Here is a 72,089-nt window from a genome sequence, read left to right on the forward strand (position 1 = left end):
CTCCAGAAACATCTGGGGAAATGCATGACAGAGATACCAGCAACCCCGCTGGTCCACAGATGTACCCCAGATACCCACTATTGCTGCCATGAACAATAGCAAAGAAAAGCTGAGAGGGATTATAACTATGGCATCTATCGGAACTAAAACCAAAGTAGCCTACCAAACCACCAATCAAAAGCATAGCTTCAGGAAGAGTCTTCAATCCATGAAAAACATACTGCAAGAACAGCAGAAACAACTGATCCCCCAGGTGAACAAAAATCCCTCAGATGCAGAAAATCAACGCAATGTGAAAAAACAAGGCAACATCATGTCCCAGATGGAACAAAATAATGCTTTTTATCATACCAAGAAAAAAGGGAGATGGATGAAATGCCTGGTAATGAATTAAAAATAATGGTTAAAATGTTATTTAAAGAGATATAAGAGAGTACAGATAAATGGTTTAATAAATTAGGAACTCAATACATGATATGAATAAGATACTCCTTCATTTTGATAATAAATTCCTGTTTATCAATTGGTGTTAGTTATGCCAACAAAAATTCTAACTAAAACAAATAAGATTAAAGTCAGCTTAGAAGAAAATATAATAATATTTTATAGTGCCTGTTATCATATTTCCAAATAAAATAATCAGTGAATGACTAGCTTGAAATAACACACAGTGTTCACATAAAATGTGAGCTGGCACTGTAACCCACAATAATGAGTCACAGTTTTCACAGCATTCAAACTTCAACTTGCATAAAAGAAATGTTTAGAACTTACTAAGTAATCAATAAATATATGTGCAATAATCAGATGAAGAATTCAATAATAAACATTTAGTTGATAGCTATAACAACAATAGTTTATCAGTTTATTGATGCAGGAATTCAGATACCAAAGTGTGTCCTTTTTGTCCTTGGCTTCAGTGTTATGAGCCATTTATTCAATGCATAGCAACTCTCTTACACCTTAACTAGGTACTCACACATCTTATCTATAAATTTCTCAATCAAGATCAGTGCAACAAAAAATGTGTTTATTCTCTTGCTTTATAAACAAAATGACATGAAATGTTAGCGTGCAAAGGTTTATTTCACCTATGATAAGAAAAAACAGGAATCTATTATAGTCTTTGAAAAAGTGCAGTAAAGTACTTTGAAAAAAATAATGAGGCAAAATTGCAGCCTTATAGAAAATAGAATTGGAAGAAAACAATTTTAAACATACATTGCTTAGTAGCAAATTAAAGTTGCAGGTAGAATATGTTCAAAATTTTGAATAACCATTGTCTTTAAAATCTATTCCTTGGGGTGCTGGATTCTGTCCTGGTTGCCCCTCTTCCAGGCCAGCTCTCTGCTGTGGCCCGGGAAGGCAGTGGAGGATGGCCCAAGTGCTTGCGCCCTGCACCCCATGGGAGACCAGGAGAAGCACCTGGCTCCTGCCTTCAGATCAGTGCAGTGTGTTGGCCGTGGTGGCCATTGGAGGGTGAACCAACGGCAAAAGGAAGACCTTTCTCTCTGTCTCTCTCACTATCCACTCTACCTGTCAAAAAAAAAAAAAATCTATTCCTGACATGAACCATTCTGCAGAATTCCACCACTCAGTATGTTACTGCTGAGATTGAAGGTACTCAGAGATTTTCCTCAAGAGCTTTCCTCAAGAGCAGCTACATTGACATTTCTACCTCAAGGTTTTCAAAGCAGTCCTACCTGAATTGAACTATTTTTACTTTTCACTTCTATTCTCTCTGATTGATTTTTGTTGCCTTTCTCTCCCAGTGTCTTCATAAACTTATGTTTTCTATTTGCCTGACTTACACCAAAAAATAATGAAAATATAGGGAAATATATTTTCTTTGGGGGATCCAATTACCAACTCACGTAGCATGATAATTCATTTCTCCAAACTAACTTATAGATTCCCTACATATCTTTTAAAAAATGTGTAAGGATTATTAGTGTCCTTTAATGGAACAGCTTGATCTATCTAAGCAGATTACAAAATGTATGTGTGCATATGCATATATGATGGTATCTCAAAAAGTTTGTGGAAAATAGAATTAAAATATAATCTTATTTTGATGCCAAAAAATTTGGAAGCCATCCATAAGAAGAGTCTTAAAAAGTATATGAAAAATGCTTATTATGAACAAACTATGCATGAATTTCAAAACATTTTTTAATTAAAACCAACTTATCTTTTAATTCCATGCCCCATGATATTTCTGATGTTCTCATACGTATGTATGTGTTTATAAAAAAATTACCTAAAAGATAATCTATAAAAATGAAATTGACACTTTTTTATTGTTACTTAAGATCTATTTACTTATTTGAAAGAGTTACACACAGAGAGAGGAGAGGCACAGAGAGAGAGAGGTCTTCCATCCAATGGTTCACTCCCCAATTGGTCACAATGGCTGGAGCTGTGCCAATATGAAGCCAGGAGCCAGGAGCTTCTTTTGGGTCTCCCACATGCATGTAGGGGTTTAAGGACCTGGGCCATCTTCTACTGCTTTCCCAGGCCTTATCAGAGGGCTGGATTGGAAGTGGAGCAGCCAGGACTCAAACCAGTGCCCATATGAATGCTGGCACTGCAGGCAGCAGCTTTACTCGCTACGCCAAAGTGCTGGACCCGAAATTAACACTTTGAGATGCAATGACTTTGAACAGCTTTCGTCTCGACTGTTTTGAGGAAGAGATTTTTTTTTTTCAATACTATTTTTTGAACTCTTTAGTGTAGAGTTAATTTTATGTGCATAAAGTCAATTGAAAATAGATCTTTGTAAAAAGTAAGAATGGGAATATGAGAGAGAGGAGGTGGAAGGGTGACAGTGCAGGTGGGAGGGAGGGTAGCGAGGGAAGAATAACTATGTTCCTAAATTTGCATATATAAAATCCATGAAGTTTTTAATACCTTAAAAAAATAAAACAAACAAACCAACAAAAAGCATGGAATTGTACACTTCAAATGGTTAAATTCTATTGAGGGATTGTATCTCAATAAAAATGGATGCAAACCTTTAAAAATGTATACATTTATTTGACACACAAAAATTGTACATATTTATGGGGTGTCTTGTGATATTTTGATTCTTGTATATATCAGGAGAAGTATATCTGCCTCATGAAACATTTATCAATATCAATTCTTTGGGAAAAATATTAAAACAATTTTTCTATCTTCAAAAAAATCCTCTTATATAGTTTACAAAATTTCATAAGAAATGCAATTTTAACATGTTAACATATAAAATGTATTAAAATATGCATGCATAGAAATATGCATTTATCAATACATGTATAAAGTATTTTTTACTTATACACTCAAAAAGTCCATATTTGTATACACAAATATGGTATGGATAGATTACATTCTTCGTATATTATGAAATATTATTTGATCTTATGTATTATATTGTAATATGTATTACATAATTATGCAATATTATGTATTACATAATTGTATATTAGTATGTTACCTATAAAAGATCTCTTTTATTACCTTTAGAAATTTGCAATTTTTTTCAGCACATTCTGTGACTCTAAAATCTCCCATTATCTACTACATGTGTATGTCATCTTGGGGCACAGAATACTTATAACTAATTTTTGAATTGAAAAAACATGAACATAAATACTCAGGGCACTAGACTAATTTTAATTTGCCAAACAAGTAATTTTTCCCACTTCATAGTCTTTGGGAAATCTTCTGAAAAGCTTAAATGCTAAACAATCTGAAATGTCAAATTCAAAGCTTGTTTTATAGCTAAATCACATTGTGAGATCTATTTATCTGATAGCTAAACAATTAAAATTGATAATATATCACTGCCAAGATTGTCAAGAACAATTCCACATAATTTCACTAGTGTTATTTTAATTTGATAGTATAAGATTATAATTACAATTTGATGATCTAATTTACATCATCTCAGACATTTTAAATAACACAAATTAAATATTGGATTATTAAATTTTGACATCAAATCAAAAGCTATTTTATTTCTTATTACTATGTTAAAATCAATATTATTTTAAGAATATTTTAATTATTTTAAAAACAGGAGAATGTATTTAGAAAGAAAAGATCTGTTAAATTTAAATGATTTACCTATTCAGTTGTTACGTATCAATCCTCCTTATCTAAGTCTATATCTAGATATATGCATGTCTATATATGTTTTTCCTATTTCATATTAAGTGTTTAGTTCAAAACAGAAAAATAATGAATATAGACTGATACATTAAACATACTAATTTAAAAACTTCAATGCTATGTTTTGTGCATAAACATCAATAATTGTTTTATAAAACAAAAAATAAAAAATTATGGAAAAGAATTCTAGTTTTAAACCACGTCTTCAATAAAATACTGTGTAATTAAAAACACAGCAGTGACATAGTGGAGTTAAAACAGAATAGAAACAGCAATTAAATTAAAATGAACAGTATGGGACCCATTTGTACTAAAATACAGATGACAGAAGCACATCAGAAACATTGATGATAGATTTTATTTGAGATGGGAAAATAATGACGTCCACATAGACATTTTCTTATACACTTACCTAATTTGTTATTAGAAAATTCTCCCACTCTGTCTTACTATTTTTCCCCAGTTCTCAGCATTACAAGTTGAAGGTACCATAAGGAGATTAAGTTTAAACCATCATCACGGACTGTGGTTCAGAACTTTTGTTCCCAAATAAATATCTGCATCAAGCCGTTCAGTGGAACTCAAAGTTGTTCATGCTACTCAAAGTGTACAGTCCAAGTTAGGGGAAAACAATCCTCCAGAATGTGCTAAGGATTGGGGGGAACTGAATTGTTTGAACAATCTGGAATGTTTGTAAAACTTAGAGAAGGAAATTCAGATTTCTAATTTCCTTACAGAGGCAAGTACAAAATATGAGTGTATTTTTATTACAGCAAAGCTCAAGAGGTTTTTTTTTCTTTATATGATTTCAATTTACTTATTTGTGTATGTCAACTGTCATATTACATAAAACTACAAAGCACATTCAGAACCTTTCAGTGGACACAACATCTTCCACATGTGAAGCTGGTGCCTCAGCTACTGTGTGCATTTTGGTAGTAATAATTGATTTGTGTTAAGTTCACCTCTTTATTTTAATTTCCCCCAGAGCCAATAACAACTGCAAAAGCATTAAATGTAATGGAGCATTAGAATAGCTTCTAGTTCCAGAGACATTGATCACTTGGTGCTTTTAGAAGGGAACAAGCTTAAGTTGGGAAGTCACGTTGCATTTCTTTAATAACCTTTTCTCATTAGAAGTAAGTAAACCAATAACAACATATAGAAGTAGAGCAAGACAGAAGAATCTACAATAAAAGACAAATATTTAGCCATTGTGAGTTTAATCTGTTTTTACAAAAAGTATTTGTTACTATAAATATAGTATGAAGCAAAATTGCATGTGTGTATTTTCCTCATTTTCACCAAATCATAAGTAATATCAACATAAATAATTTTGAGACTGATGATAACAGGAGAAAATTTAGAATAATAGAACTAAAACAAAAAGTGAAATTGTTTCTAAACCAAGGCATCTCATTTAAGGATTTATGACAACCTTTAGGTCGAAAGCTTTTTACCTCAAGTTATTAAATAAGATGGGGAAATTTGACCATAGTTTGGCAATATTTCAATCAGGGCCAAAAAAGGAAAAAAATATGAAATCTCAGTATCAGATTTGAAGACTAACTCTGCAGTCAAATGGTTGCTCATTTTTGGTTTGGCAATGGAGAACACTTCACATGGAATTAGTGGTAATTTCCTGATAATTTTATAAGATGGTCCACATTTTAAGATGACCATCTGGATTTCATAAGAAGTATGTATAAACTAAAATTATCTGCCGCGGTTATGGCTATTGCAACATACATCTCTCTTGAACTGGCTAAAGTAGCACTTAAAATTAAAGACTTATTTTCTAATCAGATACACTCTCAATGGTAATCAGATGTCATTGTTCAAGTTTCGTAAGGGCTTTCTATTCAAATAACACCACTGTATATTGTATTAGCCAGAGAAGTTCTTAAGTTTCTATAAACAGTTGCAATGTTAAAAAAATTCTCTGTTGGCCTCTAGAAAATATAGTTTTTTCACCTTTTAGTCACTGTATAGCAGCACTTGCTGGGACTTTGTAACCTCAAACTTGAGTTTCAATCCTGACTCAGCCATCTCAGCTGTAAAAAGTTACTTAGGAATGAGAGTTTGCCAGAGTGGTGACATCTATTGGGATTTCCACATTCATATTGGAGTTCCTGGGTTCAAGTCCAGGCTCCTTGTTTTTGGCTTTCTAATCATGTGCACTCTGGGAGGTAGCAGGAGGTGGCTTAAGTACCTGAGTCCTTGCCACCATGTGGGAGAGCTTCTAGCTTGCACCTAGTTCAGCCACAGCTGTTGCCTGCATTTGAGGAATGGAAGAGCAGGTGAGATCTTTTACTGTGTGTCTCTTTCCTTCTGTCTCTGTCTCTCTCTGTCTCCTTTATAAAATAAAGGTTTTTTTTAAAAGTTTCTTATATACTCTTCAGCCTCAATTTTCTGTAAAATGAGAATATCTACAATAACGTCTACCAAATAAACCCATCAAACTAGAAACAAGATGTGTTCATAACATAATGCCTGCTGCTTCATTGGCACCTACTAAATGGCTACAATATTATTTTTAAATATTTTCCAAACAAGAAAAATGATTATTTGAATATTTGCATGTTATCAAAAATTTCATGCTGAGAAAGATGACAGTTAACGATAGTGACTCAGTTTCTTATATTTTGATATTCTTACTTATCCTTCTCCTACCTCATTATAATCCATTGAAAGATTTTTTTCTCGGCTTAAGCCATGTGCAACGCCTTGTGGAGAGTGCTCCTACAGGACTTCGGACATCAGTTGCTGCTCGTTGGTGATCACAGTGCACAGAGAGGGATCTCTTTTCTCTCACCATCCCATAGGGTGGCACACTTAACCAGGACCCAGATGACCCCCTCAGAAAGTCCCTAAGAGAGGAATTCCACTATCCTGAAGCTTTACCTTTAGTCCAAACTCAAAAATGGACTTGTGAAAGGGGAGAGATGGGAACCTGCACTGTGGAATAGTGGTGCCGGTGTCCCAAATGGGTGCCGGTTCAAGTCCTGGCTACTCCTCTTCTAATCCAGCTCTCTGCTAGTGGCCTGGGAAAGCAGTAGAAGATGGCCTAAGTTCTTGGGCCCCTGCACTCATGTGGGAGACCCAGAAGAAGCACCTGGCTCCTGGCTTCAGATCAGGCACAGCCATTTGGGGAGTGAACCAGCAGATGGAAGACCTTTCTCACTGTCTGTATCTCTCTCTGTAATTCTACCTCTCAAATAAATTAATTAAAAAAAAAAAAAAAAAAAACAAGAAAGAGGAGGAATGTTGTTTTGGGGTCAACAACAAAAAAGCATTTTTTAATGCCAAGGCTTCAGGAGAATGCTGCGAAATGCCAGATGCCCAACACCTGAAGAATTACGATTCTTCGTCCCAAGGTTTAGTTCCTGGAGTGTTTGGACTAACCATGCTGCACTTCTAGGGTCCTTGTTTACACAGTGTTGCTAGTCTCCATGGTAGACTGGTGATTGTTTTCTGTTGAGATGTTCATCTTGGATTCTCTATTCATTACTACTAGTCTTTTCACTGAGCAAGAAGAAAATCCTACCATCTTGGAATGTGTATGAGAATATCTTGTGAAACATAAGCTCTCCAGTGACCTTGGAGGGAGTAAAATGATAAGAACCTCTGGCTGCAAAATATGGGTACTAAATTAGTTAATGGCATAATAGTGTTCTATATTAAAGTAAAATTCTCCATGTGGTCCATATACTGTATCAAATAAGATTAGAGGTGAAAACCACAGGTAGTTATACTAAGTCCTCAAGCATAATACATATTATGCCGAAACTATGCATGGATATAAAAATACTGTTTGCACCAAGATAAACTTACTTATTTGAGAGGCAAAGAGACAGAGGATGAGACACACAAAGAGAGGAAGAGAGATGGAGAGAGAGAGAGAGAGAGCAAGCTTTCATCTGTTGGCTCACTCCCCAGTCATCTACAGAGGCTGGACAAGGCTATGGCTGAAGGCAGAAGTTAGAAGCTCAATCCAGGTCTCCCACATGGGTGGCAGGAACTCAACTACTTCAGACATGCCCTGCTACTTCCTGGGGTCTGCATTAGCAGGAAACTGGAATTGGGAGTCAGATGTGGGACTCCGTCTTTACCACTAAGCCAAATACTTGCACTATACACTTATCTTTTGATTCAAACTTTCTGGAATATTTGGAAGTACCCTTGTCTTTCTAGAAGGAGAAACTCCTCTGTTTCCTTGATAAAGAGTGGTCATGACAAAAAAGTTCGAGGCCTTTTTTGTGTAGCTCTGCCATGGTAAGTGCTCTGTAGGTAACATTTAAATGTCACAGGTGCCATTGAGATTATATATGGGAAATAAATTTTTGAAAGTGCTTTCCTCACTCTAAAGTGCTATAGAAATTAATCATTTTAATGGTGCTTCTGCCGATTTTTCCAGAGACATGAATCACAGAGTTTTAGTTAAGGCTTTGAAGGCACTGAAAGGACAAACAGTGATTAACAAATAATAATAGTAGTACTTTTAGGAAAAGTAGATTTGTCTGTGTTATACATTTTGATTTTTCTTTTTAATTTTTATTTATCTTAAATGTATGAGACACAAAGAGAGAGAAACATAGACAGAGACAAAGATGGAGATATAGATGGAGAGATGTCTTCTGTTCACCATGTTACTCCCCGAATGCACACAACAGCCAGAGTTGAGCCAGAACAAAGCCAGGAGCTAAGAGCTTAACCTGGGTCTCCCACATGTGTGGCAGGGATCTAACTACTGGGTCATCACTTGTTGCCTCCCACATTAGCAGGATGTTGGAATAGGTATCAAAAATGGGATGTGGGCCTCGCAAGTGGCATCTTAATCCACTGCACCAAACATCCACCCCTGCTTTCAGCTATCTCCAGTGTAAGTAAGAAGTACTACTTTCCTTGCCTTTTTAGAGGTTGTTTCTATAACATTGAGTACTTTACAAAGAAGTAAAAAAAAAAAATCATAGCCAAAATATTAACAGTGTCTTTCTCTGGTAGATGTTACAGGAATTTTATTTTCCTTTTATATATTTTTTCATATTTTCTAAATTTTATACATATTCTATTTGCTTTTTATAATAAAATGTGTCTGAAATATAATAGAAAATTTCTTCTATTATGCTTCTACCTATTTTCAGCTGCTCAAAATTCCTACTGCCTGACTTAATCCTTGATCTATAATGATTATGAATAATAATTATGTGTAGAGGTTACTATCTTTTTGTCCTTACTTGTAGAGGTTAAGTATCTTATGTCTGTTTTCAAATAAGCTATGAAATATGTCATTTAAGACATTACACATTTTTATCTGTGCTCTACATGTAACTTACCAGTCCATTGCTTATTCACACTGGGACTAAAGTTCCTTTTCACTCAGGTCATCACCTTCAAAGCTCTCCTTTTAGCTATATTTCATTAGAGGTTGAAATGTAATATCACCTAAATAACCAAGGTTATTTATGCATATTATTAATGTATATTGCCAAAGGTTTATTATGTATATCACCAAAGCAATATTCTGTTTTCCCTAAAGCGTTCTTACTGCTCCTGCAATAATGCCCTAATGCACCTCAGTCATTTCTGACTTGCTATTCTTACCACTGCAGTTAATAAGTCCATACAAAATTGAACGTTACCGGAGCTGGCATTGTAGCACGAAGGGTTAACAAGCAGTGGCTTTTGATGCTGGTGTCCCGGATTGGAGTACTGATTCAAGTCCTGGCTGCTCTGCTTCCTATCCAGCTTCCTGCTAATGAGTCTGGAAAGGCAACAGAACATGACTTGAATACTTGGACCTCCACCTCCCACATGGAAAGAGGGCTCCACATGGGAGACTAGGATGGAGGTTCCTGTCTCCTGCCCTTGGCCTGACTTAGATGAGGCTACTGCTCCCATTTAGGGAGTGAACCAGCAGTTGAAAGTTGTCTCTCTCTCTCTGTTGTTCTGCCTTTCAAATAAACAAATCTTTTCATTAAAAAAATGAATGTTATTGAAGATATTAGATGAGTCTCTAAAAGGTTGCTAATGAAATATATTAATAAACATATCTGATATCCTCTATTATATTGACGGCTCATTGTCATGAAAATACTGAAAAATAGTAAACAGGGGGCAGATGCTGTGGTACAGAAGGCTAAAGCCCCAGCCTGCAGCACCAGCATCCCACAGGGGTGTCGGTTGAAGTTGCGACTGCTCCACTTCTGATCCAGCTCACTGCTAATGAGCCTAGGAATGCAGTGAGGATGGCCCAGGTGTTTGGGCTCCTGCACCCACATGGGAGACTTAGAAGAAGTTCCTGGCTCCTGGCTTTGGATTGGCGCAGCTCTGGCTGTTTCTGCCATTGGGGAGTGAACCAACAGATGGAAGATCTCTCTGTTTCTACCTCTCTCTGTAACTCTGTCTTTCAAATAAACAAACAAACAAAAAAAACTTTAAAAAAGTAGTAAGCAGAACTTGTAGTTGTAATAAAGTATATTTTGATAGTTTTCATACCAGTTTAGTTGCACTTTTTTAATTGATTTTTTAAGCCAATATCTCTTTGATTTGATGACTTTTCTGTAGTTGCTGGATGAAAGTGTTCAGGAACTGTTTTCAATCCTTCTAGAATTGTTTTCCATTGAACTACACTTCACTGTGGCCCATAAGGATACATTTTAATAGAAACATCAGCCTGCAACTCATTATTGTGTTGATTCTAAAACTACTAATGGGGACCTATTTCACCACAAAACCCAAAACCCTTTTACGAGAACCACATGAAATGCATGTTTCCAAATTCAGCATCAGGGAAAAGGTGATCATTATTACACCGATTTACTTCAATTTTGAATGCCTTACATAGTTTTAGCGTTTCAGGATTCTTTGTGGATTATGGCCAGTAAGAGCTGCACAACCTAGAGTCGTCCAGCAGTGATTGGACAGTTAGATTCTCTAGATCATGGTTAAGTACTGCATGCCTGGATTCAATGCACTTTTCAATGCATTTGCCCTCATTCTCAAATACCCAGTTTTTATTTTTTTGTACTATGCTTGTCTCTGCAATTCACTTGATATCTGTGTGTAGAGTGTAATGTAAATGTTACATGTAACAACAAGGATTTTACTTTTTTAATAAGCACATGTGACACAGGAATACGATATTATTGGTAAAGAATGGACAATTGTCAAGGCACTAGGACTCAGATGTATACGTGCATTTAACAGCATGTATTCAAAATATAGTCTTCATTAGAATTTCTACTGAGTCTTTATTTTTAAAAGTTGAAAGAAAAATATGATATTGGCATTTCTCCAAATATTTTTTCTTAACATTATTTATATACTTATTTGAAAGGCATAATGACAGAGAGGTAGATCGAGAAGGGAGATACAGAGAAAGAGAAGAGTGATCATCCATCTGGTGGTTTACTCCCCAAATGGCTACAATGGCCAGGACTGGCCAAACTAAAACTAGAAAACTAGGAGCCAGGAACGGCATGGCATTAAAGATTCCCAGGTGGGTGGCAGCAAACTGGGAGGGTGGTTACAAGAGGCAGATGATGCCTGGCCTTTTGGATTACTTCTTCCCCACCTGCTACTGAGTGTTAAAAGTGATTGATAGGATCTGTAAGCATGGTTAGGGAGCTCAGAAAAGTTTGCTCCCCTCCACCATCTTATTGTTTCAGTAGCTCTGGGGCTTTAGAATTTTGAATGAAACTCAGCTTACACAAAAATGCCAAAATCACATTACATGTTTTTATTGAATGTTTAACTTACCATGATATATAAAATGTTAGGATCTGTCTTCGTCCATTTGAGATGCTGTGACAAATTACCATAGAATGAGGAGCTTATAAATGATAGATTTTTTTAAATATTGTGTTTATTGATTCGAAAGTTACACAGACAGAAGGAGAGAAGTGGGGTGGAGACAGAGATCTTCCTTCTGCTGGTTCTCTCCCCAGCTGGCAGCAGTGCCCAGGGATGATCCAGGTAGAAGCCAGGATCCAGGAGCTTCCTCCAGGTCTCCTATGTGGGTGTCAGGGGCCTGAGCACTTAGACCAAATTCTGATGCTTTCTCCAGATCCTTAACTGACAGCTGGGTTGGGAGTGGACATGAAATGGTGCCCGTATGCAACATCAGCTTTGTAGGCAGCATCTTTAACCACTATGCCACTACCCCAGCCCCAGCATCAGAACTTTTTACCTCACAGTACAGGAGGTTGTGAGGTCAAAGATCAATGCACTAGCAAATTAGATGTCCAAGGCAGGCCCATTTCCTGATTTACCATAACACCCTCTTTTCATGTCACCTGTGGCAGAGGGCCCAAGGAAACTCTTGGGGGTCTCTTTTCTAAAATCACTGATCTCACTAATGAGGGCTCAGTCCTCATGACACATTGACTCCCAGAATATCCCACCTCTTAATAACATTACTCATGGTTAGGATTGCAAAATACAAATTTTGGGCAGACACAAACATGGAGACCATAGCAAGATATCTAAAACCTAAAGTGCAGTATTTATCTTTTTTCAAAGTTACCTGCATAAATATTTTGGTTTTACACCATTGCAGTAAATACATAGCAACCCTCAAAAATTTGTATCTACCAGGAACCTGAGAATGTGACTTGAATTAAAGATATGATCTCTGCAGGCATTATTAAGATAAGGATTGAGATGTGATTATAGTGGTTTAGGGTGGACCCTAATTCCCATGAGAGTGTCCTTATAAGAGACAGAAGAGGACACACATAAAAACAGAGAGAAAGCTTACGGAGGCCTGGGAAACACTTGTCACCAAGATGGTGTCAAAGGTAAAAGACGGAAGCCCGTGACCCTCTCAAAGCATAGATTTAAAAGGCCAAGAATGCAGTGATGAAAGGTGTCCACAGCCAAGAAAAAGAAGAGGAGGAGAGGGAGGAGGATACGCTGGTTCTGGCAGCAGTCCAAATAGCCTCAGACAAGTGCCCCAGGAGAAACAGGCCTGAACACCATGGCATTATCAAGATCCTCGACCACCGAGCCTATCATGGAGAAGAGAGGACAACAACATACTCATGTTCATTGTGGATGTCAAGGCCAACAAGCGCCAGGTCAAGCAGGCTGTGAAGAAATCTATGACATGGGGGCTGGCGCTATGGTGCAGCGGGTTAATGTTCTGGCCTGAAGCACCGGCATCCCATATGGGTGCTGGTTCGAGCCCGGCTGCTCTGCTTCTGATACAGCTCTCTGCTATGGCCTGGGAAAGCAGTAGAAGATGGCCCAAGTCCTTGGGCCCCTGCTCCTGTGTGGGAGACCAGAAGAAGCTCCTGGCTCCTGGCTTCAGATCAGCAGAGCTCTGGCCATTGCAGCCAATTGGGGAGTGAACCAGCAGATTGAAGCTCTCTCTCGCTCTCTCTCTTTCTGCCTCTCCTCTCTCTGTGTACTCTGACTTTCAAATAAATAAATATATCTCTTTTTTTGACAGGCAGAGAAAAGTGAAAGAGACAGAGAGAAAGGTCTTCCTTTTGCTGTTGGTTCACCCTCCAATGGCCTCTGCTGATCCAAAGGCAGGAGCCAGGTGCTTCCCCTGGACTCCCAGGGGGTGCAGGGCCCAAGCACTTGGGCCATCCTCCACTGCCTTCCCAGGCCACAGCAGAGAGCTGGCCTGGAAGAGGAGCAACCAGGACTAGAACCTGGCACCCATATGGGATGCTTGCGCCGCAGGCGGGGGATTAACCTAGTGCGCCACAGTGCTGGCCCCGGGAACATAGCTTTGAGGATACTTGAATTGGACTTTGCGTCTCTGGAAGTGTGAGAGAATAAATGTATGTTGTCTGAGCCACTGGTTAGTGATCATTTGTTAGGATTGCCCTTTGGAGCTAACAGTGCCATCTAAGGACTATTTGGACAAATGATTTGAGATGTGAAATGGCCTAGAAAGCTCTTTGATGATAATTTTTCAGGTTTAAACTATTTTTTTTTTGACTAGCAGAAATATTTTAAAGGCAAGATATCTAGACAGGCTAGTGGTTCTTACTTTTTATAAAAAAAAAATGAAGCTTTCCTTTTATATTCTAAATGTCCTTTGGGCAAATGGGTCTAGGTTTGTGTAACATCTTGAGTCCATAACAATGTGGATAGAAGTTTCTGAAGTTCAGCAATTGCATCTGAATAATGAGGGCTTGGATAATAGCTGGGAATAAAAAAAGAAATGACACCTAGTACAGACTTGGAGTTTATTTATTAGGAAAACCTTCAAGTATACAGGAAAAGCAGGAAACTCAAAATCCCTTGAACTTTATCCACACTTGAAGAAGAGCCTTTGGGCTGAACGATAGCCGTATAGGTGATGGTGCTCCAACAGAGTCCAATGCCTCTGTTTCCTTGCGTATTAATAAAGGAATTGGAACGTTGACAAGTTCAGAAGTCTTTGTGTTTGCAGTTGGGTTCCAGGCTTGCTGGCATGGCAGACACCTGCTCCTGGAATCCCACTCTCCAGGGGAGCTTGCTGATTATCCTGGGTTTCAGCTGGAAGCCTTGGCAGCCCTCCTGCGGAAGAGACTCTTGCAAGGATGGTATTACATTGCACAATGGAAGATAGAGACAGGCCATTACCTTGAACTCAAGTCTAGTCTTACAGTGTCAAGGGCTAATATAAGCAGATGTAGTAGTTGTTATTTAAATTAATGAATGGAGTAAATTGAGCCAACATGTCATGTACCTGAACTTGTTTGTTTTGTAATGAATAACACCTTGTATATCATATTATTGCCATGTAAACATATAAAACATATAAAATTGTGTATGCTCTGATCTTTCTTTAGACAATAAGTGTTGTGGATTTTATATTTTATGGTCTTTCAATTCAAATTAGCACTTAGTGGTAGTTTAATCCTATTTATTGATGCCATAAAATTATAATGTTCTGAACTTTACAAACAAGAGTGTCACAATAAACAAGATTTCATTCTTACCATGGATCTTTTTTTTTTTTAATTTTTTTTTGACAGGCAGAGTGGACAGTGAGAGAGACAGAGAAAAAGGTCTTCCTTTGCCGTTGGTTCACCCTCCAATGGCTGCTACGGCTGGCGCGCTGTGGCCGGCACACCACACCGATCCAAAGCCAGGAGCCAGGTGCTTCTCCTGGTCTCCCATGCGGGTGCAAGGCCCAAGGACTTGGGCCATCCTCCACTGCCCTCCCGGGCCACAGCAGAGAGCTGGACTGGGAGAGAGGCAATTGGGACAGAATCCGCTGCCCTCACCAGGACTAGAACCCAATGTGCTGGTGCTGCAAGGTGGAGGATTAGCCTATTGGGCCACAGCGCCGGCCCTTACCATGGATCTTAAGAATAGTATACCATGATACATGTGTATCTACTTTCACACGAATGAGTTTGTTTTCGCCTTTACAATTTATTAGACTTCAAGGACTGAAAAACTTTGGAACATAAATAATAAGAAATAAGGGACACCAACTGTAGGATTTTATAGTGTAATATAAATTTACCTATTTAATACCATTTCCTAGACAAAATGGCTTAGTGATTTTGTCTTCCTATGTGTGAAGTAACAGCCTCTTTACAAGGTTAGAAGTTCCTATCATTCATATGTTTTTAAAGATATCTTTAAGAAGCTGTAGTGGAAACCTGTAACTTTGCTGCTAGGCAACATTGTAATGGAGACTTGCAGCTATCCCGTGATCCTCTTCCAGTTTTCCCAGCTGAAAGCTCTCAATTGGCATTCAAATCCAAAGTTAATTTTATCCCAGGGGGCATTAGGACAGCAGATGGTAAGATCACCAAAAGCAACTTCACACCAAGTGAAGACCAAGCAAAAAGGGGTACAACCTTGTCCCTCCCAATAAAAAGTGTACATAATGGGTAAGGAAGGGCTGGTTGTCTGGTTAGGTCTTCCTTTAATTAACCATTCTCTATCTGTAAAACAGATGAAAAACACCAGAGTCAGAACCATAATTTCTGCATTCAGCTCATATCTGTGGGTCCCTTATTTAAATTACAAGGGAATGTCTTGAAACAAGAAATTCAGTAATTGCATGCGGTAGTGAAGAGAAAGAGAGCCTTCCAAATGTTCATGGCAGTTCTACACTACGAAAAAACCCATTCATGGGCTTCAAATTTTTGCACAAGAATAAACATCTGTATATTCAGTTTTCCATAAACTTTTTGAAATACAGACCTCATACAGACCATTTGAAGGTTGGAAACACCCCTGTTTGTGATAGGCTGAGTAACATTTTCCCTGCTCCTTGGAAAAATCCTTGTCTTAATGTGTAGAACCTAAGGATGTTACCCTTAAATGACCAAAAGCTCTTTGCCAAATTAATAGTTTAGAGAGGGTGCAATTATCCTGGGTTAGTGAGGTGAGCCAAATGTCATAGCAAGGATCTTGGTAAGAGGCATGCAAGAAAGTTGAAGGAAGAGAAAGGGGGATGTGATAGTAGAAGCAGGAGGCAGGAAGAATGAAGTGATGCAGGGCTAAAACCCAAAAAATGTAAGTGGCTTCCAGCAGTTGGAAAAGCAAAGAAATTCTCCCCTGCGACATTCCTAAGAAATCAGCCCTACCAATGCCTTGATTTTAGTCCCATGAGACGGCTTCACAGTTCTGATGTCTAGAACTCTAAAGGAATAAATCCGGGACACTTTCAGCAATGTAGGCTACTGTGATTTGTTATAGCAGCAATAGAAAACTGATAGAGGTTTCTTTGGTACCTATGCACCTTATGAGGTCTCACAACTGAGATCAGCCCTGTGGTACAATGGGTTCAGCTACCACTTGTGACACCTCTATCCCATACCATTGTGCCAGCTGGAGCCCTGGCTGCTCATCTGCAAAGACAGCACAAAATGGCCCAGGTACTAGATCCGGATAGAGTTCCTTGCTCCTGTCTGCAGCTTGGCCCAAACCTTATTGAGAACATTTGGGGACTGAACCAATGGATAGAAGAGTAAGCTCTCTCTCACCCCCCTTTCTCTTTCTTTCTCTTTCTCACTGCCTGTCATCTTTCTGTCTCTCCCTGCCTTTTTCTCTCTTTCATTCTGATTTTCAAATAAATAAAAAAATAAATAACTATTTATAAAAGAGAATACAATCCCCACGTAATCCCACTCCAAGGCTTGGAGACAAAAAAGACTTTTCTGCTTCCAACTCAGGAGTGGGCAGAAAGTAGCAAATTGATCATCAAATTATCTGTCATTTAAAGTATAATTAGCCATTATATAAACACTAAAACTGTTGCACTTAATGTTTTGGGCTGTTTTACTAAAGTCACATCACTAAGTTTAAAGACCAAAGAAGACTGGAATTCATCTCACCCCCTTTTCAATAATAATGTTTTCCAAATCTATTGCACAAAATTTCAGAGTGTTCAAACAGTTTTTCACTTACTACTCATAGTAATGAAATTTGGTGGGTTCCCTAGCACTTGGTATTCCCACTTACATGAAAAAGACATGTCAGATTAGAGGTAAGTGTACAGGCCTAACCTGCAAGGGAGTCAAACTGATACAAAATCCAAGGCTTGTATTTAAAAATTCATGCTTCTTTTTATCATCTGTTTAAACATCTACTTTGTCTCACTGTGAGAGGTGTATTTCCTTTATGTCTTCTTCCCTTTTATTTTCAAATTTGAGGCACAAAGAAAAGATTTTATCAAAATTAATAGCCTCCTAGTCACAAAGCTTTTACTTATTAGATTTGATAGATGATAAATTCCATTTTATGATGTAACAAAAATGGAGTGAAACCTGAACCATCAGGAGCACATAAAATTAACCTTGCATGCTGGCCTAGAGTTATTGTCAAAGGCAACGTTATCCATCAGCAAGACAATGTTCAAGATGATAAAATGTCACAGTGCTGGTATTGTAAACCATACTTTGGGGCTAGTGCTGTGGCACAGTGGGTAAAGCCACCACCTGCAGTGCCAACATCCCATATTGGCACTGGCTTGAGTCCTGGGTACTCCACTTCTGATCCAGCTCTCTGCTATAGTCTTGGAAAGCAGTAGAAGATGGCTCAAGTCCTGGGGTCCCTGCACCTGCGTGGAAGACCCAGAAGAAGCTCCTGACTCCTGGCTTTGGATCAGCACAGCCCCAGCCATTGTAGCAAATTGGGGAGTGAACCAATGGATGGAAGACCTCTCTCTCCATCTCTCTCTCTCTCTCCCTCCCTCTCTCTCAGCCTTTCTTTCTCTTTGCATAACTCTGACTTTCAAATAAATAAATGAATCTTAAAAATAATACTTTGCTGTGGTACAATGTATTTAAAGAGATAAAATGGAATTTTTCATCCATAAATCCAGGAAGAAAGGGAAATCTTAATGAATAAGCTAAGAAATGTAAGTTTTAAAAGGGCATTCTATAAACACCAATTTTGTTGTGATGCACAAAATCAAAGGATTAATAGCTTCAGTACTGGGGAAGGGTCTGCCTATACTCAGGCATACATCTTTATTCTGCTACTTCAAACTGTTGGACTCAGCTAAAAATTAATGGGGTGGAGGGAGTAGACAATCAATATAGTTAGCAAGGAGAAGAGTGAAGACCACAGGTACTAAATGGGAAAGTGCAGGGTCATTTCAGAAAATTGATAAGTCCATATCATTTACATGAATGCTGAGTGAAAAGGAATAGTAGATGATCAGATCGTGAAACTAGATTTGGAGAAGTCTTGAATGCCAGGCTAAGGATTTTATAGTTTGTTTTATGGGTAGTGAATACTTTTACCCTGTCTGTCTGAATAAGAACATATATTCTAAAGGTTATTCTGACTAGAAGGGAAGGGAAAGGATTGAAACTGGGGAGAATATCATTCACACTAGGCAGTGTAAGAGTGTGATATCATTTTCATTCCTGGCACTAAAATTATAAGAGTTGACATATTGTAGCACTAACAATGCACAAACCACTGCTGTAATCTCTTCCATGTGATAATTCTTTTGGTCCTTACAATAACATATGAGCAGTTAGCATTTGTATCTCCATTTAAAGTAAGAAAATTAATAGATTCTTTCCCAATGTCTCAAGACTAATAATTGGTAAGGCTACCAATTTTGAGCACTGGTAATCTGGCTTTAGAAATGATGACTGTATCTACGACTCCTAGGTAATAAAGAATTTACAATTTTGTAAACGCAAAAAGAGTCCCTCATTCTTGCTCTGATAGGATCATTTAGAAAGAAGGAAAATACTTTGGGCAGAAGCACTGTTCGTGGTCTGCTGACCATTATTTTGCATCACCTCCACATTTCAGTGGTCTGTATGGAGCACTGGTTATTTGCCCTCAATGAGATGCAGAGTTCTCGATTTTGATGAGTATAATCCCCTTTGAGTTTAGGATTTTCTGTTTTTCCCATTGCTATTGGTGGAATAGGGCATATCCATCTAGAACAGTCATTCCTGCCTTCATCTGCATGTTCAAACATTTCCTTTTTTGTATTTCTTTTCATGAATATTAGCATGTTCAAATATAGACAAGCAATGTGCAAGACTATAAGGTGCTGAGTCTTAGCTATTGTTTCTGTCTTCCTCAAGCTTGGGGGAATCTGCCACAGGGGATTGGGTCCCCCTCACATTTTGAGTGGTGACACCCAGTGTGCCAATTCTGAAAAGTAAATACAAAAGTCACAGAATTTGGGTAACTAAAAATTACAGTCTCTTATTAAAATTGCTTAATCCTACCCACTCAAAATATATAATTCTTAGCAAAATAAGATAAAGGCTTTTGGCTTAAAAGCATTAAACACTGAAATTCAGTTGCCTAAAATTGTTCTTTCGTTATATTACTTTGACCACTGGGTACATTCCAATTTTATTTCATTAGTGATTGTCTTTTTATAGATTTCTTTTGGCTACAACTATCACATATTTGAGGATTCAGCATATTGCTAATTGAGTAGTTTTTGCTTTTGACATTTTCATATACTACCTGCTGTATGTATCTCCCTGTTAAACTTTTCCGTATTTTAATATTTCTTCTTATATCCTTATGAAATATATTTGTCACTTACATGTTCTTCATGTTTGTTATTCCAATTTAGATGATTCAGTAAGCAATTTATAAAGATTACAGAAAATTGTGAAATATTTAACTGACAAATGATTCAGAAAATATTTTGAAGATTTCTGAAAGCTCCATTATGTGCATATCCATATCTTGAAAATTTTATATTTTTCATAATTTGGGGGTACATGATATTGCTGGGCCATAAGAATATAGTAATGTAGATCACATAATTCAAAAGTGGGAAGTATTGCTCTTGTCAGAGCTAGACAGGGGGCCAGTGCCATGGCATAGCAGACAAAGCCACCACCGCCTGTAGTGCCAGCATCCCACATGGGCATCCGCTCGAGACCTGACTGCTCTGCTTCCCATCCAACTCTCTGTTGTGGCCTAGGAAAGCAGTGGAAGATGACCCGAGTCCTTGGGACCCTGCACCTGCATGGGAGACCCAGAATAAACTCCTGGCTGCTGGCTTTGGATTGGTGCATCTCCGGCCGTTGTGGCCATCTGGGGAGTGAACCAGTGGATGGAAAACCTCTCTCTTTCTATCTCTCTCTTTCATTCTCTCACTCTCTGGCTCTCCATAACTTTGCCTTTCAAATAAATAAATAAATATTTTAAAAAAATAGAGCTAGACAAGCCCTGAGCTTTCATATACAAATAACTTTTCCCAATGATTACAGCCATTCAATTATGAAGAAAGCACAGATTGTGTTTGTCATCCAATTATTACTTCTTTTGTAATAGAAAGTGAGGCAGAAATAATTTTCCCTCATTATCTTTCTTTGCAGGGTCGTGATTTGCATTCACCTAGTGCAACATTTAACAATATTAATTGGATCATGCTCTTAGTCACCTAAAAATAGCGATTGGAACATGATACACAATCATTTTGTACCAGACCAAGCAAGTCATTTGTGAAAGAACAAATCCTTCTATAAGTAATGTCACATAGTCAAATGCACATTAGGAAAATATGACCAATCTAAATAACTTATCCACAAGGAAAGATACATTTTTATGTAAGTCCAGAAAGAAAAGGAAAAAATCTTTTTATAAGTCTGGTACATTAATCTTCAAGAAAATAGTGAAATATATAATTTTCTTGAAGGATCTTTTTTATCCTCTGACTATTTCAGATCACTTATTTTCTGTGAGAGAAAAAATAGCCCTCATTCAACCCATCTCTCCTGACAGCATATTTTATGAGCACATAGTCCATCATGAAACAGCAAAAAGTTTCTCATCTCAAAGCAGTTTCAAAGCTGGAAGGAAATTACATCTGTTCCCATTATATTCCTATTTCTAATCACTAATTTCTGCAATCAGGTATGAAGGTGGTGAACTGTGGAACTGGGAGATTTCATTTTCTAGCCACATAGACTGAATGCAAAGGAAATCCACCAACCTCTCTTTGGAGGTAACGGAAAAAAACTGACTTGTGTCTGAGCAGCAGTCATACAGGCTCAGGGAGCCAAAATGCAAGGGGTCCTATGCCTAATCCACTATCTAGGGGAACAGTGGTTTTGCCTCTTAAATAATTTTCCACAAGGCCACACACCCTGCGGGAAATGACTCCCACTAGAGACCCTCAAAGTTTGCATTTGGTTATTGTGTAGGAGCGAATAATTGTGAATAATTTAATATTTATGTTTCATTCTGTACTAAAATGTGTTTCCCATAAAGCTGCACACTTTGCCATATCTACTCTTCACTCCCCTAGGGGTGTGGCCAGTTTCTCCTTAAATTTCCTTCCATGTGGATGGCAGGAACTAACCATTTGAGCAACTAGCAGTAAGTCCCTGGGTTTGCATTAGCAGGAAGCTGGAATCAGGAGCAGAGCCAGCTATAGAATCCAGCCACTCCAACATTCGGGGGAGGGGGAAATATTAACCCTCCAAATGCCCACCCCCTATCTTCTATCGTAAGTCCCTTATGCCATCTATTCCAAATATCCCCAAGTCCTGCAACTCTATTTCCAAAAGTATACTGAGAGCTATCTCCTTTTGGTTTGTGTCACTGATGCTTTTCCATCCCAAGTCACCTCCCGCCTTTGTCTGAATTCAAGAATCTCCCTGACTTCACCTTTCTGCTTCTGCTCCACCCAAGGTCACCACATTCCCTTCTCCGAGAAGTTACTTAAAAAAAAAAAAAAGAAAAAAAAAAAGGACTATCATCCTTTCCTTAATAATTCTTCAACTACCTTTATTTAAAGTTTAAAAAAAATCTATACTTCTAACCATGGCCTAATCTGGACACTGACTACTTTTCCATATTCACCTCATTTTTTAAATCTTTCCCTTGCTCCTCATTTCTGGGAATTTCTAGCATTTCTTACCTCTTCCTGTTCCATTACACTGAAGTTTTTTCACATATTATGGATTTTTTTTCCCTTCTCATGTTGCATGGAAACTCTTCTCTCATGTCTGGCTTCTTCTCATTATCCGGGCTCTATTTCCAATATCATACCCTCCCTGCTGCTTTTCTGACACTCAGTGGAATGTCCAATCCTTTGCTCTTCCCCATCGTGCTTTTGTTAGCCTGTTTTTATTTTGTTTTTCTTCCGATTTATTGTAATACCAGGCACTTTGTTATTCCTACACTGGTTTTGCAACTTCTCTCCCAGTACAATGTACATTCAAAAGCAGAACCTTTGCTCTCAAGATTAGTGTTTGCACATAGCAAGTCTCCAGTAAATTGTTGACTAAATGCGTATATAAAGATCAGAAGTATGAACATTATTATGTTAACAGACTTCTGTGTGGGGAGGGAAGACTAAAAAATTTTTTTGTTAATCTTCTCTTGAATTCTCAAGATTCTACCCAATTAACATGCATCAGATTTGTATAAAAGAAACAAAAATTAAAAATAATATAAAAATCTTCAAATGTCTCTGGTTTCTTCAGCACTTGAAATGTGTCAACAAAAGAACACAGCTATTTGAAACAGTGTTGAATGATTTCTAAGGCTAACTTTCCAGATACAGTGACTAAATTTCACAGGAGATGTTAAATGTAGGTGATACAAGATAACATTAATCTCACAGATCATGTAATATGCATTCATCTTTTAAAAATCCTGTTTTTAGGTGTGATTGATTGCCATTTTTCTCTTATTCTCATGAATTAAGGGGAAAATGTTTAAATATATTTGAATTTACCATTATTTGCTTCAAGTCCTTACAAATTGATTCTGCATGTAAACCAGGGATAATAACACAAAAGTATCATGAAAACTTGAAACCTTTTTTTTCTTCCCTTTTTCTTTTCTTGGATCTTGCAGTTATGCATCTTGCTGTACACTGCGTATTTTCCAGGTTTCATGAAGTGAAATAAAATTAATGGAAAAAACTTGCAGCAGCAGAGCCCAGGCTAAACCTGTGGAAATCATTACTGGTGTTCCTGTTATTGACATATGCCTCCTGCCTTGACCAAATGTTTGATTTCATTAAGATTGTTCTATAGGATGAATCATAACCTTCATACAAATACAAACTGAGCCCTCAAGGCAATAAATATCAAAAAGGGAGTCATTTTCCCTATATAATTGTAATTTGAGAAATAGAAATTTTATAAATAACCTAAGTGAAATATACTGCTATATTTCTGGTAATTTTTGATTGCCCAACTTTTATCTGATTGGAAATTATAGATTAAATCTACTATATTTCTGATAATTTTTGATTGCCCAATTTGTATCTGATTGAAAATTATAAATTGAATCTTCTTCTGAAAAAATTTCAATATCCTGAAGTAGCTGAAATAATTTCATAAATGCATTTTATCTTCATAAAAATTCCTATTCACAAAAATACAACATACTCTTGTTTATCAATTATCTTGCCTTTCACTTGAATATTTGTTTATTTGGTGTAATACTTGCATAACAGCCTATTCATGTAGCATCACGCAAAATGGAAGATAAATAAAATCAATAATGGCTACAGCAAAGCAAAGAATAAAAAATGATTTTCAGCAAGACTGTTCATGGACACCAGAACAAATTAGTAAGAGTACAGAGGCACTGATTCAGTTCTGTGCAAACAGAGGGTATGTGAGTGGAGGAAGATTAGTTTCATCTTCTTTATTGCTTAAACTATAAAACTATTAAGCATTAAATGTGTTCTGGGAGCTCATCCAATTCTGGAAAAAGAAGATTAGATTCTTTGGAATTTGATACATTCCTTCAGTCATAAAGCTCATCCATAGTTAGTATGTTAAATAAATACTGGTAGTAGGAGAAAAAGAGAAAATGGTGAAGAAACTAATAAATTATGATGGAAGTACAATGCACAATTCTATACATATTAATACATGCACCTCACCTGCATTTAAGTAAGCATGAAAAGTGAGCCATCAGAGAATTGTGATTAAAATTAAATCACATGCTTGTTCAATAATTATTTGTGTGGAAGCTAAATACATGCATTAGCAAATGCAAATGATTCTTTTAATTATATATCAACAAATGAGGCCCACATTAGAAGCCCATCTGTTTGTTCTTGATGGATTTTTATTATAGAGCTTTTTTAGTATTCCTATGTCCAGTCACAAAGAATGTGAACTTAAACTTTAAAAATATATATGTTATTTTACTCTATTTTTCTCCTGTTAATCAGAAGCAAATAAGGCTTTTATTATTTATAAATTTAATCAATAAAGAGTAAAATGAAAATAACACTTGTTATTACTTTCTAAATATTTTAATGTCTTAACTTCCCTCTAGTCCTCATTTCTACTATTACAGTCCAGTAAATAAATGAATATGTTTAAGATTTCTTTAATTTTAGAAAGCATAGTCACCGAAAAAGAAAGAGAGAGAGAGAGAGAGAGTCATCCATCTACTGGTTCATGCCCCAAATGCTTGCAATATATAAGATTAGGGCTGGCCAAAGCCAGCAGCCAGGAACCCCATCCAGGTCTCCCACATGTGTGGGGAGCAACTTGGACTAGACTAAGTTACTGGAATTAAGACTTATTCTATGCATCTGCTCCCCCACAATATGGCGCTGGGAGAGGAGAAAAACAGCTTCTACACAGCTGCCTCCAGTTCAACCAATAAACTGTGGGACTTAATCCTGATGGGAGGAGAGCAGCATACTCGGCGTGTGGGTAGCAGAGTTGGGATTGGTGGAAGAGGACTATAAAGGAGGAGAGAGACAACATGCACCAGGAACATCTATCTGAAGGAACACCTGTGCAGTCCCCGAGAGAGCCGGCCGGCGGTATGCCGCTCCCCCGCGGAAGTGGGGAAAGTGGCCAGGGGGAACCGCCCTTCCACGGAGGTGGAAGGGACAGCAGCCAACCCGGGAAGAACCAGCAGCAAACCAGGGGAGGGCCGAGCAGACAAAAGAACAGCGCAGGGTCCTGTGTCGTTCCTCCACGAAGACGGGGAGCGACACACGTGGATGGCGGAAACCAAAGTACTTTGGGCCATCAGTAAACTGCCTCCAATGATACATTAGTAGGAGACTGGAGCAGAAGCACAAGGGCCAGGACACAAAGCAGGCACTCTAGTATGGGATACGATTGTCTCAACTGGCAACTTACCCTACTGAGCCATAATGCCCACCCCAACAAATAATATTACTTAAAATTATAGACATCAAAGCCCAAAAGGATGTCATTTGTAAGCAAATTTGGACACTCATTTAAACTAATCTTTAATTTTTAAAACTTATGCCACTGCTTTAATCAAGCACTGAACTATTAAATATTTTTAAACATAGGTATAAGCTATGCTATTTGTTCCAAAAATAAAATAATTCAGATAATTTATTTATAAAGAAATTTTGTTTTGGCTGAAAATAAAATAATTGCTAAGAATACTAACATTCATTGTATTTAAACTTTGACAGTTCTATTTTAAAATTAAAATAGCAAAATTGACTTTATTTTGGTAGAAAATTCCTTGAGTTTTAATACATCTGTAGATGTATTTGTTGTTCACCACAACCGGGATCAAAAAAAAACCAAAAACTTATTCCCCTTTGACTGGAGTTTGTTTTTTTGCTTGCCCACTGAAGGCTACATAGTAGTTAGAAATTATGAATATAAGTGCAATCATGGGCAAAACATTTTGTGAATAAAACTGAGAGAAAGATTGCTGAAGCCAATGAAAAGTATGTGTTTATCTTGGAAATAAATTGCCAAACCTTTTTCCACAATAACTATACCATTTTGTGCTTCTACCAGCAATGTATGAAAGGATTAAAGAGTTCCTGCTCTCCAAATTTTAGCCAGGACTTGATATAGTTCAATGTTAGCATCATTCCTAATATTTTAAATTGGCTTCTGTTATCACTTTTCTCTGTTTGAAAAAACTTCCTTTAATAGTCCTTTCAGCAGGCACCACGGCTCCCTAGGCTAATCATCCACCTTGTGGCGCCGGCACACTGGGTTCTAGTCCTGGTTGGGGTGCCGGATTCTGTCCCGGTTGCCCCTCTTCCAGGCCAGCTCTCTGCTGTGGCCCGGGAAGGCAGTGGAGGATGGCCCAAGTGCTTGCGCCCTGCACCCCATGGGAGACCAGGAGAAGCACCTGGCTCCTGCCATCGGATCAGCGCGGTGCGCTGGCCATGGCAGCCATTTGGGGGGTGAACCAATGGAAAACGAAGACCTTTCTCTCTGTCTCTCTTTCTCACTGCCTAACTCTGCCTGTCCAAAAAAAAAAAAAAAAATAGTCATTTCAGAGCAGGTTTAATGCTACCAAGTTATCTCAATTTTTCTTCCTGAAAATATTGTAATTCCACCTTTATTCTTGAAAGATATTACCTTTGGATACATAATTGTGGTTCTATTTTAACATTTCAAAGATGTATTATTTGATTTGAATATTACTAAAATATGTCATCCTGTGTATATAATGTCAGTGTCCATTAGTTACTGAAATCCAGCTTAAAATCTTTAATTTAAAAAAAAATGGGTCACAGAAAGGATGAGGACAAATTATTCCATTCACAACTTGAGCATTCAGTAAAAATTCCATTCACACAAATAAAATGGCCAGGATAAAAACCAACAGTTTTAGGGAACCCATATATTATCTGGTTCATTATGATTATCAGACACCAAAATAGCTGTGAACAATATATTCAAGAAAATACATGCCAAAATGAAATCTAAAAGAGGAATGTAATTAGCTTTTGGTAAGTGAATAGATACATTAACTGTGGTATATCCATTATGAAATATTATGCAATGTCGGCTGGCGCCGCGGCTCACTAGGCTAATCCTCCTCCTAGCGGCGCCGGCACACCGGGTTCTAGTCCCGGTTGGGGCGCCGGATTCTGTCCCGGTTGCCCCTCTTCCAGGCTAGCCCTCTGCTGTGGCCAGGGAGTGCAGTGGAGGATGGCCCAGGTGCTTGGGCCCTGCACCCCATGGGAGACCAGGAAAAGCACCTGGCTCCTGGCTCCTGCCATCGGATCAGCGCGGTGCGCCGGCCGCAGCACGCTGGCCGCGGCGGCCATTGGAGGGTGAACCAATGGCAAAAGGAAGACCTTTCTCTCTGTCTCTCTCTCTCACTGTCCACTCTGCCTGTCAAAAAAAAAAAAAAAAGAAATATTATGCAATGTCAAAAATATAAATGAGCTCTCACATCATGAAAAGATATAGAAGAAACTTAGAGGCCTTTCAGCAACTCGAGGAAGCTGGTGGGAAAGGCTGCACACGACGATCTCCTCTATGACTTTCTGGAAAAGTTGAAACATGGCTGCCAGGGATTTGGAGAGAGAGGAGAATGGAGAGAGTAGAGTGTTTTTAGGGCAGTGAAGCTACTCATTATTACATCGTCATGGTGGTTGCATGTCATTAGAAATTTGCCCGATCCATTGAATGTACAATACTTTTTTTTTTTTTTTTGACAGCCAGAGTGGAGAGTGAGAGAGAGAGAGAGAGACAGAAAGGTCTTCCTTTTGCCGTTGGTTCACCCTCCAATGGCCGCTACGGCCGGCGCACCGTGCTGATCCGATGGCAGGAGCCAGGTGCTTCTCCTGGTCTCCCATAGGGTGCAGGGCCCAAGCACTTTGGCCATCCTCCACTGCCCTCCCGGGCCATAGCAGAGAGCTGGCCTGGAAGAGGGGAAACCAGGACAGAATCAAGGGCCCCAATCAGGACTAGAACCCGGGGTGCCGGCACCGCAGGTGGAGGATTAGCCTATTGAGCCAAGGTGCCGGCCTGAATGTACAATACTAAGAATGAACCCTAATGTACACTCCTGACTCTGGTTGATAATTACATGCTGATGTAGGTGCATCTCTTGTAAAAAATGAACCTCTCTGGTTTGATGTCCTGATAATGGCTAATGATGATGGAGATTGAATGTGTGGGGATAGAGAATATATGGCACATCCGTGAACCCTTCCTTAATTTTGATGCTAGCCAAAAACTACTCTAAAAAATGAAGTCTACTAAAAAGAAAAAAAAAAAAACTGCAAAGAAATTCTAAAGCAAAAATATAACCACAGTGATAGAATTCACTAGATCAATTAAAACAAACGAAGTCTTAGCAAACAGGAATATTAGTAATTTTAAAATTGGCTCAGAAGTATTCAAACTAGATACTAATAAGATAGAAATAATGTAAGAAATATGTGGATCATAAAAATTAAATGTCCGGCCGGCGCCACGGCTCACTAGGCTAATCCTCCGCCATGTGGCGCCGGCACACTGGGTTCTAGTCCGGGTCGGGGCGCCGGATTCTGTCCCGGTTGCCCCTCTTCCAGGCCAGCTCTCTGCTGTGGCCAGGGAGTGCAGTGGAGGATGGCCCAAGTGCTTGGGCCCTGCACCCCATGGGAGACCAGAAGAAGCACCTGGCTCCTGCCATCGGATCAGCGCAGTGCGCCGGCCGCAGCACGCTGGCCGCGGCGGCCATTGGAGGGTGAACCAACGGCAAAGGAAGACCTTTCTCTCTGTCTCTCTCTCTCACTGTCCACTCTGCCTGTCAAAAAAAAAAAAAAAAGATTAAATGTCTAAGAAATGCGATGAGGATCCACAAAATACTTTAATCAAAGCACTACAAGCTAAGGAAACCAAATATATTATGATGAACAAATGTTCATTTTGAACTTGATTATTTAATTTTCCCTGCAAGGAGAGATTATTAGAGTGGTCAGTAGAAGCCTTCCCTTTTATGCAGCAAGGACATACTTATCTCCGTCTTCCAAAGCCATCCACTATTTAAGCATCTGTGGAAAGTCCAGACAAAACGTCACTGCCATTACATCAAAGTTGTGCAGAAACATGGCTGCCAACAAACAGAAGCAGTGAATAATTCCATATGCATATAAGGAAATAGAACCCACAGTAACTGTCCTTAAAAGAAAGCTTGGATCCAATGATTACATAGTGACTTACTCCTTGATTATAATGACCACAGCATATAATAAGATTCTCCTTGATAAAAACTATATATTATTACCATAACAATACAATATTGATAAATTAGATCTGACTAAAGTTAACTTTCTCTATTCATTAATACATCTTTAAGAAAGTAGAAAGTTAAATCAAAATGTGAAAAATATTGTAAACATATATCTGATGCAGCAATGCATCAGGATATATAAACAACTGCTATAAATCAATGATATCAACAATCAATTGAAAATGGGCATGACATAGCGGATAGATATGTATGAGGATAATGGACAAATGCAAATGAAAAGTGATTTTCCCATCATCCTTCAGGAAATGCAAAATAAAACAGTGAGATGTCACTACACAGTCTCCAGAAGGAGTCAGTTGAAAATAGAAGCAGAGAGGATGGCACTTTGGCGTAGTGGGTAATGCCGCTGCCTGCAGTGCCAGCATCCCATATGGACAGTGGTTCTAGTCCCGGCTGCTCCTCTTCTGATCCAGCTCTCTGCTATGGCCTGGGAAAGCAGTAGAAGATGGCCCAAGTCCTTGGGCCCCTGCACCCACATGGGAGACCCAGAAGCAGCTCCTGGCTCCTGGCTTCAGATGGGCTGAGCTCCTGCCTTTGCAGCCATTTAGGGAGTGAAACAGCAGATGAAAAACCTCTCTCTGTGTCTCTCCTGTTGACTGTCTGTTAATTCTACCTCTCAAATCAATAATAAATAAAATTTAAAAAAATGAGAGTATAAATGAAATGTGCCCACCATTTGACACAATCTACTAAAACTAAATAAATATATACCAACACCCCTATCTCTCTTTACCCAGGAGAAATGTTTTTTATATATACTAGTAGGTATATTTTATAATGTTTTATACACGTTAAAATGATATGTTTGAGAATAGGTAAGTTTAAGGACTTGAGGCAGAGCGGTTTAAGCCACTGCTTGGAACACCTGCATTCCATATCAGAATATCAGCTTGAGTCTTGGCAATTCCATTTCCAATCCAGCTTCCTGATGATTTGCTTGAGAAGGCAGAAGATGGTCTACGCACTTTGGTCCCTCTCACACATGTGGAAGACTGGTTTATGCCTGGTCCAATCCCAGCTGGTACAGGCATTCAGGGAATAAGCCAGTCAATGGAAAGTCTCAGTTTTCTCTCTCTCACTCTCTTTCATTCTCCACTTCAAATAAATAAATAAATATTTAAAAATTAATAAATGTCCACAGCACCATTATTTATAATATTCAAATGCTGGGTAATGTAAAATATTATCAAAATTGGAGGGAACATATAAATTAATGATTCTTGTGAAAGAATACTATGTAACAATATAGAACATAAGAATTTCATTGTATTTTAAATACTTATACTTCCTTTGCTTAGAAAAAAGAAATAGAGAACCATTTGACATTTGTTTTTAATTAGCACATACTTCACATTCAGTGTGTGCAATTCAGATAGGGCAATATTGCAGTGAATGCTTCACAACTTACAAGTCCCAGAATCAACATTCCCACACAGCCCTTCTGTTAGGGTTTTGGGTATGACTCAGAAGATTTGTTTCAAATCATTTGTTGGCAGCATGGGTATCCTTAGATCACCCCAGCCCTTAAGAAGAACTATCTCTGACACTAGATCGTGGAAGTGACAGAAAATGCATGGCTGGTGCCGCGGCCCACTAGGCTAATCCTCCGCCTAGCAGCGCTGGCACACCGGGTTCTAGTCCGGGTCGGGGCGCCGGATTCTGTCCCGGTTGCCCCTCTTCCAGGCCAGCTCTCTGCTGTGGCCAGAGAGTGCAGTGGAGGATGGCCCAAGTCCTTAGGCCCTGCACCCCATGGGAGACCAGGAGAAGTACCTGGCTCCTGCCATTGGATCAGCGCAGCGTGCCAGCCGCAGCGCGCCGGCTGTGGCGGCCATTGGAGAGTGAACCAACAGCAAAGGAAGACCTTTCTCTCTGTCTCTCTCTCTCTCACTGTCCACTCTGTCTGTCAAAAAAAAATGCATAAGGTAAAATTACATCTATCATATTTTTATTTTGAGCACTTGAAGCTATTTATAAGAAATAATTTGCCATAATTTCTTATATTTCTATTATTATTCATCTCTCTATCCCTATCATGCTGCCTTTCAAATAAATGAGATACATAACCATATATATATATAAAAGCTCCATAAAAAAGACTACTGTCCTGCATTCAAATCTTTTGAAGGTGCAATTTTAACTGTAGTTACTTATATTGTATTGCAAGATAAGAGTAGATTAAAAGCATTTTGATTCAATTAAAATAATGGCAGTGTTAGTCGCTGGTCTGGAACAATTGATCATGGAGCAACCATTGCCTCCTGGTTTAAAGACTAAAATGAAAGGAAACTCTGGTTTTAGGTAGAATGGCCAGTCACATTTACTCAGCAACTACCGCATGTCAACTATGTGCCACACAAGATTATTCTACATTCTGAAACTGTATCAATAAAAAACAACATAATCTCAGCCTGCATGAAATTTGCATCAGATACAGAAGGGGATGGGTGTTGTGGGAAGAGGGGAAGGAAATAATTTTAAAAAGCTATCATTCCTACCAATTTATCTATTAAAATGAAAAATTCTGTACCTTACCATGTTTTTTAACTTATTGAGCAACTTTCCTTTAGAAAAGAGCAAACAGCACATAGACACATGACTTCAAGACATCCAGGTAATCACAAATCATTGAGTTTAGTGTGGGAACCTTACAACAACACTGAGAATGGAAGCAAATGTAAGACAGTTTCTCTGCCCTCGATGAGCTTCTCTGCATGTTCTACAGCATGATTAAAAAATGGCTCCTCTGTTGCTTTGAGCCTTGCAAACTGAGGGAAATACAAGGATAGCCTCCCACTGTTAGCACCCAGGGTGGGCTGTTGGCTCAGAACAAATACTTGACTTGGATGGCGTTAGATATTTGAGCCATATGTATTCTGACCAAAAAGAGTTGCCTTTTTGAAAAATTGGATGTGTGTTCCTATCAAAGCTGACTTTCAGTAGCAACAACTCGGAGCAAAATCAAATGAGTTCTGCCAACGTCCGAGAGGGAGCCATTTCGAGTGAAGGCGGTTGTTGGAGAGAATCAGATGCTCTTGAGGTCTGCGGTCCTGGGTGATTTCTCGTTATCAAAGTAGCTATTGAAGCCTGACGCCTAATGGCTTCTATCTAAAACAGATGGGGCTCTACTGCGTCTTCATGTGGACAACCTTGCATAAAAAGAGATCATTTTAAAAGTTAGCAACAATGATTTTTATTTTGAGTAATAACCCAAAATGCCTGAGAAAAGTCTTACTTTTTTGAAAGCCCATGTGAAAGGCCCAGTGATCCATCTGTGATGCACATAATAAAAATCAGCTCCATGAAGTGACTTTAATTAGTTTGGCGCCGAAAAGGATTCCAATTTGGTCATTCTTGCCCTGCCTTTGAATCATGCAGTCAGAATAACATGGCAAATATAGTTATTTTTTACTTCCTGCAGAAAGTTTTGCATTTATCATGAGCTCACTTTGCAACTTTGAATTTTTATTAGTGGATTATTAAATTCTATGAATTATTTTTTTTTTAAGTTTGAGTAAAGAACAAACAAAATCCTCACAAGGGAGAAGCTCACAATGTAGTATCAAGTATCCATTCTTGCAGGCTGATGTGGGAGTGTTCATTCTGGGAACATCTAAGCAAAAGCCAAATCCTTTGGAAAACTGACCTCTCAGCATCAGCTGCGTGATCAGCAAGTGCTTCCATGTGTGATAAGAACAATGTCTTGTGTTTTTCTTCCCCAAGTGATTAACAAAACCAAGTCTTCCGTACCCAATTTAGGTGGAGAGATTGAAAGCATCATCAGTTCTACGAGACCAAAGTGAAAAACATGAGAACCCAGAGAAGATGAAATTGCTTGAAGTTCATGGACACAATTTCTCTACAGAGGAAAGCCACGTTTGTCTCCTATCCCCCACATTCTTCTCACAAAGCTACAGCATATTTTTCTGAAAAGCATGATTGGAGGATGTGGCTATAAAATCTGTAGTAAAATACTGGATTTTTTTGTTCTCTTTAGCTTGGCATTCTACTATATAGATAAGAACATTTGATAATGTTGTCTCCAGCAGTAGTGTATGTTTTTATCAAACAACTTTATCATGAGTTTAAATGATTTGGAATTCCACGTACATTAATTAGGAAACAACCATCTCTTAGGATTTGAAGGAAACATTTGATTTTCTAGCAACAAAGTTCTGATCACGGAGCAAGATGATTTATCATCTGCTGTTTTATATAGCAGTCTCCCTTGGGTGGCTCAGAATCCATTCCAAATCCCGGGGACCATGGAGGCAGCACTGCTGCCAAAAGGTAATTCCTGTTTGGTGCAGCATTTAGCAGCGGCAGGCAGCCATGTCACAGCTTCAAGAGGCCCACGGGCCTTTGTCCTGTGTCCTGCAAGCATAAATATTGCCTGTGGGGAGTAGCAGTGCAGTTCGCAAGACACTGTAGCAAACTGTGTTCATTGTCTCCCCAAATTTTCTTTAAAAGTTATAATTATAAATTGCTATGAAATATTGTGCCAAGAATTTCATGGTGTTTCAACATCATAACGCACATGGCACAACAGTAAAACTTGTATATAAAAAATCCAGAAAAACGCTTCATAGACTGAGAATAATATTCAAATTATCTTAAGATGAAAATATATTATCTGTAAAACTTTTAAAAGGAGATATGTTAACATAAAATAAAAACTCCTGATTTTCATCTTGTCTTTCTCTCCCCTTTTAACACGTTCTCAAAAAGTTTCCAAAAATTGTTACCACTTGTAGCCAAGATTGAGTGATGAGTTCATACTTTGCAGGAGCTGCTCCTTCAGCTGAACTAATAGCAATGGCCCATAAAGTACCGAGGCGGAACTTAACAAAAATCTCTCACACTCAAGACAATCAAGTCTGCTCGATCAAGCAAAAATAGAATATAGTTGCTTAAAAATGACAGTTGAAGCTACAGATATACTTGGATGTGAATCCAGAAGTACCTAGAGGTGGAGAAGTGTTCAGCTCCTGTGGAGAAGTGGGCCCGGAGAGCACTCTGCTGCAGATGGGGATCTGGCTGCCTCAGGCCTGGAAACCTGGGAGCCACAGGGGATTCCAATCACGTGGGGAAACTGGAAAACTTGCTCTCCTGTGTTGCTTGTCGATGTTGAGCATGCGCACCTTTGGGCTTAGAAAAAACGATGTCACAGGAAGGGTCGTAATGAAGCCGCTCTTAGGTTAGTGGATCTGTAGCACCCGTAGTAAAGGTAATAGGTAAAGGTAATAGGTTGGAGTCTGAGCTACTCTCGTAGACTTTACTGTGAGTAGGGGTTTAAGCCGCCCAAGTGGATATCATCATTAAACAGGAATAAATAGAGACGTGGAAAGGAAAAAAAAGGGAGAGAGTACAAGACAAAGATAGGGGGAAAGGGAGGGAAACACTCACTTAAAAGACAAACCAACCCAGAGGTTTCCAAAATAAACAAAGGCAAGGAAGGCAGTGGATGTAATCTTTAAAAGAAAAACTTAGATCCTACATTTACCCACTAAAGAAAAAAAAATTACAAATTCAAAAGTATTTTATAATTTGTTTAACATTATCAGAGATATGAGAATACTTCAAAAACTCAGTGGAGAAATGGAATTAAAAGGCAAATTTAGGGATGTGTATTGTGGAGTAATCTGTTACGATACCTCTTGGGATGCCCTCATCCGATATTGGACGGCCAGTTCAATTGGCTATTCACTTTTCATCCAGGTTCTTACTAATGTATCCTTGGAGGGAGAAGATGATGGCTCAAGTGCTTGGGCCCCAGCGGCTCATGTGGCCTTTCTGCCTTTCAGATAGGTAAAACTATATATTTAAAAATGTTTCTAAGTTGTTTTAGCTATTCATACTGATTTTTTTAAATGGGTCATTTAGCCTAGCTGTTAAGATGCAGTTTAAGATGCTCATGTCCCATATCAGAGTACCTGGGTTTGATATCCAGCTTTGCCTCCTGACTACAAGTTCCTGTTGACACAGAGCCTGCTGCTAAGGCAGCAGTGATTGCTCAGGCATTTGAATCCATGCCACACACATGGGTGACCTGGATTGAGTGCCAGGTTTCATCTTGGCCCAGGCTGTATGCTCATAGGCATTTGGGGAATGAACAAATGGCTAAGAGCTCCCTCTCAATCTGTCTCATTCTCTGTCTCAAATTCATTCACTAAAAATAGATAAAACCTATTTTCTTTGTTTTAAAAGGAGAAGCTAAGCTACAAGAAACACTATCAAGGAAGATGGATAAATAAGGGAGTATTCAATATGCAGGTATTATTTGTTGTTGCATAACAAGTTAACCGAGAATCTGGTGGCTCAAGACAAACTGATCGTCAAAAAAGAAAAGGTTTATTTAATTATTTGACAGTTAGAGCTACTGAGAAAGAGGGAGAGACAGAGAAAGAGAGATTTTCCACTACTGGTTCACTCCCCCACATGACCACAACAGTCAGGGTTGGGCCAGGACTAAGCCAGGAACCAGGAGCCTCACCCAGGATCTCAAGCACCTGGGCCATCCTCTGCTGCTTTTCCCATGAGTATTGGCAGGGAGCTAGATCAGAAGTGGAGTAACCAGCACAAAAACCAGTGCCCATATGGGATGCCAGAGTCACAGGCAGAGGCTGTACCTGCCATGCCACAATGCTGGCTCCTAAAACAACCTTTTCTAATCTCACAGTTTCTGTATGTCCAGTATCAGGGCTTGGCTTAGCTGATCCTCTGCTTCATTGTCACTGAGAGGTTTTAATCAATGTACTGGCCAGGGTTGCAATCATCTCATGGCTCAAATAAGCAAGGTTCTACTTCCAAGCTCAAATATTCTGTTTCTGACTGTGGAACTGAAGACCCCAGATCTTTGCTGGTTGTTGGGCTGAGGCCACTTCCAGTTCTTCAGCACAAGGAGGTAGTGTAGCTCACAGCACTGCTGCATGACTCATCAGGGTAAGCAAATAAGAAGAGCAAAAGAGACAGCCTGATGGAAGGCACCAGCTCTTTTTCATCACCTTTGAAATATGCTGCTCGTTAGGAGTGACTCAATGATTTTGGCCCACATCAAGGGCAGCAGTTTGCATAGGAGATGGAAAACATGGGAGCCCACTGGAGAAGCTCACCTAACAGTGTGAAATCTGGTTCTTAATCATTTGTGCCCATCCAACATGTAAAATATACTCACCGTACCCTCCTGGTCTCCAAAATTCATGTTATAGCATTACCTCACTGGATGCAGAGTTTAGGATCTCAACATCTAAATGATGTGTAGATATGGAGAAGACTTATAGAATATTGTTTTTTTATGTGCAGCTACTCTACTATGGTTTTTCTTGATCTATGAAGCTAAATAGAGAACTTATCTGCCTTTAACACACAGCCAGCACATAATGGTAATCAGGGAATAGGGTAACCACTATGGACATTCATACTCAAAAAGGGGAGAAATGAGATGCAGGAAAAAACATTGACCAGTAGCAGCTGTGAAATACAGCCATCAAATGTCAGAGGTTCCTTACTGGGCATCTTGGCCACGGTTATTGAAACTACTTTCAGGGTAATTGATTCTGCCTTCCGAATCATTTTTCACTTTTCATGAAAAATAGCACTTTTTGCAATCAGGTTATTTTCTATGCCTGCTTCCTGCCATGGGAATTTTAGGATCCATAGTCACTTTACATTTTGTATGACCACTATTCCTGTTAGTGCATACTAGTAGTGAGTGTGCTGATAGATTTTTCTCAAAAATTTTGTGGATGTTCTGTGAGTCTCATGGAAGATATTATACAAGAGCAATCCCTGAAAATATTTTTGAGATAAGTCCTTCTCTATCTAGCTCCTGCATAGGCAGTTGGATTAAATAACCATGAACTTTCCAGGCCGGCACCATGGCTCACTTGTCTAATTCTCCACCTATGGCACCGGCACCCCGGGTTCTAGTCCTGGTTGGGGCACCCGATTCTGTCCTGGTCGCTCCTCTTCCAGTCCAGCTCTCTGCTGTGGCCTGGGAAGGCAGTGGAGGATGGCCCAAGTGCTTGGGCCCTGCACCTGCATGGAAGACCAGGTGGAAGCACCTGGCTCCTGGCTTCGGATCGGAGCAGCACGCCAGCTGTAGCAGCCATTTGGGGGTGAACCAACGGAAGGAAGACCTTTCTCTCTGTCTCTCTCTCACTGTCTAACCCTGCCTGTCAAAAAAATAATAATAACCATAAGCTTTCCTAGCAGTGCTATTTGATTAAGATCTGTGAGACTCTCAAAATCTTTAAAGGGCACTTCGTGTGACCCAAAGTTCCTCTTATCCTTTGATCTATTTGATGACTTAACAAATAGTTGTACAACCACACCCTTTGCTTTATCTCTGGGTCATGTTTTCCTTACAGAGCTCACAAATCATTCCTTAATTTAGTGTCTTTTGCTATCTTCAAAGGCTGAAAATTTTCAAAACCATCTGTTTGTCTATTGCAGCATGACAAATTATCCCAAGACTAAGAGGCTTAAAGCAATAATAGATCTTATCACAGAAATCCTACAGGTTAGGAATACGTGCAGGGTGTACCTTGCTCCTTTGCTTCTCAGGTTTTCACAAGATATGAGTAAGGTATCATCTTGTACTACACTCATCTTAAAGCTTCCCTGTGAGCACAGCCAAGTCTAAGTGCATTCATGGGGTTGCTGCAAGATTCAGATTTCTTTTGCATTGTTAGATTGAGAGGATCAATATATCATAAATTATTGGTCCTAGGCTCCTCTCAGCTTCCTACCGGGTTTCTTCTGCACAGGGAGCCTCGCGAGGTAGTACCTGGTTTCATCAGAATGAACACGTCAAAAGGCCAGAAAGAGACAATGGGTGAAAGCCTGAAGCCTCAGAGATTTGTAATAAATTTTAAGTGACATCCCTTCTATGTTGGCAGATTGTAGTAATAGAAGTAAGTAACTAATTCAACTCATACAGAAGGAAATGGAGTTTCAAAATAGCATGAATGTCGGAAGTGTAGAGGATCATTGAGACCCATTTCAGAAACTGCCGACCACCTCAGTCACCACCTTTGTCATTTGGCTACGTACATAGAAATATCAAACTCTTTAGACTTGCCCCAAAATATGTGTGATTGTACAGAATTTCAAACAATAGCCACTAAGATTTTCTTTCACCTCCTTCTGTTATTATAAATTATAAATACATAAAACAATAATCCAGCAAGATGATTAACAAATATAAGTGCTCTTGATCTTGATAGCATAGCCTTTTTTAAATGTTGAAAGTTTTTTTAAAAAATACTGTTACAGTACAAATTATAAAACATCATACCAGAATAGCATACAAAAATATGATAGAAACGTGAAGAAAATAACAAAATAATTATATTGCATATTTATTAGACGTGAAACCTCAAATATACCCTATTGATTATTAGAAAGCACCTAAGGAAAAGTTTCTTTAAAACACTATGTGTAAGTTTTACAACAGAATCAATGAACTTCAAAGAGTACCTTATTCTCCGGTACATGAAATCAATCTTTAAGAAAGAATAAGAAAGTAGCTTAAGAAGTTTATGGAAAATGAAATTAAAAAGTAAGTTTATTTTAGTGGAAATATTTTTTGAAATCCTATATATATATATATTTTCATAAACATTTTGAAAAAAATTATATCCTTTTAGGAACTGAACAACACCATAAAGTCATGATTCAAGTAATTTATGGGTTAAAGGGAAAATTACAATGGTAATCAGAAAATATGTAACCTGCAATAATGAGTTAAGTATGTTATATCACCATTTGGCAGAACCTATCAACATAGAATCAACATAGATTTAGAATCTAATTTATACTTACACATATCTCCAGTTTTAGCCATTTTAAATGTATAGTTCAGTAGCTTCAGTAATGTTAACTATTTACACTATTGTGCAGTCATCACCACTATTTTTTCCAAATCTTTTCCATCACTCCAAGCAGAAATTCAGTAGCCATTAAATAATAACTTCTGTATCGAAGAGTTTCCTTTTCTAGGTATGTTATAGACCTAGAATCATATCATATTCGATCTTTTGTGTCTGGCTATTTCAATTAGCATGTTCTCATGGTTCATTCATTTTGTACTATTTACTAGAATGTAATCTCTTTTTGATTGAATAACATTCTGTTATATGTATATGCCACATTTTGTTTTTTGCACTCAATTGTTGATGGATGCTTGCTTTGTTTCTAGTTTTTGATTATTATAAATAATATTGCTATGGTCTTCAATATACAATGATCTGTTCAGGTCTCTGCCTTTTAATATTTTGGGGTATGTACTTAGAATAGCATTCCTGGATTGTATAATTGTGCATTTAGTAATTTATCTTTTTAGGAAATGACATTCCATTCTGCTTTTCATAGTGATTGGACAATTGCTACCAGTAATGTACAGTGTCCCAATATCAACATAAAACTAGTCATCATTCTGGAATTTGTGAAGTAGTATCTTGGAGAAGTAGTATCTTATCTTCATATGCTTATAGGCCATTTGTTTAGTTTTTTTGAGAAATGTCAGCTCAAGTCTTTGTTCATATTTGAACTGTGTTGTTTGTCTTTTTGTTGTTAAGTTTTAGTGTATATATATATACTTTATATGCTAAATCTTTTTAAGATACATGAATTACAAATATTTTCTTACATTCTGTAAGTTATCTTTTTAGATTTTTGATAATGATTTATGATGTGTAAAAGTTTTAAATTTTGATGAAGCCCAATTTGACTTTTTCTTGCACTATTTGTACCATTTAAGTTATATCTAATAATCCATTATCAAATCCAAGGTTATATGAGAAGTCTCTGAAAGTCCATGGAAAATCCATATTATAAAAAAATGCATGGGGCTGGCGCCGTGGCTCAATAGGCTAATCCTCCGCCTGTGGCACCGGCACACTGGGTTCTAGTCCTGGTCGGGGCGCCGGATTCTGTCCCAATTGTTCCTTTCCCAGTCCAGCTCTCTGCTGTGGCCTGGGAGTACAGTGGAGGATGGCCCAAGTGCTTGGGCCCTGCACCCGCATGGGAGACCAGGAGAAGCACCTGGCTCCTGGCTTCGGATCAGCGTGGTGTGCTGGCCGCAGCGGCCATTGGGGGGTGAACCAATGGAAAAAAGGAAGACCTTTCTCTCTGGCTCTCTCTCTCACTGTCCACTCTGTCTGTCAAAAAAAAAATGCATGAATTTTAAATTTTCATACTAAAATAAATTTAACTCTTTTATCTTATTCATGAAGATTTAGAATTATCTTTGTAATTTATACCTATGTTTTATTCCAAGATTTATTGCTTTTTATGGAAGTTTTTCAATTTTTGTATGGTGTAAAGTATAGGTATAATTTCATTCCTTACATAAAAACGTCATTGTTGAAGAACCATTTGTTGTAGAAATTGTTCTTTCTCAATTGTGTTCCACAATGATTACGTCAGTGTAATCCATATTTGATTACTGTAGCTTTGTAGTAAGTTTTCATTTTGTGAAGTGTGATCCCTCTAACTGTCATCTTCTTTTCCATATTCTGACTATTTGGAGTCTCTTAACAATTCCATGTAACTTAGAAGATCAACTTTCCAATTTCTACAAAGATGCTGTTGGAATTTTGATAGAGGTTGTGATGGATCTGTAGATCACTTTGGATACAATTAATATTGTAACAATATTGTCTTCCTACCCTTCCATGAATATGGGATGTCTTTCTATTTATTTATATGTTTTATAATTTCTCTAAGTAAAGGCTGGTAATTCTTACTGTGCAAATAATTAACCTCTGTAGTTAAATTTTGTACTGGACATTTTTCTTTTTCTTTTTTTTTAAAGAGTTATTTTATTTATTTGAAAGACAGAGTTACAGAGAGAGGTAGAGACAGAGAGAAAGGTCTTCCATCCACTGGTTCACTCCCTAGATGGCGGCAATGGCTGGAGCTGTGCCAATCTGAAGCGAGAAGCCAGGAGCTTCTTCCGGGTCTCCCACATAGGTGCAGGGGCCCAAGGACTTGGGGCATCTTCTACTGCTATCCCAGGCCATAGCAGAGAGCTGGATTTGAAGTGCAGCAGTTGGGACTCGAACTGGCGCCCATATGGGATGTTGGCGTTTCAGGCCGGGGCTTTAACCCACTGCACCACAGTGCCGGACCCTGGACTTTTTTCTGTCATGTGTTCTGTAAGTGCAGTTTTTGTTTGTTTGTTTGTTTGTTTTGTTTGTTTGTTTTTTTATTTTTATTTTATTTTTTGACAGGCAGAGTGGACAGTGAGAGAGAGAGAGACAGAGAGAAAGGTCTTCCTTTTGCCGTTGGTTCACCCTCCAATGGCTGCCACGGCCGGTGCACCGCGCTGATCCGATGGCAGAAGCCAGGTACTCATCCTGGTCTCCCATGGGGTGCAGGGCCCTCATAATGTGTACGTAGAAACACAACTAACTTTTGCATACTAATCATTTAACTAGCAACTTTGCTTAATTATTTACTTACATATAGTGGATTTCTTATGGATTCCTTGTCATTGTCTACAAATAGAATCATGTCATTTCTGAATAAAGATAGCTTTCATTTCTTATTTTGCAATTTTTTTTCTTGTTTGAATACTCTGGCTGGAACTTCCAATACCCCATGAATAACATAGTGAAATTAGGCAATGTTTTCTTATTTTAAATGTGTCTCAAAGTAAATACTGTAATAAATGCTAATTTAAGAAGTTAGAAAATAAAATACCAACAAAACTCAAAGAATAAAGCTGAAAATGGTTAAAAGAACAGAACAAAAATAAGAACAGCATTTATTACAATATAAATTTTTTTTAAGTGTCAAACAACTCCCCCCCCTTTGGCTTTTTTTTTTTTTTAATTTTATTTAATGAATATAAATTTCCAAAGTACGGCTTATGGATTACAATGGATTCCCCCCCATATCGTCTCTCCCACCCGCATCCCTCCCCTTTCCCACTCCCTCTCCCCTTCCATTCACATCAAGATTCATTTTCGATTCTCTTTATATACAGAAGATCAGTTTAGCATACATTAAGTAAAGATTTCAACAGTTTGGTCCCACACAAACATAAAGTGAAAAATAATAGATGATTTTTTAAATGATGATGAAATCAGATCAGACCTATTGTCATGTTTAACCCCAGTGAGAGTCAAGTTGGGAATTGATAATTTCTTCTTCTTTTTTTTTTTTTTACAGAAGATCGGTTTAGTATACATTAAGTAAAGATTTCAACAGTTTGCACCCCCATAGAAACACAAAGCGAAATATACTGTTTGAGTACTCATTATAGCATTAAGTTTCAATGTACAGCACATTAAGGACAGAGATCCTACATGAGGAGTAAGTGCACATTGACTCCTGTTGTTGACTTTACAAATTGACACTCCTGTTTATGGCATCAGTAATCTCCCTATGCACCAGTCATGAGTTTCCAAGGCTATGGAAGCCTTTTGAGTTCACCGACTCTTATCTTGTTTAGACAAGGTCATATTCAAAGTGGAGGTTCTCTCCTCCCTTCAGAGAAAGGTACCTCCTTCTTTGAAGACCTGTTCTTTCCACTGGGATCTCACTCACAGAGATCTTTCATTTAGGTTTTTTTTTTTTTTTTTTTTTTTTTTCTCCAGAGTGTCTTGGCTTTCCATGCCTGAAATACTCTCATGGGCTTTTCAGCCAGATCCGAATGCCTTTAGGGCTGATTCTGAGGCCAGAGTGCTGTTTAGGACATCCACCATTCTATGAGTCTGCTGAGTATCTCGCTTCCCATGTTGGATCACTCTCCCCTTTATTTATTCTATCGGTTAGTATTAGCAGGTACTAGACTTGTTTATGTGCTTCCTTTGACTCTTAGTCCTTTCATTATGATCAATTGTGAACTGAAATTGATCACTTGGACTGGTGAGATGGCATTGGTACATGCCACCTTGATGGGATTAAATTGGAGTCCCCTGGTATGTTTCTAACTCTACCATTTGGGGCAAGTCAGCTTGAGCATGTCCCAAATTGTACATCTCTTCCCTCTCTTATTCCCACTCTTATGTTTAACAGGGATCACATTTCAGTTAAATTTCAACACTTAAGAATAACTGTGTATTAATTACAGAATTAAACCAGTCATATTAAGTAGAACAGACAAAAAAACTACTAAGAGGGATAATGTATTAAGTTGTTCATTAACAGTCAGGGCTATGCTGATCAAGTCACCGTTTCTCATAGTGTCCATTTCACTTCAGGAGGTTTCCTTTTTGGTGTTCAGTCAGTTGTCACCAATCAGGGAGAACATATGGTATTTGTCCCTTTGGGATTGGCTTACTTCACTCAGCATGATGTGTTCCAGATTCCTCCAGTTTGTTGCAAATGACTGGATTTCATTGTTTCTTACTGCGGTATAGTATTCTAAAGAATACATATCCCATAATTTCTTTATCCAGTCTACCGTTGATGGGCATTTAGGTTGGTTCCAGGTTTAGCTATTGTGAATTGAGCTGCAATAAACATTAGGGTGCAGACCGCTTTTTTGTTTGCCAATTTAAATTCCTTTGGGTAAATCCCAAGGAGTGGGATGGCTGGGTCGAACGGTAGGGTTATCTTCAGGTTTCTGAGGAATCTCCAGACTGACTTCCATAGTGGCTTGACCAGTTTGCCTTCCCACCAACAGTGGGTTAGTGTCCCTTTTTCCCCACATCCTCGCCAGCATCTGTTGTTGGTACATTTCTGCATGTGAGCCATTCTAACCGGGGTGAGGTGAAACCCCATTGTGGTTTTGATTTGCATTTCCCTGATTGCTAATGACCTTGAACATTTTTTCATGTGCCTGTTGGCCATTTGGATTTCCTCTTTTGAAAAATGTCTATTGAGGTCCTTGGCCCATCTCTGAAGTGGGTTGTTGGTTTTGTTTTTGTGGAGTTTCTTGATCTCTTTGTAGATTCTGGTTATTAACCCTTTATCTGTTGCATAGTATATAAATTTTTTAAATTATGTGTTTTTTATTTTTTAAATTTTATTTACATTATAAGAGTTTCATGTATTTCATATATACATATTTAGGGACATAGTGATACTTCCCACCTTTCCTCCCTCCTGCCCACACTCCAACCTTTCTTACGCCTCTTGCTCCCATTCTCACTCCTAATTTTTACAATGATCTATTTTCATTTTACTGAATGATTATATAGTTAACCCTACACTAAGTAAAAGAGTTCAATACATAGTATGATGAAAAAGACATTGTTTCTCAACTAGATACAAGTGCTGTAAGCAATCATCAAATTTCAAAATGTGCATTTCATTCCAATACATTACATTTTAGGTATTCTATTAATAACCTTAGATGAAGGAAAACTTATGATATCTATCTTTCTGGGACTGGCTTATTTAACTAAGTATAGTGAAATTGTATCCATCTTGTTGCAAATGACAGAATTTCACTTTTTTAACAGCTGTGTAGTACTTCATAGTTTATATGCCATAATTTCTTTATCCAGTCAACAAGTTGATGGACATCTAGGTTGAGTCGATATCTAAGCTATTGTGAATTGTGCTGCCAAGAACATGGGGGGAGAGATAACTCAGATGCTTTTTTTTTGGCTTTGGCAAATTCCCAGGAGTGGGATGGTTGGATCATATTGTAGGCCTATACTCGTATTTCTGAGGTATCACCATACTGTATTCCACAGTGACTGCACCAGTTAACGTTCCCACCAACAGTGCATTAGGATGCCTTTTTCCACACATCCTCACCAGCATTTGTTGTTTGTGAATTTCTACAGGATAGTCATTCTAACTTAAGTGAAATGAAACTTCATTGTGGTTTTGATTTCCATTTCCCTGGTGGCTAGTGATCTGGTGCATTTTTTCAAGTGTCTGTTGGCCATATGAATTTCCTCTATTGAAAAATGCCTGGTCAAGTCCTTTGCCCATTTCTTTACTGGATTTTTTATTTTCTTTATCAGATGCATAGTTTAAAAAATATTTTCTACAATATAAATTTTAAAAAGAAAAGCAAGAGATAATAATTAGTTAGATTTTCAAAATATACTATCAAGCAGAATATTGACAAGACTCAGGGCTGTTGATTATTTGTAGTTATGTAGGAAATTTTTATTAAAAATAATACAAAGGAATATTTAATAATGTCAGTAATTATCTTTGAATGACCAAGGCTCTTATAGTGGGTTCATGAATATTTGTTATTTATTTGTTTATACTTTTCTGTATGGCTTAAACATGTGCAGACAGCCAGCACTGTGGCTTACTAGGCTAATCCTCTGCCTGTGGCGCCGACACCCTGGGTTCTAGTCCCGGTTGGGGTGCCAAATTCTGTCCCGGTTGCCCCTCTTCCAGTCCAGCTCTCTGCTGTGGCCTGGTGAGGCAGTGGAGGATGGCCCAAGTCCTTGGGCCCTGCACCCACATGGGATACCAGGAGGAAGCACCTGGCTCCTTGCTTCGGATTGGTGCAGCGCGCCAGCAGTGGCGGCCATTTGGGGGGTGAACCAATGGAAAAAGGAAGACCTTTCTCTCTGTCTCTCTCTCTCACTAACTCTGCCTGTCAAAAAAACAAAACAAAACAAAACAAAAAAACAAACAAAAAAACATGTGCAGACAGTATCTGGCTTGAAATGGTTTGATTGAACAGTAATTTCAATATTATAATAATACAAAAGCATTACCTTACAACTATTCTGTTTTACATTTTCAATCAATAGTCAATAAATTACATGAAACTTTAAACACCTTATTGAAGTAGACTTGTGTTAGATGATTTTGCCCGGAGGAAGGCTGTTAAGTGTTATCAGAACATTTAAGGTAGGCTAGGCTAAACTTTAGAGTTCAATATGTCAGATGCATGCAACACATATTTGATTCACTTTATTTTCAATGTATGATGGATTTATCAGTCTATAATCCTATTGTAAATCAATGAACATCAGTATGGCAAAATTATATATACATAATTTCAAAGAAGATGAAACAGGATATGTAATTTTAGTGAAATTGACATTTTAAGATTTGATTATCGCTAATACCCTTTTTATTTTTTTAAGATTTATTTATGTACTTGATAGACACAGTTACAAAGAGAGTTAGAGAGAAAGAAAGGTCTTCCATCCACTGGTTCACTCCTCAAATGGCCACAATGGCCGGAGCTGAGCTGATCCAATACCAAGAGCCAGGAGATTCTTATGGGTCTCCCACATGGGTGCAGAGGCCCAAGCACTTGGGCCATTTTCCACTGCTTTTCCAGGTGCATTAGCAGGGAGCTGGATCAGAAGTGGAGCAGCCGGGACATGAACTGGCATACATATGGGATGCCAGCACTGCAGGCCATGGCTTTAACTTGTTGTGCCACAGCACCAGCCTTATACCCCTTTTCTATACTCCTGAGGAATAGTGGTCTTTCTGATATCCAGCCTTATTAATGATTTTAATATTAATAATTTTGGTGGGTTCTTGCCATCTATTCAGACAAGAATTCTGAATATTGGCTCAAAATAAACCAGGCTACATGCATGGTGAGTTTTTAATGTTTTATTCAAATGAGAGAAATGAACAGGAAAGTGAGGGCTTTATTTAAGGGATAAAGAAATGTAGAAACACAAGCAGGGTCCATACCAGGCAGAGAGCAGGCTGGTGCCATTGGGGAGCAAGCATGCAGGTAGGAAAGCAGAGGCTGAGCGACTGTTGCCCAAAGGCACAAGGCAAGAAGGGGGAGGCCCACCATGCTCCAGGCTTTTTATTCACTCCCAAAGGGGAGTGGTTATATAGTCTGATTGGCAGGTGGGCATACAGTGAGGCTAGGTAGGAGCATGAGATCACATAGGGGGCATTGTCTTCCAGTTCACAAATCTAATCAATCTATTCCTATCTGCCTGCCTATATCATTCCCCCTTCAGTGTTCCAGACCTTAGTTTTAAGGTATGTTGAAGGACATAGAACCTTTATATCTTCTATAGCTGCTTCTTGCTTATCAGGGACATAGGCCCTGCCTCTTCTGTGTCTGGGAGTCTCTGCCTATCTCATCCAACCAATTTGCTTTATCAGTTGGAGTACTTTCACTCACCACCAATGGTTGTGTCCCCTGTATGGTCAGTTATTTTCAGAAGTTGTTGAGTTTTGAAACATATTTTTTTCAATTAGCATAAGCAAAACTGGAACAAAACCATTTACAAGTGGAATGCCCCTTAAGATGGAAAGAACATATCTTGCAGACTCTCAGTTAGTGGGTGGTGATAGGCTACCGTTATGCAGATCATAAAGCTGTTTAGCCTGAGCATACAGAATTATAATAAAAGAACCTGTTAAGGAATTTTTTGTTAATAACAGTTCCCAGAAGAAATCAAAAGAGACAGGTACAGCATGTCTGCCTTAGGGTACAGCAGTCTTGATGTGACAAAAACAAAAGCTTTACTTATCTTTTTGCTTTTTGGAGTGGTATTTAAGGTCTTCGATTGACTCACAGGAATAAGCAGATATGTTTTTTGAGTTCACCTTTGAAAATTCAAGAAGTAGAAGTTTAACCCCAATTTTACTGAGGTAGCCTTGGTCAGTAGCACCTGGTAAGGTCCCTTCCATTTAAGCTGCAACTGATCTGAAAAGGATCTTTCTATAAACAAGGTGAATGGCTTACTCAGGAATTCCTAATGTTGGAGCTGTGTTAAAAGCTCTTTAATTCTTTGGAACACCTTTTGTAGCTCCTCTGTCCAGCAGTGTGGCAATGGGGCAACAAGGAGAAAGGGAGCCAACCTGCTCCAGGCCTTTAATTTACTTTCAAAGGGGAGTGGTTACATAGTCTGGCAGGTGGGCATCCAGGTGAGGTAAGGTAGGGGTATGGGATCACACAGAGGGTGTGGTCTCCAGCTCACAAATCTAACTGATAGATTTAATCCTATCTGCCCGTTATATCATTCCTACTACCTGTTGAATTCTTTATTTAAAGGAGAATTAAGCTAGAAATTATAAAGTGAATTGAAAAATGTCATCACAAAACTTAAAAACTTAAGAAAAAGAGAGTAAGAGAAGGGAGGGAGAGTGGGAAATATCATTGTGTTTTTAAACTATGTATACGAAAAGATGAAATATGTTCCCTTTATATTAATTAAGTTTAAAAACAATGCTCTTTTATATTTTAAAAATACATGTTGTATTTTAGTTATGTCATATAAAGAAAACTCCTGAATTAGAAAACAGAGATAAAAGTCTGAACATTGTCTTGCAGAACAATTGAGGCCTAAACACAGGAGGCAGGCGGAATGCATCCTAACAACAGCACAATAACTTCAATGTGGTTGTTGTTTGAGTTTGGAGCATTTGTGAAAACTAACTGTATTTTATTACCAATATGTACTTGCTTCATTTTAGCAATACTTGCTTTTCTATTGGTGAACTATGTGGTTGGGCTGTAAAAAATAAAAACTGAAGATGCTAGAGGTTAGCAAAGAGATGAATGAAAATACCCTATTCTTAAAGATAGCCAAACAACGGAACTTTTAAAAAAGATAAATGGTTCCATCTGAAGCAGACAAAGCTCCATTGTGCTTAACTCCTTTCCAAATTAGGAAAAAAGAATATTCATTTCTTTTAAATAACTCAAAACTTAGCATTTTATCTTTAAAAAACCTTATTCCATTGTTTTTCCAGGAACATTCTTTTTCTTATTAAAATGTTTTCAAAAAGCAAAATGCTGAATCTTCTCAGCAGTGACACATTTTGTTTTCTCTTTGAAATCTTAATGCATTTTCATATTTCCAGTCGACTATACAACCAATTCTACGTTACTCCTCCAAAACAGATTTACACAGCAATGTTGTACAACAAAGCTATCCACACTTGTAATGATGACATCTCGTTTTATGGGATAGGACCACATTTCAATGAATAAATTCATGAAGTCTCACCGCTCAGTGACCCCATATCTACAGTCTGTTTTATCTAGTCCCGCTCCAGCTCATTACTGTCATAACAAAGCAGCCATTCTATTTCACTTCTGATCTTATCTGCCCTTTAAAGGTGAAGAAACAAAAGAACCAAGATGACAGCAATCTCTTTTTTTTCTTTAAGTGGCCAGTGAACCCTTATTTTAGTCAAATAAGTTCATTTAAGTAACTGCACTCTTTTTCAATGTGTACTTTTTTGGATTTTAGACCCATACTGAATGTGTAATTTTTCTTATTTTCAGTTAATTATTTTTTTCAAAATGTCATTGCAGTGGATGCAATCTCGTTAACATGCAGAAATTATTCCAGGGATTCTGAAAATGTAGGGGGCACTTAAACAAGTGCATACAGAATCAGAGTAAGACATTCAAGGTCAGAGACAAATCCTTAGACTGCTGCTGAAGAGTCCGTTAATGATGAGGAACATGGTGTGCCATTCCTTATCAGGGCCATTCCTCCTATGCCCTTGCCCCTGCAATCTTGCTAAGTCACACGTATATACAACATCAAAAATGTTACTAAGTATTTAGGATCTTAGGAGCACAGGTGTTTTGCACTAAAATTAGTTACCCAAACAGTCTAATAGAAATCACATAAATGTGACAGATTTACAGTAGAGAATGCTCACTTCTGCTTCTCAAAGCTTCATACAAGCAGAGTGATCGCATAAAAAGGTATAAAACCACAAGAAGAAAGAGCAAATGAAATGCAACCAGTGACTTGAATTCACATTTAATATTCAGAAAGTGGGAAAAAGGAGAAGTGGGAAAATATTAGCAGAGGTGGACAAAGTTATTATCTAAGGGCCTTCAGAGTGGGGAAATAAAGTGTAACAAGGAAATCTGTTTTTGAATCCAAGGGTGACCCAGGACTTGGAAATACGAGTCACAGTGGAAACCAGCATGGAGGTTCAAGACTGCAAGCACAGTGGTCTAATGCGTAGATTTCTCTCTTTCTGTGCCTAATGGGCATGCTCTGTCTGGCTTCCTCGTGGCCACCTCCTTTACCTCTTGTGCAGTTGTTTACTTTTCAATTCTCCTTTACATCCGCTAGACTCAGAGATGTGAAGGCCAGCAAAGGATGGGGTGAGAAACATGTACAGCTACTAAAATACCTGTAGCAGGCATGTTTGCCCCGATGAAGAACACGGGAGGCAAACAAGCTAGCATGGGAAAAACACGCATCTGAAGACTCCAAGAGGCTGAACAGGGAAAAGATATGCTGATCTGACCAAGGGAAGACAGCAGGAGAAAAGAGGAGGAAGTATATTCCAAGGGGAGAGTTGGAGAGAAGTTTGTAGTAGAAATTCTAAAGAAGGAAGGGGTGTGCCATGGGGAGTTCAGAAAGAACAGGTGTACAGCAGCCTGCAAAGTCACCACACAGGACTCATGCAGCCAGAAGCTGGGAGGGACGTCAGCTTCTGAGAGTCAGGTGAGAGCAGCCTGCTGCAGCCAGTGGGACTGGTGCTCGTGCATGAGGAAGAAGCTTATGGACCACGCTGACTTTGAGTCTGACGTGAAGCCCTAGTAGGGGGCAGGGTACCCCCTGAATCCAGCAAAGGGAAAGCATGTTTCTTTCTATCCATCCCCAAGCTAGAGCGCCTAGCAACCTTCAAGGAACAGTCACCATCTTGACACAAGTAGAGGCTGTGTTGGCTTCTTGCACACGTGCCCAGTGTTTTTCACCTGTGGGGAAAATCTGCATTTCCCATTGACTGAGTCTGGCTGAGAAGACTGACAGGGGCCTGGGCATGCACTTAGCATTGCGGAGTACCCCCATCCTCTCAACCTATCATAGGCTCTTGGGCTCAAACAACCAAGGCAGAGCACTCAGTGGCATTCCTGGCACTGGCTCAGGGATATCTCTGCTCTCTGTGGACAAGGCAGGCTCACATGGCTACCAGGGAATTCTTCGCACGTTGTGACCATGGGAGCCTTGCACACTGTGACTGTGGGAATTCTGTGACTGCATGATAAGGCATGGGATGTAGCTGGGTCTCTAGGCAATCACTGTGTCTGGGGTCAGAGGTTCAGAGCTCCCTGACTATCTGGAATAGATCATTGCAGAGCTTTCTGTGTTCACACTGAGGACTAAACAGATCCTTTTTTCAGTTCACGCACCAGCATGGGTTAGGGTTGTAGCTACTCTAGGCTAATCCTGTGCATTGATTATCTTGGAGAGAGGAGGTGTAGCTGTAATTATATCAACAGGCCTGATCATTCCCTACCTTCTGCTGACAATTGAGGAGATCTACCACACCCAATTTGGCTGTCACCCTGGATTCATGCCTCACTTTTGAGAACTGACTGTAGCTAACTGGCCCAACCCAACACTTGTCTCTGGTATTCAATGAAGGAGCAGAAACTGCACTAAGTGACAGAGGCATGGTAAAAAGGGAAAAGGCATCAGTGGGGAAAACCAACAATCATTTCCACAAATGCCAAAAAATAAACATAGAAATACAAGAAACAAGAACAATGAAGACAATGTGACTCCTCTAAGAGAACACAACATAACAGAAAGTGAAGATGAAGAGATGGATGAAATGCTTGAAAAGGAATTCAAAAGAATGATCATAGGATTACTCAGAATCAATGAGAGAAAAACTCATGAGCTAAAGAAATTCATACATGACAAAGACAAAAGATTTTCCCATGAGATACATATTATGAAGAGAAATCAAATTGCATTATTAGAAATGAAGAATTCAATATGTCAAACAAAAAGCACAGTGGAAAGCTTTAACAATAGACTTGGTCAGGCAGCAAAAGAGTATCCAAGCTAGAATATAAATCTTTGGAAATATCTCAGTCAGGCCAGAATAAGAAGAAGCAGATGCAGAAGCAGAGGAAGAGGAAGAATAAGAGGAAGAGGAGGAGCAGAAGGAGAAGGAGGAGAAATAATATAGAGAAAATCTAAACACAATGCTGGAGATTTATGGGATACTATCAAACATCCTGCTCTTGGGAGTTCCTGAAGGTGTGGAAAAGGAAAATGGATTAGAAAAGTAACAGTCAGTGAAAAAATAACAGAAAACTTCACTAATTTAGAGAAAGAAAGGGACACACAAGTATAGGAAACACAAGGAACTCCTAATGGAAATGACCCTAAAAGATCTTAATCATGACACATTGTAGTCAAACTTTCAAAAGTAAAACATAAAGAGAAGATTCTAAAATGTGCACAAGATAAATGCCAGATAATCTTCAGAGGATCTCCAATTAGACTCAAGGCTGGTTTCTTATCAGAAAACCGACAAGGTAGGAGAGAATGGAGAGACATAGTCCAAATCTTAGAAGAAAAAAATAGTCAACCCTGAATACTAAACCCTGCAAAGCCTCCTTTATGAATGAAGGTGAAATCAAGACCTTCCATAACAAACAGAAATTGAAAGAATTGGTCATCACTCACTAAGCCTCAAAAATTATGCTTAAGGATGAGCTACACACAAAAACACAGAAAGATAATAATAATTATGAAAGAATGACTATGAAAGCAGAAAATCTCTAGTAAAACTACAAAGGAAATCCAAAGTAAACAATAGTAATATTAATGGAAAAATGACAAGACCAACTTATTACTTATCAATAATAACCTTGAGTATAAATGGTCTCAATTCTCCAGTTAAAATATGCAGGCTGAATAGATTCTTGCTGCCTACAAGAATCAAACCTCACCAACAAAGATACACAGAGACTTAAAATGAAAGAATGGATAAAGATATTCCATGCTAACAGAAAGCAAAAAAGAGAAAGAGTAGCGATTCTAATATCAAAAAATAGAATTTAATTTAAAATCTATTGAAAGAGACAAAGAATGGAATCAATTCAACAAAAAAGATGTGACTGTAGTAACTGCACATGCATCCAGAGTCAGGGCACCTGGCTATTTAAAACAAATAATAATGGTTCTAAAGAGAGATACAAATTTGAATACAATAGCAATGGTGGATTTCAATGCCCCATTTTCATTAGTGGACTAATGAACTGGACCAAAGATGAACAAAGAAACAAGAGAGTTTATCTACACTATGAATCAATTTTACCTAACTGATATCTAAGAACTTTTCATCCCAAAGTTGAAGAATACACATTATTTTCATCAATGAATGAAACTTTCTCTAGGATAGACTCTGTGTTTGGCTATAAAGCAAGTCTCATCAAATTAATAAAAAGTTGAATACATACCATATAACTTTTCTGACCACAATGGAAAGAAGCTGAAAATTAACAACTTAAGAATCTCTAGAAACTATGCAACCACATGGAGACTGAATAACACCTTCCTAGATGAACAGTGGGTCATAGAAGAAATCAATCAAAAGGGAAATAAAAAAATTTCTGGAAACTGCTGAAGATGAAAATAAAACATATCAATACTTATGGGGTACAGCAAAAGCAGCGATAAGACACAAGTTTAGAGAAATTAGTGCCTACATCAAGGAATTAAAATGGCATAACAAAAAAGCTAACAATATATCTCAAGAACCCAGATCAAGAACAACAAACCAAACCCAAAGTTAGTAGAAGGAAAGAAATAATTGAAATTAGAGTAGAAATAAGCAACAATCAAAATCAAAAATAAATACAAATGAACAGTGAAATAAAGAGCTGTTTTTATAAAAAATAAACAAAACTGATACACCATTGGACCAACTAACCAAAAAAGCAGAGAAGATACAAATTAGTAAAATCAGAGATGAAAAAGAGGATGCAACAATGGATACCAAAGAAATCAAAAGAATCATCAGGAATTACTACAAACAGCTATATGCCAACAAATTGGAAGATCTAGAAGAAATGGATAGATTACTAGACACATACAGTATACCAAAATTGAGTCATGAAGACATAGAAAATCTAAAAAGACCAATAAACAAGATGGAGACAGAATCCATAATAAAGACCCTTGCAACAAAAAAAGCCCAGAACTGCATGGTTTCACTTCTGAATTCTACCAGACTTACAAAGAACTAACTTCAGTTCTTAAATCATTCAAAAAATTGAAAGGGATGAAAACTTCATAAACTCCTTCTATGAGGCCCACATCACTTTAAATCCAAAACCAGAAAAATACACAACAAAGAAAGATAACTTCAGACAAATATCACTGATGAACATAAATGCAGAAATCCTCAAGAAGATATTAGCTAACTGAATCCAAAAACACATCAGAAAGATCATGTACCTGGACCAAGTGGAAACTATCTCTGGTTTTCAGGGATTGCTCAACATACACAAATCAATAAATGTGTTACATCATATTAACAAACTGAAGTACAAAAACTGTGTTATTATTTCAACAAATGCAGAGAAAGCATTTGATAAAATATAAAAAATATTTTCATGATAAAAACCTTAAGAAAATTGGGTGTAGAAGAAACATTTCTCAACACAATCAAGGCAATCTATGACAAATCCACAGCCAACATCTTATTGAATGGGAAGCATGTCAACTAAGATCTGCACCCCATTCATCATTGCTATTCAATATATACCTGGAAGAGATACAAATTTCATCTCTTTGTATCAAAGTTTTGTATCAAAGATATATGAATTGGAAAGGAGGAAGTCAAATTAGCCCTGTTTAATCTATGACATGATTCGGTATATAGGAGAACCAAAGACTCCATTAATAGACTATTGGAACTCATAAGACAGTTTGGTAAAGTTGTAGGGTATAAAATCAACCCAAAAATATCAACAGCTTTTGTATACACAAAGACAATGCCATGACTGAAAAAGAACTTGTAAAATAAGTCCCATTTGCAATGGGCAAAAAAAAAAATTTTAAATACCTTGGAATAAATGTAACCACTGAGGTAAAAGTTCTCTGTGATGAAAATTACAAAAAATACAGAAATAAATAAAAGAAGATATTAAACAATTGAAAAATATTCCATGTTCATGAATTAGAAAGATTAATATTATCAAAATGTTCATACAACTGAAAGCAATTTCAGGTTCAATGCAATCCCAACCAAAATACCAACAATATAGTATCAGACCTAGAAAAAAGGATGCTAAAATTCATATGGAAACACAAAAGATCATGAATACCTAAGGCAATTTTAATAACTAAAACAAAGCCAGAAGCATCATGATACCAGGTTTCAAGACATGTTAAAGTGTAGTTATAATAAAAAATGGTACTGGCAAAAAACAAACATGTAGACAACAGGACAGAATAGAGACACAGGAAATCAATCCATGCATCAACAAGGAGCTAAAATCAAACCCCAAAGAATAGATAGTCTCTTCAACAAATGGTGTGGTGAATATTGTATCTCCATGTGCATAATTGTGAAATAAGAACCCTACCTTACTCCAACTAAAAATGGATCAAGAATATAAGTTTATGACCTAATACTGTTAAATTACTATGAAAGAGAATTGGGGGCAACTCTGTAAGACAATAGCATTGGCAAAGATTACTTGGAAAAGATTCCAGAAGCACAATCAAAGCAAAAATAGTTAAATGTGATTATATTAAGCTAAGAAGTTTCTGCACTGCAAAGAAAACACTCAACAAAGTGAAGATGTAACCAACAGAATAGGAGAAAATATTTGCAAACTATGCAACTGATGAAGGAGTTATAGCCAGACTCTATAACGAGCTCAAGAAACTCAGCAACAACAAAAAAAGCAATCCAGTTCAGAAATAGGCAAAGGACTTGAACAGGCATTTTTCAAAAGAGGAATTTCAAATGGCCAACAGACACATGAAAAAATGCTCAGCATCACTAGTTACTGGGAAACACAAATCAAAACCACAATGAGGTTTCACCTCAATTCAACTAGAATGGCTCTCATATAGAAAACAACAAACAAGAAATACTTCGGGTGGTGCTGGGGAAGGTACCTTAATTCACTGCTGGTGGGAATGTAAACTAGTATAGCCATTGTGGAAAACACTATAGAGATTCCTCCTAAAGCTGAAAATAGATCTACTTTATGGCCCTGTTATCCTTCTCCTGTGTATTTACCCATAGGAAATGAACTCTGCATAAGAAAGAATTATATGTAACCCCATGTTTATTTCAGCTCAATTCACAATAACTAAGATATGGAATCAACCCAGATGTCCATCAACTGATGACTGAATAAAGACAATGTGAGATATATATATATATATATATATACACACACAATGGAATACTACTCAGCCATAAAAAAGAATGAAATCCTGTCTTTTGCAACAAAAGATGTAACTGGAAGCCATTAAAGCCATTATACTTAGTGAAATTAACCAATCCCCAAAATGCAAATGCCATATGCTTTCTCTAATCTATGGTAACTAACAGAGCACCTAAAAGGTAATCTATAAGATTGAAATTTATATTTTGGGCTTCAATGATTGTTTATAGCCCTGGTCTCTACTGTTGAGGAACAGTGCTTTTTCTTCTTATGATTTGTAGAATTCTATAGTTAGTGGATGGTTAAACTTATGATTATAAAATAAACTAAAACTATGTCATTATAAAAATTAAAAGAATAAGAAAGGAAGGAGGAGGGAGATTGGGATTGTGGACAGGAGGGAGGGTACGGTGAAAATATCACTATGCTCCTAGATCTTTATATAAGAGATACATGAAATCTACTCACCTTACGTAAATAAACAAAAATAAAGCTTAAGAAAAAAGAACACATATCAGCATTAATGCTGTAGGGATAGATAGAAATACTTAAACAATAATTACCATCATATTTTTATTTATTTTCATCTTTAAAACTAAGGATAAATTCAAAGCAAATAAAATTACTTTTAAAGCAAACATTGTGGTTGTGGTTCAGACCAGCAGCTAGGAAGCCACTTGAAATGCATGTATTCCGTATATGAGTGCCTGGGTTAGAATCCTGGCTATTACACTTCTGATCCAGCTTTCTGCTAATACATACCCTGGGGGGCAGCAGGCGATGGGTAAAGACCTTGGGTCCCTGGCCTCACTTGGAACCCAGCTGGAGTTCAAGTCTCCTCTCTGCAGGACAGGCCTGACTATTGTGGATTTTGGGGGAAGTGAATCAGCAAATGGAAGACGTGCCTCTGTGTGTGTGTGTGTGTGTGTGTGTGTGTGTTTCAATACCTTCTCTCTTTCTGTTGCTCTGCCTTTCAAATACATTTAAAAAAAACTTTTTTAAAAAGTACTTTTCAAGCAAGAAAGAAAATATATGCTTGGGACTAGTCTTGTGGCTCAGCAGGTCAAGCTGCTGCCTGCAATGCCATACTCCTACATGGGCTGTTCCTATCCTTGCTGCTCCACTTCTGATCCAGCTCCCTGTTAATGCATCTGGGAAAGCAGCAGAAGATGGCCCAAGGGCTTGGGACCCTGCCACCCACATGGGAGACCCAGAAGAAACGCATGGCTCCTGGCTCCCCATGGCCAAGACCTAGCCTTTGCAGCCATTTGGGGAATATACCAACAGATGGGAGCGCTCGCTCTCTCTCTCTCTGTCTCTCTCTGTCTCTCTCTGTCTCTCTGCCTTTCAAATAGATTACTCTCTAAATTGAAATTCTAAAAACAAAATATGCTATATAAGTGAATCACCTAGAACTCTGTTAATAAAAATAATACATTGCATTGTAGTTTTTAGTCTAACACTTTTAAGTAGAATGCTTCTTTTTTGCACTTTTATATGGAAACTTATAAAGATGGAGAATTTATTTAAAATACAAGCTATAATGTCCCTTCGATAGCTCAGCTGGTAGAGCAGAGGACTATAAAATATAAGCTTTTGCATCATTCATCTCACAATAAGAACATTTGGGGTTAATGGCTGATTTTTTTTTATGTTAGGAAACCTTAAGCTTTACTAAAATAACAAATGAACCTTTCATTTGTCAAATTTGTTTTATAACACATGACAAATATTAGAAAAACATGATCTTTTTACATTCTATTTTGTCTCTGAACTGTTCTTTGTTTGAAAGGATTCAATAATAATAATAAGCCTCTATTAATATTCTTATAATAAGGTCACAATAATTTAAAAAGCATAATAGCCATGCCATTAAAGTTACTGTATTTCCTTTGTTTGGTTTCCATCTGTCCTTAATGGTTGCTTAATGAATAGATGGAAGAAAGAAAACCTGGGACAAAAGGGTCATAAAATGTTATTAAAAGCATATCCTTGGTATTTTACTTCAATTTATATGTCAATAGATTCTTCTGCATTATAGAACTTTGCAAAATCACTCATATGCTTTGTTTGTCATGCAGTAAAAGTTTCTTGAACTGCTGCGATAACAAAATCATTGGAACAGAAATGCTTTGACCTCTGTAATATTAAGAAGATAAAAAATAATTTTGTTAAGATTGTGGTAACAAAGCTGCATGTTTATATTGCTCCCAGAGACAAGATAGGCCGAAAGCTACTTGTCAACCCTTCCTGCATCCTTTAATCCTCAGGATAGGGCATCAGTTAGACTTTCTTCACCAGCTGAGAATACATTTGCTTACCAGTCTAACCAGAGAGCAATTATAGGATTTGAAAAATTAGGAGGGGCAGAAAAACTACGTAGGCCATCAATTTGATGTCATAATTTTTCACAGTGGTTAATGTATCTCTAAAGCTTTGTTCTAAAGAAATTCATAAGGTTTAATTCCTATTCTTTGAGATTTGTATGGATAGTAAATGATATAATAAGTCAAGGAATATAATTATTATCATTATTTGCAGAATGTCATAAAATACTAAGAAGTATTTTTGTCTTATTTCTCAGTTTCCTCTAGGACTCAAAAAATGCATAGATAATACCATTAACAAGAGTGAGAATCAAAGCACCAGCACTGCTTTGTTCAGCTTATGACCAGTGCAATATCTAAAGCCAACCCTTCGCTAAGCAGTTGTCTGATATTTTCTGGGGCATTTTGATGACACCTTTGTATTTGTACTACTTCATGAAAACCTAATGTAAAGTATTACATAGTTTATATAATATATATTATATATTACAAAGTATTTTATAGATAAAATATTTTATAATACTATATTTTTCTGTAATACCAGAATGATACCATAAGAATACAAATTTAGCAATTTATCTTCAGGGTTGACATCCACATCATAATTCTCGTTTTATTTTAACAATAAAAATGCATTAACAATGACCTTTTCAAAGATAAATTTATATTTTTTAAATTATGCAATTATAGCCAGGTTATCAAAATTCCTATTAATACAGAAGGAAGCATTCATATTTAAATTTTACCCTGAGTGGGATGGGTGTTTGTCATAGCTGTCATGATGCTCTGTGGGAAGCCAGCATCTTATGTTGCAGTACTTGGGTTGAAGTACTGACTCTACTCCTGATTCAGCTTCCTGCAAACGTGCACCCTGGAAGGCAGCAGGTGACGGTTCAAGTAGTTGGATTCCTGCCAACAATGTGGGAGATCTGGATTGTGTTCTGGGATCCTGGCTTCAGATTGTCCCAGCTCAATTGTCACGGACATTGGAGAAGTGAACTTGTAACTGGGCTCTCTCTCTCTTTCAAACAAGCATTTAGCCTTGCAATTAAACTGTGCATATCCCACATGGGAGTGCCTGGATTTAATTCTAAGCTCTGGTTTCTGACTTCTCACTAGGGAAGACTCTGTGAAGCAGCAATAATGGCTCAAGTAGTTGTGTTCTTGACACCCATGAAGGAGATCTAGGTTGTGTTTCTGATGCCTGGCTCTTACTCCAAATCAGTCCTAGCCATTGTGGGGTTCAGAGTGAATCAGTGGATGGAAAAGCACACACTATCTCTCTGTCTCTCTCAAATGAACGATAAATAAAATTTTTAAAAATTGTACTCATAATTTTAGGCAGAAATACTTGATAGTTCACCATTGTAAGAGTATCAAGAATATAGATTTCCACTTAGATGGCAGTGGGTAATCTCTTAAATATTAACTGTTAAGCTAAAATTCATCTTTTAAAATGAAATTTTGCATCAAACTAGAAAAAATACATATGTGTATGTTTGTGTGTGTGTATATATATATATTCAGTTATTAGTTATCTGAAAGGCAGAGATACAGACTGAGCATTCTCTTATTCACTCCTCAATTGCTCACAACAGCCAGGGCAAGGCCAAGCTGTTGCCAAGAACTGCCAGGAACTCCATCCAGGTCATGTGGGTACCAGGGACACAAGCACTTGTGTCCATCACCATTTCCTCCCAGGGTGCACATTGGAGGGAAGCTAGTACGGGAAAGGAGCCAGTCTTCAAACCAAGGCACTCAGACATGGATGTAGACACCCCAAATAGCAGTTTAATCTCTATGTCAAATGCCCACCCCGTAACATTTTAAGACACATATTTTTCATTATATATATATATTTATATATATATATATATTCACTTATACACACACACACTACAAACTACAAAATGATATCATTCTCTTCACTATATACTCAATGGTAAAACAGTAGCTACCAGTTTCTCAGTTAATAAATGTACTACACTATTTACATATTTTGATGTAATTATACAACAAATGTGTGATGGCACATATCATCATCCTCTTTTGGGGATGAGGAAAGTGAGATCCAGAAAGATCAAATAACTTGCCCCTGGGAAGTTAGAAAAAGGAGGCAAGATTCAATTGCACATCACGTTTTACCCCAAGACTCTGCCTCCTGACCACGGTATAGTGTTCCTATGTATGGGAGAAACACCATCAGAGTTTCATCAGAAAGACTTGTGAACATGCTAAAGATTGTCATGTCACAGGAAAAAAGAATCTGAATATATCAATTACTTACCATGGGCTGTGTTTTGAATATTTTTATTCTCTCTAAAATTTATCTGGAAACGTAGTGCCCAATAGAGCAGTATACGGAAGTGGGACCTTTAAGAAGTGATTAGGTCACGAGCGCTGCTCCCTTGTCAATGTGGTTAGGGCCCTTACAGAACAGACTTCACACCATGGAGACGCATTTGCCTTCCTCTCCGGAGGTCATAGGCTCAAGGAACCCTCTGGGAAGTGCAGCTCAGGGGCTGAGTGGACCTCCAGCCTGCCAGTGTCTTTGTCTTGGACTACCAGTCTCTGAAACTGTAAGAAATAAATTTCTGTTCTTCATAAATTAGCCAGTCTCAAGTATTTTGTCAGAGCAGTACAAATGGATTAAGAAACTTACCATATTATTACAAAAGAAAAATGTGTGAGGTTTTGTTTAAAGGACACACCTAGTCCTAGAGATGAGATACTGATAATATTTTCCTTCTCCACAGGCTTCTCTCTCAAAAAAAAAAAAGCAAAAAAACAAACAAACAAACAAACAAAAGTAAACTCACACTGCATTAGCTTGAATGCTTGAATTTCTCATAAGCATTTGATGTAAAAGTATAAATTTTTGATAGCTAATTTCTATAAAATGAAAAATAATTATTTTTATTTTTATATTTTAGTTGATTTTATAAACATCCCAAGAATTAGAAATAGCATATAGTATTACCTTTGACTCATGGATGGGAAAACAAAGCAAAATTTGTGTGTTGAGTTGTACATCTTGGTCTTCTGATTTTGGGCTCTCAACTCTTCACACATACACATATGGAGGCTCTTTTAGCCACATTGAATTTGATCAGATTCTCTATGAGCTCCATCTTGAGATTTTTAAGAGACAATGCTACGTAACCTACTAAGTAGGCTTTAAACCTCTATCAGTCCCTTTAAAAATATAGAAAGAAGTCTGAATACACATCTTTCATGTTGGTAGAGAGAACAGCTATTGGTAATGGATTGCAAGATTCATTAGAGTTCCTTTCAGAGACTATGGCAAAAAATTTCTGGGAGGATAAACACAAAAAGTGGCTCTCGTGACATTTCAGACTTTGTACCTATTTATGTCTAATAATATTTCATATTAATGTGTGTCGACATTGAGTGTTTTGTTCTGGAACTCAGCAAAATCAAGGTCTCTTCCATTTGTAATTCTATTAAAGAAATGTCAAGAACCATTGTATGTCACTCTTCTAAAATACATTGGTTGTGATTATGACTCAAAAATCCTCTTACAGTCTGAATATTGACATGCAGAAATAATACCTGCGTCTCACTTAGTAACAAGATTGTGGGCAACCACAGGCAGTCGCCCCTTTTGTTTACACTTAAACATATGGATGGAGACATCCCGACATCCCAGCACAGACAATTAGGCTAAGGAGTTTCCAGGAAGAGGCAGGAAGAACAGTATCTCACTGCTAGACTTCTCACAAGAGATGATGTAGATAATCAGCCACACCTGAAACCAGCATTTATTACCTAGGTGTTTTATTATATCCTTGTAATCTATGATTGATAACATTTTGTGATCTGTTAAGTGGAAGAACATTATCGGGAACTCTTTGTAACCCCAAAAGTCTTTTAGATATGTAAATCCTCTGTGTGCCTTCTTGTGTACAACTGGTCATGTTTAAATACTACTGGACTTGTTGAATAAACGAGCCTTGAGCAGGATTTGTCTTGGCTCCATTCTTTGCGTCCTTGTTCCCGCATTCCCACTCTCTGTTTCAGGAAACCCGGTTCATTGTGTGGCAGTCCGGCACACAAGATTGAGAGAGAAATAGACTATATAGCTTAGGTCACAGGACTATATATTGAAGAATGGGAACTGAATCTCAGTTGTGTCTATAACCACCTATAAAGTTTAAACCATTTTCTAATACTTATAGTACTAAAACAAAGCAAATATTATACACTTAGTTGTTAAACTCTATTGCTCAGAGAATAATGAAAAGAAGAAGAGCCTATTCATGTACAGTACAAACATAATTATTGTTTCCAAATAATTTCTATCTGCTGTTGGTTGAATCCTCAGATGTGGAAACTCCAGTTACAGGGCAATGACCTATTTTCTATTATAATATCTATTTTCTTTAACTTGTTTCTCATTGTGTGCTGAGTCTTCCTGAGCAGAGTCATTAGCATACATATTTCTACTGACTTTATAAGGCAATCTAAGCTTTTCTCATCATGCTATCAAAACTCTTCCTGCTTTTTCCAGCTGCTCAACTTCAAGCCATATCCATGCTTTTATTTTTATTTATTATTTATCATCACAACAACAACCCATATCCAGGGATATCTGCTTTGATGGATGTTGAAATAAATTACGACAAACTTAGTGGCTTAGTATAACACAAATTATATGGTTCTGGCAATAGAAATCCAAAATAAAACTGAACTGAGGGGCCAACACTGTGGCGGAACAGGTAAAGCTGCTGCCTGCAGTGCTGGCATTCCATATGGGTGCCAGTTTGAGTCCTGGCTGCTCCACTTCCGATCCAGCTCTCTGCTATGGCTTGGGACAGCAGTAGAAGATGGCCCAAGGACTTGGGTCCCTGCACCCATGTCGGGGACCCAGAAGAAACTCCTGGCTCCTGGCTTAGGATCAGCCCAGCTCTGTCCATTGCAGCCAGCTGGGGAGTGAACCAATGGATGGAAGACCTCTCTCCTTCTCTCTCTCTCTCTCTCTCTCTCTGCCTCTCCTTCTCTTGCAGGCGTACACCTTCCGGATAGGTTAACGCCGGCGAGACCTCGGAGACACCAGACGCGTTTATCGGCTTTTCAGCTTTCACTTTATTTTTCAGCAGACTCGCGTTACATGTCGCGAACGCCCGCCCTGTTACCGGCATTCATTCACAACTCATTCATTCACAACTCCTTCATTCACCACTCCTACTTACTACTCGCATTCATTCACAGCTCCCGCCTGTTACCGGCGTTCATTCATAACTCCCGCCTGTTTCCGGCGTTCATTCACAACTCCGCCTGTTACCGGCGTTCATTCATTACTCCGCCTTTTACTAGCGTTCATTCATTCCTCCGTCTTTTACCAGCGTTCATTCACTCCTCCGTCTTTTACCAGCGTTCATTCACTCCTCCGTCTTTTACCAGCGTTCATTCACTCTCCGTCTTTTACCAGCATTCATTCACTCTCCGTCTTTTACCAGCGTTCATTCACTCTCCGTCTTTTTACCAGCATTCATTCACTCTCCGTCTTTTACCAGCGTTCATTCACTCTCCGTCTTTTACCAGCGTTCATTCACTCCTCCGTCTTTTACCAGCGTTCATTCACTCCTCCGTCTTTTACCAGCGTTCATTCACTCTCCGTCTTTTACCAGCATTCATTCACTCTCCGTCTTTTACCAGCGTTCATTCACTCTCCGTCTTTTTACCAGCATTCATTCACTCTCCGTCTTTTACCAGCGTTCATTCACTCTCCGTCTTTTTACCAGCGTTCATTCATTCCCTCCCGCCCACCGTCCACCTATTTATATATATCATTCACGGAAAACATGTTACCAACTAAGTGTGGGAAACATGCAATAACAGGATGCTTAAAGTCAAAACAGGATCTTGCAATTAGCAACGGGCAGGGTGGAAAAAGCCCAGCACTAAACTTCTTGTGCTCGTACATGTCGGGAGGGTCACAGCTGGCCAGGCTGTCCCGTTCCCCGACATTCTCTCTCTGTGTAACTTTGACTTTCAAATAAATAAATAATCAAAAAAAAAATACAGTACTGAACCATCCACTGAACTGTGGGCTCCTTTCTAGAGGCTCTAGGAGAGAATGTGTTGCCTGTACCTGAGCAGCTGCCCCAGGCTGCTCGCCTTCTACAGCTTATGGCCTCCTTCTGTTTTCAAAACCATCAGATGTGTCACTTAGATCACGCTCTCTGCCATCACACCTACACCCCCAACTCTGACGCTCCTGCTGGACTCTTGCACTTGTCAGGGTCCTTAGGATTGCACTGAGTGTGACAAAATAACAAAATAGTCCAGAATAATCTAAACCTTCTTAACTTAATATTTGCCACATAGTGTAGCATATTCATAAGATTCATGGATCAAGAACTGGCCATCTATGAGCTGACATCATTCTGCCTACCATAGTGTTCCAAAACTAAGTCTTTCTCCCTTGGCAAAGGAGACTGTTGTTTGGAAATCAATTTCCGGCACACTCAGTTTAAGTGGCCTACTTAACACACCCTTTCACTTTTACAGGGCTGTGTTTTTAGACATTCTACCCAACAGAGGAATGTAGCAGAGAAAAAACCAATTTTCATAACAAAGAAAGCCTTTGACATCTTTTCAATTCACTGGACTGAATTATGAATGAGTCACAGGACATTCATCATACAAATCTAAACGCCATCACTGTAAAATAGAAAAACCAAAACAAATTTAATAGCAATTACTTAGGGAAAAGAACACTGAGAGAATCTTGAGATATAACTATAAAATAAGAAATGAATTCTCAATCAGAAGAATAAACACTAAAACAGAAGAGATTGCATGTATATTAAAAATATTCAGCCTCAGTGGTGGATTCTGCGGCACAGCAGGTTAAGCTGGTACGTGGGGATGTCTGCATCCCACACTGAAGTGCAGGTTCAAATCCTAGCTACACTGCTTCCAGTCCAGATTTCTGTTAATGCACACCCTGAGAGGCAGCAAATGATGACTCAAATACTCGGGTCCCTGCCACTCATGTGGGAGACCTGAATTGAATTCCAAGCACTAGTTTTGATTTGGCCAGACCTGGCTGCTATGGCCATTTGGGGAGTGAACTAGTGGATGGAAGATTGGTTCTCTCTCTCTCTCTCTCTCTCTCACACACACACACACACACAAACACCCTTCCCAAAAAAATAAAAATAAAGAAATAAAAGCAAATGAGAAAACGCAACAGAAAAAAATAATAAAAAGCATAAATTTTTAGATGGGCCTATCCCATTGACTTCCCACTCAATGACTGGTAAGCACATGAAATCATGGAATTTTTAACATTTATAAATGAAAAGATAAGAACAAAAATGGATGAAGAATAAGAATAGTTTAAGAATTCTAATTAGTAAAACAACGTTAGAAAAATTCATTACCTAGCCAACTTAGGAAAACGATATAGGACAGATTAGAGAGTTTTCATGCATGTGCATTATGAACAAGTTTAGTTTTCTTGATCTGTTTTTAAAAAGTTACTTGATTATAAATTCCAGTATTATAAAGTAAGAATAAAAAGGGTACAATTAAAAGACATCATAGAAAATAGCATACCTCATCTATGAGTGCAACAAATAAATTTCCTAGGATGACAGGTATCTGATAATCCAGGAAATAAATTACCTCATTTAGAACAATAATTCAGGAGGCTCCAAGAAGTACTATTTGGTAAGACACTGGATGCCACTGGAGTAGAATCTTCATGACAGGGTGAGCTCACTGAGCTCACACACATTCTTGTCAGAGAGATTAAAAATGATCAGGAATTCCAAGGTAAACACATGGTGAAGAAATCAGGAACAAACAGGGAGACTGACAAAGCTGTGTGATTATTACATAGTTGATGAAATTTGGGAAAATCAAAATCATTTTGCCTTAATATTATTACATTTTACATAATTCTGTAAAGATTAATCTTCCAACAATCATAATATTTTATTTTCCATGGCATAGTTGCTATGCTTTAGAATAAATATGAAAGTAATACAGGTATGATTTAACAGATTATAGATTAGATTATAAATTTTGATAATGTAATAGTAAAGGAAGACTCACAGAATTAGGTGTTTAATTTAAGTAAAGAATTGAAGGGAGACAAATTTGCTCATTGGTCTTAGTAGATAAGAGGCACTGCTGGAATCTGATGGACTGTGAAATAGAGATTTATGTTGCAAAGCTTTCCAACAGCAAAACAAATAAGCTAAAATCATTGGAGGACGAGGGAATTGGAACAGAGCTGTGTTGGGCATATTTCTCATTTTCCATAACAGAAAATCAAAAGATACAGTTTAAAGTTGATAAACCATGAAATAGACTTAGACTCACTCAAATTATGCAAATGAGTGTTGATGAAATTTGTAAACCTTGGAAAATAGGGCTTTGTGGCAGTGCCATTTATTTTCTGTCCTTGTCTATTTCTCTGGTTGATCACTACAACTGCTTTATTCACATTTCAGATTCATCAAAAGCTCACAGACGTTTCTTGTCCCACAAAATAGGACAGCTCAAATTACATTATTGATCTATCCTCTAGCCTTCTGGAGAACCAAGTCAACATCAACACAATCTTTTTCTAACTTCTCACTTAGCATATTTAACATATTATTTAGTTCCTATATTTCTAGAAATATTTTATGAAAAGAAATAGTTATTCCATCTTTCAAATTGAATCTTTTTCTAGTCTTTCTTAAAAAGATGAAGATTATTATTTTTGAAAGATTGAGAATTTCCCACTGTCTCTGCTCTCATGGACTGTCCAATTCACAGTAAGCAATCTGTATATACTTCGTAAATAGAATTTTCTTTAAACGAATAGATACATGGGTCAGAACATATCCTTCTGAACAAACGGGTTAAAGATTGGAGTCATCAGAACAAGAAAAGAGCTTTGATTTCTCTAAATAATTGCTGAGTAGATACAGCAGACAAGGGTGGGGGAGGGGGACTACCAATGGCATTGATTCCTGAAAAGTAAACCTGCTTATACAATTCTTAAGGTTTAAAGAGAAAATCAAATAGTCGCCTCATATCTAACTCAAATTTTAATCCCTCATGCATAACTTAAAACTGCCAGTACAACTGCCCTAAACTGCTGCACATTCTGCTGTGTTCTCTATCACGAGAGCCCCAGAGGATGGTGCTCCACTAAAGTGCAGATAAAGCTTGGAGCAGGATCATTTGCTAACAGGATTCCTGTTTTCCAATTAGCAGCACTGATGTAAGATTTGCAAGGTGGAAGAGGAGGCTAATCCATGCACTGCAGGGACAGGTCAGGCAGGAGCATGGATAAGAATAGACAGCAGGTTGGAGTCGGCTAATGGCTTCCTAGTGCAACCTTGTCAAAGGGTCGCCATTTCCAAGTCTTTCTCTGTGGTACCATGGGCATCCTCAGTGTGTGTTACCCCAATAGGGTAAGTTTAGTACGTAATTGACAATTTTGAAACAATACATAGAGAGTATACACACAAAGTACAAGCCAAATAATTCATTTCAGAACTACAAAGTGTAGTTTTCAGCATATTTTTAAAAAATGTTAAGTTATTCATTTGGATTCGAATGGAACAGAGAGAGAGAGAAATCTTCCTTCTGCTGTTTCACTTCCAAAATGTGCCCAACAACCAAGTCTCAGCCGGACTGAAGTCAAGAGCCAAGAATTTAATATATCGGCATGTGAGTGGCAGCAACCAAATCCTTGAGCCATCACTCGATGCCTCCCAGGGCGCACACCAGCAGAATGCTGGATTTGGAAGTGGAGCTAGGATTTGCACACAGCACGGTGATATGGGATGTAGTCTCCCAAGTATGTCTTAACTGCCATGCCAAATGCCTTCAGTGTCAACATATTTTTAAACTAAACTCTTAACCCTATGCTAATTAAAAATTATTCACTATTAAACTTTTGAAACTAAAAACGAGATTGAAACTAAAATAATTTCAAAGTATCAGATACAAAGACTGAATTATGTTCAACATGAGGGCAATAGTTAATAAAATGGTTCTGTATTATGCATTTTTGTTAAATCAGTACATTGTAGTTGCCCTTATCACAAAAAGCAATGCTGTGAGATGACATATTTGCTAACCTGCCTCATTACAGTGTTTTGTTTTTATGTGTTCCATAACATCAAGCTGGAAACCTCAAGTATCCACAATAAAATTACTCAAAAAATACTGAAGAATACTTAATGTCTGGGAACCAGCTTTATGGCATAATGGGTAAAGCTGCTACCTATATTGCCGGCATCCCACATGGATGTCAGTTCGTGTCTCAGCTGTTCCACTTCCTATCCAGTTTCCTGCTAATAATGGCCTAGGAAAAGCAGCAGAGGATGGCCCAAGTGTTTGGGCCCATGAACCCACGTGGGAGACCTGGATGAAGCTCCTGGCTCCAAGCTTCCGACTGGGCCAGCCCTGCCCATTGTGGCCATTTTGGGAGTAAACCAGCAGGTCAAATATCTGTCTTTCTACTTCTCCTTCTCTCTCTGTAATGATGCCTTTCAAATAAATAAATAATCCTTTAAAGTAAAATATTTAATGTCTAGTTTCCAGTTGAAAGCCACTTGTTTGATAAGCCTGATATTAGATAGCTCAATATCTCAATATTTTATAGTTGGCCTTATCTTATAACATTCTTTATACTTTGAAAGTCTACTTTGTCTTTTCGTATTCTTTTATTCAGAATTAAATTATACAAATGCAGCTATAATACGGAACAAACTTTTGTCAATAGTGCCTCCTTTAACTGAAGGGCTACAATTAACTCCTTGACTAAAATTTAAATTCCTATTTTAAATGTTCCCAAAAGAAAAGAGGTATCAAATAAAGCACAGAGATTTTGACAGCCTAATTTTCTCAATATGTCACTGCAGGGATTGTAAACTGCTGTTAGATTTTGCTGCTAGTGAGACTGATGGAGCTGCTATTTCCCAGATCAAGTGTGAAGAGAAAAATGTCACGTTTCCAGGTACCATGGAAATGGAATACTGAGGGCAAGAACAAACACAGTGACACTTAAGAGATTAGATCAGTTAAACATTGTAAAAAGTACCAAACATGCAGGATCCCAACTGTAACTTTGAAAACCTGATTTATTTACAAACTATGGGGCCTCTTATTATCTGAATCCCTATAAAAAATGCTAGGCCACAATTCTTAAATACCACTCAGTATGGAAGAAGACTGAATTCCCTTTAATATTTCTTTATTCCGTTGTTCTGAGGGTGCATATTTTTCTGCAGAACAAAAAGAAGAGTGCAAGTATATATAGGAATCCTTTGAGGTGAAGGGTCACAGTCCTTTTAATTCATCACATCAGAGATGATGCTAATAACTGGTGGTTCCTCTAGTAGAATTAACTGGGGCTACACATTCTGGGGTCAGAATACCCCTGTCCTCCATCAGTTTCCATTGAATTCGATCTCCAAATGTGCCCAAGACCTCTGTTCAAAGAGATCAATTCCTTTCCTGCTCTGTGAGTTGTTTTTGCTGCCTTTCCTCCCTGAATCCAGTTACATTACTTCACTCTGTCCTTGCTGCTGTGTCCTTAGAATATATGGCTGCCCTTTTCTCTCTCTTCCCCTCTGCTTGAACTTAATTCCTACGAGCAGTTTTGATTTTCTGTCATCGGGCTTGAATGAAGGGCTCGGTCAGTAAGGCAGATGCCTGAGGCAGCACTGTGGAAGGGATGCATTTCGAGAGGGAAAATTGAATTGACCAGAACTCATCTCCAGAAGCATGCAGCAGTTCAGAAGGGGAAGAAAGCCCTTGAAAGCCCCTTCAGGTAAAGGATGCAATTTCTCAGGGACTTTCTGAAGACTGGCGGTTAGCCAGTAACTTAGTTTCTGCAAATGGATTTGGTCAGAGACCAGGTGCGTTTTTTGCTGCTTGTGCTATGCAAGTCTGGGCTTGGGATGAATTGCCCTGGACCACAGGAAAAAAGAAGCCTCATATTTCTCCCTGGAACCCAGGTTCCCTCAAAATCTCTTCGGGGAGAAAAAAAGAATTTTAAAGTAGCCACAGATGTGAGAGTGACAGGACACCAACTTATCCACTCCCAAGAGTGTCTTTCCATCCTGGTCCACAGGGGGTAACACACTAAATATCAGATAGCTAGGAAAACGGCTACCAAGAGTCCCTTTCAGAGAACCCCATCTTATGGCATAAAAACAACTTTGAGAGGGAAGAAGCCATACAAATCAACACTTCTTTTTATTGAGAGCTTATGTTTCTAGCACTTGAAACCAGTAACAGCTAGAGATGGATATATGATTATAATCATAAACTATTTTACAATAAAACATTCCATAATTTTATTGAAACTTCTCCTAAATGATATATTCATTATCATTTATGTAGACACCAGGACAATAGTATGGCCAGACTGAATTTTAGGGGGTTCAATGTCACATTTTCATTATATTCACCCGAGTAGTCCACATAAAACCAACACAAATCAAAATCACCTTCTAATTATGCTTTTTCTTTATTTTAAGCACAAGTTAGTAGACTGTCAATACATTCCAGCTACCTCTCAATGTTTCCTGATTTTACTTTTATTAAGGTATTTATTTGTAGTATCTGAACAAAATAGTTTATTTTCTTTCTATCTCCTACTTTAGCTTCCAGGAGCATTGTTGTCCACATAAAAGGGTTGAAATCCCAACCTCTGCTCTGAATCATCCTTACATTTGCGCTTATCCACCCATGTCTCTGTGGAGATTTCTCCATCTCTTTCTCCATATAAATCTCTTCTTCCCTTATTATTCATTCCCCCATTAATATAGAATGTCATCCTTATTACATGTGTGCCTTTACCTCTTTTTCTTCTCCCTTTACCACTGCCAATCAATCAAAATATCCTCTAGGTTTTCAATTTTTACAAACATCTACTCTCCTTCTATGCTTTCACCAATCATGTCCAGACTATTATCTCTTATCTCAACACAGTCTAGTAAGGTAAGTCCTGTTAGATTTATTATAACAAACGGTGTTGGTTTTAATTTATTTCCACCAAGAAGGAAGATTACAAAAGTGCTAAATACTTTCACAGGCTTCCCAAGGTAGATAACAAACAGTTATTTCCAAATAGAGTAATTTCTTTT

This window comes from Oryctolagus cuniculus, chromosome 8 (assembly GCF_051225735.1).
Source record: "Oryctolagus cuniculus isolate XC-2025 breed Fujian yellow rabbit chromosome 8, ASM5122573v1, whole genome shotgun sequence".
NCBI classification, from domain to species: Eukaryota; Metazoa; Chordata; class Mammalia; order Lagomorpha; family Leporidae; genus Oryctolagus; species Oryctolagus cuniculus.